Consider the following 72,089-nt stretch of genomic DNA (forward strand, 5'->3'; position numbering starts at 1 on the left):
ATGGTACCTACCTTAAGGCCACGGCCGCTTCCTTCCCTCTTCCTTGCCTATCCCTTCCAATCTTCCCATCCCTCCACAAGGCCCCTGTTCAGCATAGCAGGTGAGGCCGCCTGGGCGAGGTACTGGTCATACTCCCCCGACCAAGAGTCTGAAGCTCCAGGACACTGCCCTTGAGGCGGTAGAGGTGGGATCCCTCGCTAAGTCCGAGGGAAACACCGAACCTGGAGGGTAAACAGATGATGATGATGATGATGATGATGATGATGTGTGCGCCATTACCGAAGTAAATATATAAATGCTATAACGCACGTCACTATTATACAGGGTGTATCCGTGATGTTACAAACTTTCAAGGATAATGGAAGACGGCAAATGGACCAATTTCAGATAAAGAACCGTAGTCCGGAAACGTTAAGAGTCAAAAGTTATTAATAATCAAAGTTGTTTAACGTCCGTCTGTTCTTAACAGACGCCGGAGTGTCAGAATATCGTCCTGCAGTAGTTCTTTAACGTGGGGTTGTCACCTTTAAACACCCTTAAAAGCCACCGTCGTCAGTCGGGTTCGAACCCGTTAACTTGAGATTATTAGAACAACGCCGTATCCACTACACCACTGCGGCTGCCAGTCAAAAGTTAAAGCAAAAATTGGTCCGATACCTCCGACTGTACTGTACGGTACATGTGCTAAGAGTACTATAGCGGAGACAATCCCGACGAGCAGAAGCGTCAGTACTGCGCTTTGGTCAGTAATACTATTGTTCAACGCTAGTTTCTGGGAATGTGGGGCATTGCGGGTCGGATCCACTGATTGTTTTAACTTCATATCCATCCATTCATACTTCGTATTCACGTTTTCGAATTCTGGTCAGTGGAGGATTATGGCTTTTTAAATATTCATAACATTTCGTACCATTAGGGGCCGATGACCTAGATGTTATGCCCCTTTAAACAACAAGCATCATCATCAATTCTCGCTGCCTGCGACGCTGTTCAAACGACATCGGAGATATTCGAACGGGTACGACATAACTTTGTGTAACGATGCCATGCCCGCATTAACGCAGGGGGACGCTATTTCGAACCTTTGTTGTAAATGGAGCATCTTGTGAAACTTGTGCAGGTAAACTACTTAAGTGAGTAGAATTTTGCTTAACTTTGACTCTGTCGTTTCCGGAATATGGTTCCTTATCTATAACTGATCCATTTGCCGTTCTCAGTCATGCCTCAAAGCTTGTTACAACATCACGGATATACCCTGTACATCCCCCCCTCCCCCCATGGCGCTACAGCCCTTGAAGGGTCTTGGCCTACCAAGCGACCGCTGCTCAGCCCGAAAGCCTGCAGATTACGAGGTGTCGTGTGGTCAGCACGACGAATCCTCTCGGCCGTTATTCTTGGCTCTCTAGACCGGGGCCGCTATCTCACCGTCAGATAGCTCCTCATTTCTAAGCACGTAGGCTGAGTGGACCTCGAACCAGCCCTCAGGCCCCGGTAAAAATCCCTGACCTGGCCGGGAATCGAACCCGGGGCCTCCGGGTAAGAGGCAGGCACGCTACCCCTACACCACGGGACCGGCACCCTGTACATCGCATGTTGTAAAATTGAAACGCGGAGCGAATAGGCTATTGGGCCTGGACTTTGACAGAGGACAAAAGTAACTTCTGTAAGACATTGCTATTTATTATGGACGAATGTAGGCGTTTGAGAGGGCCTGGATTAGTGTGATAATAATAATATAATAATAATAATAATAATAACAATAATAATAATAAATTTATTCAATTAGTTTTTAAGTCCATGTTACATCAAATGATTCTACGCATTTGTATACACACTTGTTGCACACCATTTACGGTACCAATAATAATAATAATAATATTTTCGCACGTAACTTTGATTTTTTGGACCTAAAATTGTCGGAATTTTTGTCACGCAGTAGTTATCAAACGTGCCAGGTGACAAGGACATGAGTTGTGGAAACAAACGCCACCGACCTCAGCCGTGTTCGAACGCACTATCTTGAGAGCTACAGGACAGCCAACGACTGATTGTGCCCCTGAGATCAGCATTCTAAGATATGAACAGCAATATTGCTACAAACGAGTCTGTCAATGCTTCCCCTTACCTGTACCTGAATCAATGCCTTAGCCTTATTTGTCATTCCTCACTTAGTGGACTCGTTTTATTCATTCACTTGTACGACAATAGTTTTCTGAGTGCTAGAGTCTTTAAGTGCCCTTCTCTAATTATGTTTAGTAAGATTAGAAGTTAAGAGCAAATATTGTAATTGGGCTAACGCTTGTATATTTTCACACAATAAATACATCTTTATCCCCTACGTGAGCAATACTCTTTCAACGAATCCGAGGACAATTCCAATATGGATTAGATAGAAGTGGTCAGGTTAGATATGCGAGTTCTTGGAATCATTACATCGCACTTTCTTTCCATTTTCAGAAGATCAAGTTAAACGAAGTAATTTCCAGTGTCTCTAAGATTACCATCAGTGGTTTAGGAACCAATGAATATTCACATTTCACGATCGCATTGCACTCGAAACAAACTTTCAACGTGTTAGGTCGTGTTCAATACATATAGTGCATACTGAAGAGATGTAAAGTACAAATGGTGAACAGGACACCCGTGCGATCCGAACTCACAGCCTTCCGATTTCGCGCCAGATCCTCTATCAAACTGATCTATGATGGCCTAGATCATATTTGTTCTATTGGAAAGGACCTCAGCTGCAGATCTTGCAGGACAGATCATCCGCATAAAGTGAAAGGTAGATTGCGGAAATCAGGAAATCAGGCCGAGGGCTGGTTGGATCCTCGATAGCTCCACCATGAGCTGTCATAGAGGGTCTAGGCATCACTAAAGAGGCATACTAGGAAAATGAGAAATGAGGTAATTTCCCTTTGCTTTCCTCACCGAGCCAGAAGTTATTACATATCACTCTGCAAAGCCCACTGAAATGCATGCACCAACCGACTCTATGAGCAACATTTTCACACCATTCATACCAGAGACTGGCTGCATATTACAGTAACTACGGTAAATATTCGTTTCTAAACAGGGGAATTGATGATTGGAATGCTTTACCTGTAGCTGTCTTGGATCCTTTTTCCATGAATGTAAGATGATTCAAGAATAGACTGCAGAATTCTGTAAATTGTCTCTAAATTTCTATGTGATAGTGTCATATTTTAATGCAACGCTCAACCCACTCTAAATTACAGTATTAAAGCATCTGAATTATTTAAGGTATCTGTGAATTTGTATATGAACATGCTGTAGTTACAATGTTAAGAGAATAGTTAGAAATTGGACCGCTCAATCTACTTCAGGTCATAGTGTGAAATTTTTGAAATACTTAAGCTACGTGTGAATTTGTATATGCCTGTGTTTTAATGGTAAGCTAGTACAGTATGTAGTCAGCTCAAGCTATATTATTGTAAGCCGCAATGTTAAGCCTGGAAATACTTCAGTTAGTATATGTTTATGCTGGATTTAGAATGTTAAACTGCAGTAGTAGTATTCCTTTTAATATTTTGTTTCCATGGAATTGCTTGTTGTACTCGTTGTTGTTGTTGTTGTTGTTGTTGTTGTTGTTGCGTAATTATGTTTTAACTTTACTATCGCAATCACACTTCTGTAAGTGATCTTTGTCACAGGATATTTCCCAATTTTGAAGTATGTGGTGATATGATAATAATAATAATAATAATAATAATAATAATAATAATAATAATAATAATAATGCAATCACGCTTGAGTGCGTGCAAGTCACCCCTTGTGGGCCAGTTCAATGAATCGGATGGTTGTGATTTAAGGTGCTCAAATTCCCCAGCCTCTTGTCGGTAGATTAACCGGTACATACAGGAACTCCTTCAGGACAAGATTCCGGCACCTCGGCGTCTCCGAAAACCGTAAAAATTATTAGAGAGACGTAAAACCAATGAAATTATTCATTATTATTGACGTGCCGAGCAGCGGTCGTTTTGTAGACCAAGGCACTTCGGACTGTTGCGTGTTTAGTTTGGTTTGTAATAATAATTTAAACAAAATTATTCTCTCACCCATGATAGTAATTAAAAGGGGAAAAACACCATACTATACAACTATGTTGTTGCTGGTGGTCGTGGTGGTACGACTCTATGGCAAACCTGAAGAGACAGATCTTGACACAGACAGAAATGACCGAACATAAATAGAGTCGGGCGGATCATACTACTTCGCAGGAACATTCTGTGGTTTTCCTATACAACCAGCCGTGAGACTACTTCATTAAATTAATAGTTTAAATTTTATCCTACGGTTTTCAAACTCTTTCGTACGCAGTTCTGATAGAAACCTTACAGAAATAATAATAATAATAATAATAATAATAATAATAATAATAATACAAATACAAAAAGCCGGTGATAATTTTTTAGTTTGTCCCTGAAGAAAAACCCAACCACTATAACCCCTAAAACACATGTTTATTAAGAAAACTAGAATTGACATTGTGTGTTATTCAGTAAGTATCAGAATCATTCGTTATAATTTCGACATATTGCATGCACACGTGATGGTTTCATTCGTGTCGGTTCGAACTATTATAGCATCACTTATGTATGCTACTCAGGTAACTGCTGTGATTCCCTCTACCAGATTGCTTGATCTCGGGACATTTACGTGACTCTCTTCATTATTGTCTCTTAGAACATCAATTGCAGCCAGACACAGTATGCAGTGCAGCCTTTCATACAAGCGAATGCCATTACAACGGCTCATACATTCATCTTCTCTTCAATAATGTTACTCATATTTATTATTACAGCCAACGGCCTTATATAAGAGAAATAAAGACAAAATTAAAATAACAATCAAATGGAAAGCACGGAATATCTATAAGGTAAGTGAATCACTCACTACATGATTGATAAATTCCTCTTTGTATGCGTGATATTTGTCAAATAGTTCACACATTCACAAATACTTTCTTGATTATGTCCATTCAACAGAAATCGTAACCGACGGAGAATAGAACTCCAACCAAATGAGTTTCTTCTTCATCTCGCAGTACTGCTTCGCTTTATAAATTAGATGGTAACATCATCATGGATCTCAAATCTTCTGCAAAGATTTTCTTGTAAACTCACAGCCAGCCTCAAAAGTGTACAGTATATTTGGAGATGAAAAGTAGTACCTTTAAATATTTTGCCTTCAACTTTTCAATTTTTTTCATGTCTCTCAATGTGAGATGATCCCATATCAGATTTGGACCATAAGTCACAATTGGTATTATCTTGATTCTTCATTAATATAATCTCTTTTTTACCACCCTTTTTTTTCTACCCCAGTACTGTGATCCTCCTAAGTTTACTGTCCTGTTTAAGATGAAGCAGTCCGAGACATACATTCATAGTCACTTCAAGCAGCTCGTACTGTATCAGCTTGGATGGCCAGCCTGTACTAGATACCTCAACCCATGATGAACTTGAAAAGGCAATCAAGCAAATTAACACCATTTGCTCTACGGATTACGCCACGATACTTCCTAAGAATTTCGAAGGACTTTAATTGCTTTGGAATAGAAGTAAGCAAGGAGTTTGACTTCAATATAGACTTTCAGGAAACGAAATTCATGGTAATCATAACATAATCAACGATATTATCATCCTGAACAGGAACACCTTAGCAAAAGTGTCACATTTGAAATACCTAGAACATGGGCCTATCATGTGCTTAAGGAACGTCCTTCAACGTACGATTTGTCAGCCTGAACTCATATTTATTGTTAAGGAGAGGAATCTGCAGTATCTGGGCCATATATTGCGAAACGAATCCAATTACCGCATCCTGAAACTCTTCTTGCAAGGAAAGATTGACAGAAGAAGAGGATCTGGGAGGAGGACGACATCTTGGTTAGATAACACTCACATCCGAGAATTTCTTCAGTATGATCGTATATAATGACGATACCGCCATGATGATCGCAGACATCCGTAACGCAAAATAATAATAATACGAAGAAAAAGAAACAAGAATTAGAAGAATGATGGCTAACGCAAGAAAGGGATCCGGATGCAGAAATCGAAACCACAACTTGGAATGAAAGATATGAGTTGTTGTATCTAATACATCGTATCTGGAACCATGACTTTCGACTGAAAATTCGCTGGCGTCTCATGAAGGAAATGTGGATGCCGATCTACACCATTAACCAGGATGCAAAAGCTCAGACAGTTGCTTCTTATATGACAAATTTGTAACGAGATGCAAAAATAAACTTATGATAACCCCCATGATTCTCGCCAACCTTCTGTGAGATTACGGCGCTAAAATAATAATAATAATAATGATAATAATAATAATAATAATAATAATGATAATAATAATAATAATAATAATAATAATAATAATAATAATATAGCCTTTATTATATATAATAATAAATATAATACAATTAATATTATATTATTATTGGTACGGGGTTACCCGTGGATCAGCAGAGGTGAAATTATAGGTATTTTAAGGCAGAAACAGGTTCCAAGAAGGACATTCCAGGAATAATTAATGAACAAGGGGAGTGTGTATGTGAAGATCTTCAAAAGGCAGAAGTATTCAGTCAGCAGTATGTAAAGATTGTTGGTTTCAAGGATAATGTCGAGATAGAGGAGGAGACTAAGGCCAAAGAAGTAATAAAATTTACATATGATAACAATGACATTTACAATAAGATACAAAAGTTGAAAATTAGAAAAGCGGCTGGAATTGATCAGATTTCTGGGGATATACTAAAGGCAATGGGTTGGTATATAGTACCATATCTGAAGTACTTATTTGATTATTGTTTGGTCGGAGGAGCTATACCAGATGAATGGAGAGTTGCTATTGTAGCCCCTGTGTATAAAGGAAAGGGTGATAGACATAAAGCTGAAAATTACAGGTCAGTAAGTATGACATGCATTGCATGTAAGCTTTGGGAAGGCATTCTTTCTGATTATATTAGACATGTTTGTGAAATTAATAACTGGTTCGATAGAAGGCAATTCGGTTTTAGGAAAGGTTATTAGACTGAAGCTCAACTTGTAGGATTCCAGCAAGATATAGCAGATTTCTTGGATTCTGGAGGTCAAATGGACTGTATCGCGATTGACCTGTCTAAAGCATTTGATAGGGTGGATCATGGGAGACTACTGGCAAAAATGAGTGCAATTGGACTAGACAAAAGAGTGACTGAATGGGTTGCTATATTTCTAGAAAATAGATCTCAGAGAATTAGAGTAGGTGGAGCTTTATCTGACCCTGTAATAATTAAGAGGGGAATTCCTCAAGGCAGTATTATTGGACCTTTATGTTTTCTTATATATATAAATGATATATGTAAAGGAGTGGAATCGGAGGTAAGGCTTTTTGCGGATGATGTTATTCTCTATAGAGTGATAAATAAGTTACAAGATTGTGAGCAACTGCAACATGACCTCGAAAATGTTGCGAGATGGACAGCAGGCAATGGTATGTTGATAAACGGGGTTAAAAGTCAGGTTGTGAGTTTCACAAATAGGAAAAGTCCTCTCAGTTTTAATTACTGCGTTGATGGGGTGAAAGTTCCTTTTGGGGATCATTGTAAGTATCTAGGTGTTAATATAAGGAAAGTTCTTCATTGGGGTAATCACATAAATGGGATTGTAAATAAAGGGTACAGATCTCTGCACATGGTTATGAGGGTGTTTAGGGGTTGTAGTAAGGATGTAAAGGAGAGGGCATATAAGTCTCTGGTAAGACCCCAACTAGAGTATGGTTCCAGTGTATGGGACCCTCACTAGGATTACCTGATTCAAGAACTGGAAAAATTCCAAAGAAAAGCAGCTCAATTTGTTCTGGGTGATTTCCGACAAAAGAGTAGCGTTACAAAAATGTTGCAATGTTTGGGTTGGGAAGAACTGAGAGAAAGAAGACGAGCTGCTCGACTAAGTGGTATGTTCCGAGCTATCAGCGGAGAGATGGCGTGGAATGACATTAGTAGACGAATAAGTTTGAATGGCGTTTATAAAAGTAGGAATGATCACAATATGAAGATAAAGTTGGAATTCAAGAGGACAAACTGGGGCAAATATTCATTTATAGGAAGGGGAGTTAGGGACTGGAATAACTTACCAAGGGAGATGTTCAATAAATTTCCAATTTCTTTGAAATCATTTAGGAAAAGGCTAGGAAAACAACAAATAGGGAATCTGCCGCCTGGGCGACTGCCCTAAATGCAGATCAGTATTGATTGATTGATTGATTGATTGATTGATTGATTGAAAGAAGGTGCCGGGATGAATAGGTCTAACTACTCAGTCAAAGTTAATTTAAGGTTTTAACAAAGGTTATATTTTCTTAAAAACAACAAAATTTTAAAATCTTTTCACTTAGAGAAATAACAATGACATAGCAAATTAGAACCAAGATTTAGAAGGATCCAAGACTTCAGAATTTAAACTTTCTTGGGCTACAAGCCCTTGGTTTTACAATTCTGAGCCCCTAGCTGAGCTTAATAAAGATTACAATTGCACACAAAGGGCAGAAATCCCCTAATACATGGAGCACTTGCTCCCAATTTTCAGTATCAAGCCTCCCCGAGGCATTCCTACAATACTCGAAAAGAGCTGACGTGCTCTCAGTGCTCCCAGCCTACTCAAGGCAACACAATGTGAAAGTCAAATAATCGCTGGCCTTACAAGGCACTATTTACAAATAGCAATCTTATTACACAGAGGTATCTAGTACCCAACCTACGGGGCCTTAATGAAAACGAACAGGTTCAATAAACGGCCCGAGTACAACAGGAATGGAGTCTGAGATTAAGCTCCACCAAAAAAAAAAAAAAAATTAAGACCTATAGGGCACTTGGCCAACGAAACAGGGGCTAATCCCAATCTACTGAGGTAGCGCGAATGGAGATAACTTTAATACACTAGAGAAATAAATGCGGTACCTCAAACCAAGATGAAGGGGAGCTCGAGAGGGTAAATCACTCTCTATCCCCGGATTACATTTAAAGATTTATGAAATTTTGCATAAGCCGAACGGAGAATTACATTTTAAGGACGTTGGTTACATAATAGAGTTTCGAACCTTTCCCTCGGGTTAAACTGCGCAGCAAGCAAAAGTGAAGATGTTAAGTGGCCATACCTTGCTGAAGAACTGCTGCTTGATGAAAGAAACACCTCCCGCCCCCTGCGTGACACACACACACTTAGATGTTGATCAAATGGCCAGGAGACGTGAAAATCCGCAGTTTATAAACCCTCGGGGAAGGTTCGAGACCTTTCATGAATAATAAAGACACACCCACAGAGTATTATTGGTTAAGATCAAAAGTTACACTCAAAATCGAAGAAGAAATGTGGTATTGGTTGAAAATTAATTACAGAAATTCTTGAATGGCTAAATTCAAAACTGGCGGGAAGAAAAGATAAATATTGCTAAACTAAAGATGAATGAACGAAATCTAGTAAAGATAAAACTTATGAATACAAATTTTCTTCAGAAAGGTTCCTTCACTTCGCACCAGGGTGCATGATCAAAGTTTGTTAGTAGTGACATCTATGAGAGAATGTTCAAACTTCTTGATGAATGTAAAACAAATACAAGTAGAAATTCACACAGTTCACAATAAGAAATTTTAGTGGTAGCATCTTCATAGAAAATTTATAAGTTAGTCCAGTTTCAAGTTTACGGTTTCTCCTGTAGAGGAGTTCTTTAAGGCGCAAGATTTAAATGTGGCGGCGTAGAGGTGTACCTCCCGGTACAATTATTATTATTATTATTATTATTATTATTATTATTATTATTATTATTATTTTCGAATCTCACCATCGGCAATCCTCAAGATGGTGTTTCGTGGTTTACCATTTTTATGCCAGGCTGCGACTGTACTTGTATCTTAAAGCCACGGTCGCTTTTTCCCACTCCTAGTCCTTTCCTATCCCATCGTCACCATAAAACCTACCTACTGTATGTCCATGCGACGTAAACCAAATTGTAAAGAAAAAATAAACTATGGCAAGAACTTGCTACAAGTGTTGTAGAGATGAGCCCTTGTTTCTCATTTAAAATCTAATGCATAACAATTGTTAACTGTGGGAGAAATGCACGGCCAACCCGACTACTTTACATTTCAATGATGTTTGAAATCAAATCCGATCCTGGCGACCGTTGGTGTGTTAAACTGCACATAAATTCTGCTCAGTTCTTGATCGTTGATAGGTTTCCTTTCAGTAGCGTTCACCACACAAGGGATAGTTCTTTAAAAATTAAATTGGCAACTTGTTAATTAATTGAAAAAGTTTAGAAAAGTTATGAAGTTTCGCTGAATATTTCATTATCATAAATTGAAAAGAGAGTTTAAAACCTAATTACAGGGGAAGGAAAGTAAATCAAGTTTGATTTTGTTCCATAAGTTCTATTAGTAACCAAGATATTAATCATATATACGTCTTCTAGCCAACTTGGATATTAAGACGAATTTCGAACAGCTTACATACTACTCGTAAAATGAATTCATTAATTAATTATTATTATACATTATTTTATATCTGGCAAGAGAATACTTAATATCCAAGTTATCTGAGTTGTATGAAGACTGTTTTTCTCCAATTTTGATGAACTTACGTTTAAAGTACGAAAAGAACTCGATGGAATTTGCAACATTTATTATCCTATATTCTTTCTTTCTTTTTCTTTCTCCGTTAGGGTCTTCTAGGATCCGCGTGAAAATTTCAATACTTCCTCTACTGTTCCTTCCTCTTCCTCCAATAATCCTTCATCTGCTCACTATGTCAACTTTTCCTCGCCTTGATCCAATTTGAGCCTGTTTGATTTCCCTCCAGATCTTGTAATCTTCCATTTTAAACACTTTCTTCCAAAAATCTCTCTCTCTCTCTCTCCCTCTCTCTTTGTTGCTACTTCTTCTCTAACACGGTTTCTTTCCAAATTTTTCTTTACTTCATGAATCCAAGTTGACTTCACATTTCAAAGAAATGTGAAGATCAGTTTGTTTAACATGTTGCCATTCATTCCGTATAAATGTCCAAAAAATGTCAATTGCCTCTTCCACATTGTTTCTGTTATGTATTATTATTATTACTATAATTATTGTAGTTTTCTGGGCGTAAAGGTGCCGGTATCAATCATATACTGTGGGTGCCTATTAGGGCAACTTCAACACTTCTAATATTCACTTTGATACACCCTCGCAAAAGCATTCTTTTTTATCTTTTTTTTTTTTTTCGAAAGTGTCCAACGGCCTGGCCAGTCTTAATCAGAGTTTATTTCCTCTGGACCCCGTGAATCTTCGGCCTCTGTTTTATGTTCCTTTTCACCACGTGTATTTTGGGTACCAGTTTTATGTTTTACAGGATCACAAGTAGATTTGACAATTTCTACTTCTTCAGCCTTGCTTTTTTTTTATCATTCACTAAAAGTAACTGTTCATTTAACCCATTTTGAACAATATTTGTACGTCTGTAACGTCTTAGTTTTTGAGATGTAAGTATCCTCATAAAGATAATTCAACTATTTCTTCACTTATTTTCGATCTTCAGCTTAAGTTGATTTTCCGAAAACAAAAAGTAAGTGTTTTCATTTTTAAAGGAGATTACAAATACCAACTTTTTACGCCTGTAACATTTTAAGTTTGAGATATACTGTATATATACTCATTTTAAAAAATTCCCCACTCCTTGGCTGAGTGTTCAGTGTTGAGGCCTTCGGTTCACAGGGTTCCGGTTCCGGTTTCGACTCGGGGCTGGGTCGGGGATTTTAATCGCGTGAGATTAATTTTTCTGGTTCGAGGACAGGATGTTTGCGTTTGTCCCAACACTCTCCTCTTCATATTCACTCAACAGACCATATTACCAACCACAACAGGAATACGCAATAGTAATTGCATTCTTACACATAGGGTTGGCGTCAGGAAGGGCATCCAGGCGTAAATCAGGGTCAAATCCACATGTGCGGCACAGTTCGCACCTGCAACCCCACAGGTGTGGTAAAAGCGGCAGAAGAAGCAGATACTCATTTTTAAAATTCACCCGCTTTTTTATTTTTTCACCCCCTTAAGTGGCTTTTCCAAACAAAAAAGTGTGTTAATTTATTTTTAAAGAAGAATCCGAGTACCAATTTTAACGTCTGTAACATCTTAAACTTCTGAGATATATGTATCCTCATATAAAGAATTCAACTCCTTCCTCACTTCTTTTCACCCATCCCCTTCCCCCTTAAGTGGATTTTCTGAAAACAAACATTTGTCCTTTTATTTTTTAAGGAGATTCCAAATACCAATATTCATATCTGTAACATGTTAGGTTTTAGTGATATGTTGTAGATAATTTCGCTGCTGTAGAATCCTGGAGTTGACGTTGCCATGGTTACGGCAGTTAATTTCTTTATCTGATGCCTAGAGCAGGGTTAGTGTGGTGCGCATATCTCCGTAACGGTTGGTTTTAGGGCCTTAAAACATGGTTTCCGGATCCGTAGGGGTTACGAGTTATGTTCTTTGCGGCATGGGACATAAATTAAGCTTTGTCTCGTCCTAGTACAACAAATTCGATATTTTGCCTATGTTAGCCTATTATTTTTATATCTCCCCCTGTGCCCGCCCCTCGAATTGTTTTGAAAATAAGATACACCCCATGTCCCTCAGGGATAACGAATATTTACATTAGTGAAATATTTTTTGGAATCGGTCCAGTAGTTCCTGAGATTAGCCATTACATACATACATACATACATACATACATACAAACAAACTTTTTATCTTTTTATATATTAGTACAGATAATATTGAACCCTTTAGGTCCATATTGAGGGATACCTACCTTTCTTACCTATCAGCAAAGTTCATGAGATCTGTCTCTTGGGTCGTATCGGGTTCTTCGTCACTTGCTGAGGTAAAGGTAGGGTTCAGTAATTCTAATCTATCTACTGGAATGAAAGGTCTGTTTAAAAGATTCCTATTTATTCAGGAAAATTCTGAAGCAATCTGATATGTCAACGGTATCATAGAAGTCAACTGTGTCCACTGGACACCACAATCATTTTTACATAAACGTCAGAACACTGGTGTGAGACTTTAACGTAACTGCCTGACGGGCATTCATACTAGAAACCATTGTCTTAATTATTAATCATTTAAGAAAGGAAAGTCTGGAAATACTTAAATTCGGCTTCCATGTGAGACCACATGTACCATCATAGTGATTCGTTATGGTCCAGCCCTCGTAACATGAACTCTGGACTCTGGGTATAATTAAGGCCGTCCAATCGGTGTGTGCCACACAGTGGTTCTACGGCATGGACCCTTAATTGAATCGATGTGACCTGCGTCTATGTCATGGACCGACATCTAATCTTCTAAGTTACTTTAAAGTCATTGTGGATGATGACCGCAAGGAAATGATGCTACAATGGCATATGGCCCTAATCCGAGTCACTGAGGTTGATGACCCCCTGACCATCCAAGTTTCTAGGCTGAAGGCTAAACACAATTAAGTTACATCGGTTGATGACCAAAGTTCCACTTTACAATTCCCAGCACATTCACTGCTCAATCAATCAAAGTTCAATAATTACAACAATAGCAATGCTCACAAACTTTGTGGCAGTAAAATCCATTTCCTTCGGATATGTCCCTTTAATCGTTACTTTATATTTAAAATATTCCCCAGAAAACAAACTAAAATTTCCAGAATGCATCTCCAAGTTATTCGCTTGATTAAAGTTATTTCAAAATGCGGTTTCACTGAATTTAATAATTAAATAAATTTAAATGATTTAGCGAAATGTTAAAGAACAGTAAATTTTATCTCCGCGGACTCTGGTTTCTTCACAAATTTCTACGCAGCTGTGATGTGAATTCAATCTTGTGATGTTTGTCTGGCTGGAAAAGAATTGTTACATAATTCATGTCCAGTTATATATCTTGTCTCATGATTTCACGCTTTAAAATCTAATCTAGTCCCAACCGTTATTAACACTTGGATATCCTAAGAATCTACGTACAAACCAAACAACTCCCCATATAATTACGATGTCATATCTCGTCATACCATTATGAATTTTGCACACTCCTCACAGACAAACCAATCATCACGACCATCGCTCTATATTTTGGACAACCCTGAATTTGGTTACTCTGTTCCTTATACTCAAAGTTCGTGATTTCAAATGTTCATTACGTCCCCAATTAAACAAATTTTACAGTATTTCACAATACTCAGATTATTACCGGCTATGAATTTCAACTAAATCCAGCATTTTAACGTTCTCCCTGGCCGAGAAATACAATCTCAATTCCACGCGTGTCCCGTTATATCCCCGCTGTTTTCCCCCTATCAGCTGAGGCCTCTCACCCCCAAGTTCGCTTGTCAGTGATGTGAAACACCCGGTTCGTTCTACCTGACTGACTTCTCAAAATGCCCCCTTTAAAACTCCGCCGACATAATTAAACAAATACGATATTCTAACCAACAAAATGCACAGATTATGCTTCAAGATGCCCACACTAATTATACGCGTCGCCAATTAATACCGCTATGGATTTCTATGAATTTCTTTCCATTCCCAACATTATAAAATATACCTCGGGCTATCATGTCCCGGCTTCAATGACAGGACTCTAACCTGATTCGCACATCTCATCTCAACTCATATAAAACATTCCTCGGGCTTCCCTGTCCCGGCTTCAATGACAGGTCCAACCTGCTTCACAAATCTCGTATCAACAAAACTAACCTCTGTTTCCCAGCTCCACAATTATCATCGACAAAGAACTGGAATAAAATCCTTACTAGAAATCTCGACGTCTAATATCGCACAATGCATTAATCATGAATAACTTCGCATAAATGATATCGTATTTAATAACTTGATTTTTACGAGAAATGATTGAAACATTCTACTAGATCTTTTTATTGTCAGTCAGACACAGTTTAAAATGGGCCTAGAAAAACGTTTCTCTCCGTGACCAAATTCATCACCCTAGGTTCTCACCAGACAGCGCGCTTCCACTCGATTGAAAATGAGTGACCATGGATTCCTACCTTATTAACGTCAAATTGCAGACAGAAAAATTTTACGTCGACTGAACATCTTAATTTGGCATCACAAAATATGGGCAGTACACTCACACGGATGACGATCTACATTGGACGTGATATCACTTCGAAACCCTATTCAATAACTTTTTACAACATTATACGGCACTCGCAAGACTTCAAAAATTTATCCAAGTGGAAAATAAAACAAATGACTCTTTTAGTCGTATTCTCACATTTACAAAACTTAGTAGGGGTGACCACTGCGTCGTATATCCCCATTCAAATACACTTTTAGAGATCATGAGACAAGATATAAGAGGTAGTAAGATGGAAAGTCACCTACCTCATGTAGTCACACCATTGTTCGTCATAGGGCTCACCTGCGACCCTGGCATCTTATTTAGCCATTTTTACATTCATGGATTCACAGTTCATTATTAATTTTCTTCAGGTTTCCTGGAATAAAGCATAAAAAAATACCCTTCACTTGTTTGCTGAGCGCACACGATGGACTATAATTATTTCCGCACACGAATTACTTAATCACATTAGAATTTATTCAGTACTTTGACCGTCCTATCTGGTACAATTATTTCACTCAAGAAAACTATCTCCTCATGGAGACAAGACCTAGCCACAATGGCTAAAATCTGCAGTTGAACTCCGTCTACTTTCGTTGGTTTGATTTCGCAGAGCAGCTCAACAAAATTTCGTCCGCTTTGTATCACAAATGCCGGAGAAGGAGACTTCGTCATGGCGTCCCTTCATATTTATAGCAGTTACCCCCTCTCTTCGGATATCTCCCTTTGCCGCCAAGAAAATTTCTATAAATTTTCTGACTTACCTAAACTGTAATTTCAAGAGTTTTGAAAGTGACTACATGCTTGCTACATTTCTGGCGGTAGTGTTCATGGACATTTAAAATGTATACGGGTTCGATTTGTGAGATGACTGACCTCCTTTGATAGGCACTATATTTTTTCGACTTGGCTTGGTTCACGCCATGTACACGCGCTTCGAAATAGTTCACAAAAATGACTTGAGATTCTTCCGCCGTTGACACGTGTGGCTGACGTCACGTACCCCAGAGTGTGGGACCGAAGGTAATCACCCCCTCGTCACGTGTCAAATCCATGCTATCAAGAATCCAACTTTTAAATGATTGTCGATTTATGCATAATGTTCTTAGGGCACAAAGTTCATGGGTTCAATATATATATATATATATATATATGTTTATTATCGTACTGTCCTTTTACGCGAGGAATCTTCTAACATTACCACCGCCAATATTTCTTAACCCTTTAATGCGCATTTTATTATTTCTTTTAAGTATGATGATTTTTCATTCCGAAAATAATAGAATGTTACCAGAAAAATATTTCAAATATTCTCAAAATTAATATATTTTTATTTGTCCGGATCAGTCAAAATGTAAAGAGTTTTACGCCACAGCAAAGTGTTTACCAGTGGATTGAACAGTTCAAAAGGTGTCGCACGAGCGTGAAGGATGAGGAAAGATCCGAGCGTCCATCTGCAGCCGTAACTGATGCCAATATTGCATATGAAATCATCCATAACAGGCTTAACTTTCACAAATTCTGTTCGAGATGGGTGCCAAAACAACTCAATGAAGAGCAGAAGCGCAATTGTTTGACAATCTGTCAGCACCTACTCGACCGTCATGCTACCGAAGGCGAAAAGTTTCTGAAACGGATCATCACTGGAGATTAAACATGGGTTCACCACTTCGAACCAGAAAGCAAATGTCAGAACATGGAATAGAAACATCCGCTATGGCAAAACATTGTCCCCGTATTGTGCTGAAAGTCTTATATGAATTTCTGCTCCTGGTACACCCTCAGACCAAAAGAAAAAGAAAACGGATTACGAAATGCTGTTCTTCCTGGGTGCAAACAGAGAGTGACGCGGCCATCTTTACGTCGCAACAGCGTAAGCTGTACCGATCTGATAACGCTGAAACCTTCCACAGACGTAGACAACGGTGCTATCTAGCGGCTGGCGAGCACACAAGTCATAGAGCCAACCTAAAGACAATTACAGCAAAATTGCAGGTACTTACTGACTTGCTCTCGTATATTATGTTTTTGACACAAATAAATAAATAAACTACTTAGCTTGACCAGAAATAAGCATTTCTAGTGTGGATAGTCTGTCCGTTCCCTTATCTTTTCAGCACTCCCTAGTTGGTATAATTTACGATCTTCTTCAATGTGCGTCGTGCATCTTTAAATTATACATTTAATTTAAAATGCTCCTCCAGTAAATTTAGAGCACGTAATTACATTAACTGTAGTAGCGGATGTGCCTCGCCATTAAAAGACTGAAAACTCTATTTCTCTGTCTCCTGATATTTTAACCACGACTCCCCGTTAGAGGACGGATGACTCGAAATCAACATAAACAAAATAGGGCTCACAGCTGTGTCGGTTTACATGATTACACAATAATTTAAAGATAGTTTCATCTCTCTAAACTGTGTGAGTGAATGAAATGCTTACACTTGCGTTCATATGCCGAGGCCCAATTTTGCCCCCCTCGGGGAGTTCTTGAAATTTTCCATCTCTCTAGGGATCCTGAGGGCACCAACTTCTCTGGTATCAAGTTTTAACTTTGTAGGATGCCTGTTAGTGCCTCATTAATTAATGTCTATTTAGACTTTTATAGTTTTGTACAGGTAGTGTTACATCAAGTTTCATTTATTTATGTCCTTAAACTGTGACTTGCTGCAGGAAAGAGGACCTGCCATTATAATGTAAAATCCCCAAATCGACTGTCTCTAGCATTATAATGAAAACTCCCAGAGTCGATTGTGACTGGAATTAGGCAAGGGGGCCTATCATGACAGTGAAATCACTCTAACTCGATTGAGACTGGCAGTAGACAAGGGGTCTGCCATTATAATGAAAACGTCCCGACTACACTGTGCCTGGTAGTAGCAAAGTGGGGCCTGCAATTATATCGAAAACTTGCCAAGTAGATTGTAATTGGCAGTAGAAAAGGGAGTCTGTCATGGCAATGAAAAATACCCAACTCATCAGCGAATACGAGCCATGGAGCGACAGATGCTAAGGATCAGCCTTAGGGATAAGAGGACATCAGGAGAAGAACTAATTTAACAGACATCCTAGAGAGAGTAGCAAGACTAAACTGGCAATGGGTAGGACACGTAACTCGACAAGACTAGAACAGCTGGACCTCTAGGATTGTTCACTAGAGACCATGGGAACACAAGAGGGCATTGGAAGACCCCATAAGAGATGGCTCGATGACATAAAGGTGTTGGCTGGAATACGCTGGTTCCAAGTGGCTCAAGACCGAAGACGGTGGAAGCATATGGAAGAGGCCTATATCCAACAGTGTTGAAATAGGCTAGAAAATGCTAAAGAAGAACGCTGAACATTGATACCATGCCATTACAGCCCTGAATTGCCTTGGACTGCATTAATTTTGGAATATCGTGAAACAAGTACTTAATACGTATTTAATTAAAACTTTGTGGATAAATGTCTTCGCAGTCACTATTAAAAGAATGGTGTGAAATTTCCGTTTGAGAGAATCAAATGATCATAAATACGTCTTTCAATAATGAAACTCTAATTGATAACGATGTATTTATTTGCATCTAACGACAAGTTTTCGAGAGTTAGGAGTTGACAAGTGTACGATTCAGTACATTGAAAGGGGGGAAACAAACTCATGACCTATGAAACTACCACGAATGAAATAATCGGTACTCAAGGGCATGATGAGATGAGCCCTGTTTGATAAGTCTTCTATAAGTCTGTCATGGTCATCCATCAAAACTTGAACCCGCTATCTTGGGATTCGGAGGCCAACACTCTACCACTGATCCACAGAGGCACCTGCTGAATGTATAAAAAGTAAAGAGTAGATTGTTAATTATTTTAACGGAGATACTGCTTTAGAAACTTGTAATGTTAATTTCTTCTAGGTTTAGTTTACATTAGGGAGCTTGGAAATTGCAATTAATGGTGATGAACGTCGAGAAACTTAGTCTATGTTTGAGTTTACCCACGATTGGTCAACATGTCGTGGTCTTCATTATACCCCCGACAAAGTTAAACAATCTCTCAAAGTTCGTTTGAAGTAATAACCAGGGCTAGGATTTTTATAGTTAAAAATGGCTAAAGATGTACATACATATGGACTAAAATTTCTCTAAATATGAGATGAAAGTTCTAAAAAGCATATGGACAGAATGTTCCCAAAATATGGGCTGGAAATTCTCAAATATGGAGTAAAACATGGACTACATACTGTACATGCCAAAAACAATTTGCATGAAAGTCGTGAAACAAATGTTTATTTCTTACGTATATAATAAAATTCAGATTTTATTCTGAGATCTTGCTACAAAAAAAAAAAAAGTTTCAAATTTTCAAACGTGAAACTGCGACTATTGTCTCTTAGGATTGCTCTGTACTCACCAAAACTCCACTCAACATCACAAGAAATTATAGCAACCATTCTAAACCTTGTAACGTCTTCAGAAGATAAATCCGGATCTAGTTTCACAATTGATTTACAACTTAAAATTACACTGATTTTTCACATATCACTATATTCTGGATTCTTGGCTAGTACTATGTTTAACTTTGAAACTTCACCAATTTTTCCACTGCAGCAGTTGAAACGTTCAATCACTTCCATGACAATGGCAGTGCTTTTAAGCAGACTAGTTTCTTGCTTTTGGAGAGCGTCTAATGATGTGATACATGATAAGTTTGTTTGGATGTAAGCTGTCACTTTTCACTGTTTTGTCACCAACAAGTGATTTTACGGATTCAGTTGAAGTAGCGACGCCAGAGCCTAAAATAATTAACACATTCTCAAAGGTTTCAATGTCTTGGAGATTTTTTCATATAACATATTAGTCGACAATCATAAGAATCCATTTGTACCTATCACTTTTCTGAATATTTAAAATATTTTAATAACTCCTTGTACTTTTACAGGGGATCACTACTGCGTATTTCTGTGATAGCTTGCAGTGTGCTATGTTGAAAGTAAATGCGCAGTATGCTACTGCCTCTGCCCTCGTTCCCATCGAGTTATAATCAGAGTACATGAGTATCAGGATCTGAATCCTACTAGGGACCCTTTAAGAAACTTTCTTTATTGAAGTTATTAAGAGGTCCACCTTAGGATAGCTAGCTTGAATAAGTTATGCACACTGAAGGACATGGGATGCGCAAGTGTATCATCTTGGGACATTTTCCTTTCAATGCTTCACCAACTTTGACCATACACGAAGCTGCATCACTAGGAAACAATAACACATTTTCATATCTAATACCACTCGGCCATAGAATTGCCATGGCATCACTGGACAATGTGATTTTGCTCTTGTTAGGTGTATGCAAGATTTCGTATGTTTATAAAACAGGTTTACAAGGATTCACTGTTCATTAAACCGATGACAACGTTCCCAGTTCTCCCTGCGCTGTCTGTCGTCTCATCAAGTGATAACCATATTCCAGAGTCTTGGATACATTTCCTTGTTTCTCCCAGCGTTTGCCGGGCTGAGGGCTAAGACGGTTGAGGCGCTGGCCTTCTGACCCCAACTTAACAGGTTCGAACCTGGCTCAGTCCGGTGGTATTTGAAGGTGCCCAAATACGTCAACCTGATGACGGTAGATTTACTGAAAAGAATTCCTGCGGGACTAAATTACATCACCTCGGCATCTCCGAAAACCCTTAAAGTAGTGAGTGGGACGTAAAATTATTATTATTATTATTATTATTATTATTATTATTATTATTATTATTAATATTATTATTATTATTATTATTATCCCAGCGTTTATCCATAGATCAATGGTGCGTAGTTCTTACTCGATGTTGACTGGTATGGTATTCTCCGAACTGTTTATTTTTCTAGGAACTCCTTGAATCACGGGTTCTTTAACTTGTAGAGTGGTATATGTGCCCCGATAATTATTCCACAAAGGTCCTAACTAAATTCATTCTTCACATTTGGTTGCATTTCCGACAGAAATATCTGTTTTTCTTTGCTTTTCAACTTATAGTTTCCCTAAGTGTTTTTTCTGTCGAAATGTGTTGTTGTACTAGAAATCGCTGAGAACTAGACACTGTTTTCTGGCAGGCATTACCAAAATTACTTTACCGGCTGTTGATAGTCCTTCGTTCGTAAGAACACACATGCAATCTTAATGTTACAGATCAGGACTTAACGATTTGTTGTCATTTTAACTATTCAATGCACCGATTGAACAAATGCATAAACCACACTGAAGATACTCTCAAAGCTCATACACGACCGACCGACAAAGTCAAAGCCAAGCAGTAAACAAAAGACTGCGAATATTCCATAGAAATTCAAGAATCCATCTTTGAAATGTAGATGCTAATAAAGTAAATTTCTGACAGGAATAACTCTGAAACCATAAAATGTGGAACATATTTAAAATAAAACGTTCAGTTATGTAAAGATCCACGAGTTTTTCTGAAATGTGTAAAAATGTTTACCATACCCCGAAATATGGACTAATATTGAAAATAAAATGTGTCTTAAATCACTTTAAATATCCTAATTCATAAATATAAATTGAAATAACTTGAACTAATATAAAAACAATCCGGTATTTACAATTTGCTTTACGTCGCACCGGCACAGATAGTTCTTATGGCGACGATGGGTTAGGAAACTCCTAGGAGTGAGAAGAAAAGCGACCGTGGTCTTAATTAAGCTTCAGTCCCATCATTTGCCTGGTTTGAAAATGGAAATCCATAGAAAACAATTTTCAGGGCTGCCGACATTGGGTTCGGAACCCACTATTTCCAGAATGCAAGCTAACAGCTGCGCGTCCCTAACCGCGTAGCCAACTCACTCGGTCATTTTGAGACATGTGTATGAAATTTATGAAAATGGGGCCCTTATCAATTATGAATTATAATTCTGAAGACGGCACACACTCCCAGCCACGAAGTAATCGGAACAAAGCCGACCAAGAATCGAACCCAGGACCTCTTGGACTAAAGGCAAGCACACTAACCATTTAGCCATGGAGCTGGACTAAGGAAATGCATGTCTTCATCCCGAGGTAGAGCAGCTCTGTTCTGGTACACTCTGGAGACGAGTTGCTTGCACCATTTTAATCGTTTACCAGCCCTTCCGCCGTTCATAAATATCAGGCAGTATCGTGAATCGAACCCGGACGGCAGCTGATAGTACTAACAGTTACGCTGTCGAGACGGACAATATTGAGATATAGAACCTTTGATCTCGTGATTTTATTATATGAAAATCCTCAGCCTGTTTCCAATCATTCCACCGGGTTGGGAATGGACTGAATGGAGTCCCCATCTAGCGGCGAGGATAGGAACTGGGCCGGCTGCGGAAGCCTGTCGCACTCCTCCGGGGCAATGATTAATGACTGACAGATGAAATGAAATGATAGTGGATAGTGTTGCTAGAATGAAATATGATAGGGAAAACCAGGGTACCCGGAGAGAAACCTGACCCACCCCCGCTTTGTCCACCGCAAATCTCACATTGATTGCCCGGGTTTTGAACCACGGAATCTAGCGGTGAGAGGCCGGCGCGCTGCCGCCTGTGCCACGGAGGCTCACTGGAGTTTATAGGGATCTACCATAAATATTGATAATAGACACTTAAGCCTTTCGGCGTTCAGTCTGCAAGCTTCTGTAAATTAAACGTGGCGTTACGTGAGGAAACCCCGTTTGAGCGTTAACCACATTTTGAATGAGCTTTCCGAAAGCGGAATTTTGTAATCTTGTGGTTTTAAATTATTAGCAGACACCGATCCACTAACTTGATTATGGCCACTAACTTTATTATGCTTTAAGGATAATTTAGTAATATTTTGGAAATACGTCGTGACTGCCACTGCTCCAGTCACAGTGACAGTCATTTCGTTGCAGGAGATTGGACCGACTGTCAATCACAAACAAATAATGCAATTTCAAGAGTACATGGTAAGCAGAATAGTTACATAACTGAATCAGTACAAGAGAAGATTTTAGGCTTCAACCTGTATCAGGTATCAAATATTTAGATCTATCTTTTAACCAAACATGAACACGTTATTGAACCGCATGTTTAACGAACTTTAAAGATAACGTCAAAACGCTTATAACGACCCATTTACTTCATCCACTCCAAAAATGAACAGTAATCAATCAGCGTTTGATATATTTGCTTGAAGTAGCCAGAACTGAAGATCTTCTCGGAATAAAGATATAACCAACAAATCACTCATTTTTCAGGAGAGACGAAAATCATTTTTGGATACTACCTGAACCTTCCGGCTCGATGGCTACCTGGTTAGCGTGCTGGCCTTTGGTCCAGAGGGTCCCCGGCTCGATTGCCGGCCAGGTCGGGGATTTTTAACCTTAATTGGTTAATTCCAATGGCTTGGGGTTTGGGTGTGTGCGCAGTCTTCAGCATTAGAATTCATATTAGGTAGGACTCCATTCTCACAGACGCGCAGGTTGCCCATATGGCGTCAACTCGAAAGACCTGCACCAGATCTCTTTAGCGGCCACACGCCATTGTTATAATAATAATAATAATAATAATAATAATAATAATAATAATAATAATATTTTATTATTGAGAGCCTCTGTGGCTCAGACGGCAGCGCGTCGGCCTCTCACCGCTGAATACCGTGGTTCAAATCCCGGTGACTCCATGTGAGATTTGTGCTGGACAAAGCGGAGGCGGGACAGGTTTTTCTCCAGGTACTCCGGTTTTCCCTGTCATCTTTCATTCCAGCAACACTCTCCACTATCATTTCATAGCATTTATCACTCATTAATAAATCACCTTGGGAGTGGCGACCCCATTGTAATAACAGCCTATATAAGTATCATTCATTACATGCCTGACCCGGTCAATGTCTGGAAAACAGGTTGTAGGATTTAATTTCATTCAATATTATTATTATTATTATTATTATTATTATTATTATTATTATTATTATTATTATTATTTATTACTCCTTGAACCAATTGCATATGAAAATTTCCAAATAAGTTCATCTATAAAAACAATTTATTGTTATTGTACCGGGCGGTACACCTCCACGCCGCTAATTCAAAAGGTGCGCCAGTTGAAACTCCTCTGCTGGAGGAAGTCTGAACTTTATTGACGGTATTAATTTTCTACTTTCTCAGAAGATGTCACTACCTGTAAATTTTGGAGTTTTAGAACTGTGTCATTTTTGATGTGTTTTTGTTTTGCTTGAAGTAAGAAGTGTGAACTTTCTCTTCTAGAGGACACTACTGAAGAACTACAATAGTGCACCCTAGTGCGAAGAAAAAGAACTGTTCTTTGGAGAAAATTTTATTTCAAAAGTTTGTTCTTTGTTAAATTTCTTTCAGTCATTGGTTAAGTTGGCAATATTACCCCTTTCTTTCCCCTTGTTTTAAATCTAGCCAATCCCGAATTTCTGAAATTAATTTTCCACCAATAATGTGTTTCTTCTTCATCTTGTGTAGGGGTTTCTCTTTATTCTCCAATAAAGTGATTGTGGGCGGGTGTTCTCATTCCCCTAACGCCTAGAACCTTCCGCGAGAGTATATAAACTGCTGATTTTAGGGTCTCTGTGCCACTTCTGTTCCATCTTTCAGTGTGTAAAGTACATAGCAGGGGGCGGGAAGCGCCTCTTTCTTCGGCAGCGGTCAACAACAAGGTAATGGCCAATTAATAACTTCTTTCTTTGCTAGCTCAGCAGTTTAACTCTCGGGGCGGGTCCGAAGCTTTTTCCATTATGTAACCTTCCTTAAAATGTAAAAGAAACTTGTATCTATTTCATCTTTTAAACTGCATATCGGGATAGAGAGTGCTTAACCCTCTCGAGCTCCCAATCATATTGTTTTGAGGTGAACTTATTTTTCTCAACCTATTCTTCGTTAATATAATGTAAATTGTTCTTTTCTGAAGTCACCTCTGTAGTATGGGATTAGCCCTTGCATTAACGGCCTAGTGCCAAGTAGGTTTTAAATAAAGTGTATTAGGAGTGCGGAGAGCCTCCTTTCAAGTTGGTATTTTAGAGGCCATATAATTAACCTTTTCTCACTTAATAGGCCTCAGTAGATTGGGTATTTTACCCCTGTGTTTATGTCCGTTGAGGACAGCTTGAAGGCGGAGTTTGGTGTGGCCTGGGAGAGGCTTAAATTTGAGAGCGAGTGGCTCTTTTCCGGAAACTGAGTCTTGTATGCCTCGAGGAGGCTTTACGGTGTAATTTGGAGCAAGTGCTCCAGGGTTTGATTGGGGTCTTCTGCCCCGTTGTTGAAATTTATATATCGTAAAGTTGGGCTAGTTGCTCAAGAATTGTGTTTTCAGGGCTCGAAGCCCAAATCCTGTAAATACTGTAATTGTACTTTGTTGTCTTGCTACTCCGTACCTGCCATTCTTGTTATTTCTGAATTTTGGAAAGAAAATATAACCTTGTTAAATTTTACATTTAACTTTAATTCCGTAGTTGGAGACCTATTCACACCCGCACCTTCTTTCACCTCTACCTACCACGGAAACCTCCGTAACAGTTATAATTTAAGGTTTAAAAAATTATGTATGAATTAAAAGCGTACAATAGTAAATGATCTGTAAGTATGCCTTATGTTTGTGTATAGACTTAGCAGAATAGAAATCGTGTTCATGCACTTGGAACACAAATGATAGCAAATAATGTTAGGGTATTTTTATTATTAGAAACTTTCCCAGTGCGGAGGCTGCCACAAGGACAAAGTATGTCGGTATTTTGTTTTCTAACAACAATCAATATTTCTAGAAAATATTTAAAAACATATAGGTGATTTCGTGTATGGCGTTTATTTAAATGATTTAGTACAGTTGTTGATGATGAACCAACACAAGCATAGTCCACCTTCTTGACTGATGTTCCATCCTCACAGTACGGAGGACAAAGTTCTGCTGGCTGTAAATCAGCTTGCAGTTCAAATGTAAGACATAACATGACAGCACAGAGTAGAAGTGTGATGATACACCTCAATGCAACTGGCATATCACTATTAAAAATATTGTTGGTTAGTTCCTATCCCCGCCGCTAGATGGGAGCTTCATTGAATCCGTTCCTAACTCGGTCAAATGGCTGGAAACAGGCTGTTGATTCAAATTTTTACATCCTTATGTCGGGGAGGTCTTCAAATAAGAAAATATCGAAAAAAATTCCTGTTCGAAACGATTAATGTGACTAAAAGAACAGGTGAATTAATCATTTTCCAGGCTGTCAACACATAAGTTAAATATAAATATTACTCTATAATATAACTGTAAAAAGGAAGTTTTTCAAAAAAGGAATATAAATGCCAGATAAATACACACTTAACAAACTGAAAGAACAATTTAGGACATCCTACAACAATACTAGAGATGAGCACTGTCGACTGAATACCACTCAATCAATCAATCACTACTGATCTGCATTTAGGGCAGTCGCCCAGGTGGAAGATTCACTATCTGAACATTGAACATTTCCGTTGGTAAGTTATTTCAGTCCCTAACTCCCCTTCCTATAAACGAATATTTGCCCCAATTTGTCCTCTTGAATGCCAACCTTATCTTCATATTGTGATCTTTCCTACTTTTAAAGACACCACTCAAACTTTTTCGTCTACTGATGTCCTCCCACGCAATCTCTCCTCTGACAGCTCGGAACATACCATTTAATCGAGCAGCTCGTCTCCTTTCTCCCAAATCTTCCCAGCCCAAACTTTGCAACATTTTTGTAACGCTACTCTTTTGTCGGAAATCACCCAGAAAAAATCGAGCTGCTTTTCTTTGGATTTTTTCCAGTTCTTGAATCAGGTAATTCTGGTGAGTGTCCCATACACTGGAACCATACTCTAGTTGGGGTCTTACCAGAGACTTGTATGCCCTCTCCTTTACATCCTTACTATAACCCCTAAATACCATCATAACCATGTGCAGAGATCTGTACCCTTTATTAACAGTGATATTTATGTGATTACCCCAATGAAGGTCTTTTCTTATATTAACACCTAGGTTCTTACAATGATCCCCAATAGGAACTTTCACCCCATCAACGCAGTAATTAAAACTGAGAGGACTTTTCCTATTTGTGAAACTCACAACTTGACTTTTAACCCCGTTTATCATCATACCATTGTCCACTGTCCATCTCACAACACTATCGAGGTCACCCTGCAGCCGCTCACAATCTTGTAACTTATTTATTACTCTGTGCAGAATAAAATCATCTGCAAACAGCCTTATCTGTGATTCCACTTCTTTACACATATCATTGATATATATAAGAAAACATAAAGGTCCAATAATACTGCCTTGAGGAATTCCCCTCTTAATTATTACAGGGTCAGATAAAGCTTCGCCTACTCTAATTCTCTGAGTTCTACAGGGTGTTTCAAAAAGGACTTTACAACTTTGACAGCTCATAGTTATTTATTCATTTCAGTTACAGGCATGGTTTTGACCGACATCTTGACTGACAACAGATAAAGCACACAATCGCGCCACTGCAAGCGCTAGCGGCAGTTGCAGCAAAGATGGCTGCCTTCACCGGTCCCGCTCGCTGTGTGTTTTGGTTTGAAGTGTCGAAGTCGGCGAGTGTCGAAGTCGGCGACAGCTGTGCAACGTAATTTTCGTACAAAGTGTGGTAAAGATCCTCCCAGTAGGCCTACTATTTATGAGTGGCATAAGTGCTTTATGGAAACTGGATGTTCGGTAAGCCATAAGAAATCCTCAGGTCGTCCACGTACGTCTGACGATGTCGTAGAGCAAGTGAGACAACGCTTTGACCACAGTCCTCGAAAATCGACATGGCGTGCATCTCGAGAGCTGGGCGTCGCACTACGACTATTTGGCGTGTGTTGAGAAAACGGTTACATCTCAAACCATACAAGTTCACAATGGCACAGCAACAAAAAGACACTTATATGATTGCTCGTAAGGACTTTTGTGTGGGCGTGTTACGTCGGTTGGAAGATGATGAACATATTGGAAAGATTATCTTTAGCGATGAGGCAACTTTTCACTTAAGTGGTAAAGTTAATAGACACAACTGTAGGATCTGGGGCAGTGAAAATCCAGTGATAGTGCTAGAACATGAACCTGATAGCCCAAAATTGAACGTGTTTTGTACATTGAGCAAGAGCAAAGTTTACGGGCCTTTCTACTTCAGTGAGAAAACTATCAACGGAATAGTGTACTTAGATATGCTGGAAAACTTTTTAATCCCGCAGATTGACGCTGATGACCAAGAACTCAGCATACACTTCATGCAAGATGGCGCACCGCCACACTACCTCTCAGACGTCCGGGATATCCTGAATGCACGCTTTCCGGGTAAGTGGATTGGACGAGGTGCACCAATTGCATGGCCCCCACGCTCACCACACCTGACACCTCTTGACTTTTTCTTGTGGGGATTCGTCAAGGATACAGAGTTTGTTCCATCCTTACCGGCTTCTCTACCAGAACTCAGACGTAGAATCTGCATCGCAATTGAACGAGTCACGCCTGACATGCTGCAGCACGTTTGGCAAGAAATCGACTTCAGATGGAGTGTGTGCCCCATGACCGATGAAGGTCACATTCAACCTGTTTAGGTAAAACTTTCAGTCAAGATGGCACCAAAACCATTTCTGTAAGTAAAATGAATAATAACTATGAGCTGGCAAAGTTGTAAAGTCCTTTTTGAAACACCCTGTATTTTCTAGAAATATAGCCACCCATTCAGTCACTCTTTTTTCTAGTCCAATTGCACTCATTTTTGCCAGTAGTCTTCCATGATCTACCCTATCAAATGCCTTAGATAGGTCAATCGCAATACAGTCCATTTGGCCTCCTGAATCCAGGATATCTGCTATATCTTGCAGAAATCTTACAAGCTGAGCTTCAGTGGAATAACCTTTCCTAAACCCAAACTGCCTTCTGTCAAACCAGTTATTAATTTCGCAAACATGACTAATATAATCAGAAAGAATGCTTTCCCAAAGCTTACATACAATGCATGTCAAACTGACTGGGCTGTAATTTTCAGCTTTATGTCTATCACCCTTTCCTTTATACACAGAGGCTACTATAGCTACTCTCTATTCATTTGGTATAGCTCCTTCAACCAAACAATAATCAAATAAGTATTTCAGATATGGTACTATATCCCAACCCATTGCCATTAGTATATCCCCAGAAATCTTATCAATTCCAGCTGCTTTTCTAGTTTTCAACTTTTGTAACTTACTGTAAATGTCATTGTTTACATATGTAATTTTTAATGCTTCCTTAGCATTAATTTCCTCCTCTATCTGGACAATATCCTTGTAACCATCAATCTTTGCATACTGCTGACTGAATACTTCTGCCTTTTGAAGATCCTCGCATACACACTCCCCTTGTTCATTAATGATTCCTGGAATGTCCTTCTTTGAACCTGTTTCTGCCTTAAAGTACCTATACATACTCTTCCATTTTTCACTAAAATTTGTATGACCACCAATTATGCTTGCCATCATGTTATCCTTAGCTGACTTCTTTGCTAGATTCAATTTCCTAGCAAGTTCCTTCAATTTCTCCTTACTTCGATAACCATTTCTAACTCTATTTCTTTCCAGTCTGCACCTCCTTATTAATCTCTTTACTTCTCTGTTATAATATAGTGGATCCTTACCATTCCTTACCACCTTTAAAGGAACAAACCTATTTTCACATTCCTCAACAATTGCTTTAAACCCATCCCAGACTCTGTTTACATTTTTATTTACCATTTTCCAGCGATCATAGTTACTTTTTTTAAATTCCCTCATGCCTGTTTTATCAGCCATACGGTACTTCCTAATAGTCCTAATTTAATACCTTCCTTTCGTTGACCTTTATTTTTAACTACGACAAAAACAGCTTCGTGATCGCTATCGACTAGTTGGGTGATAATCCCTTCGAACTATCGACTGAATAGTCTGTTTTCAGTTGAAAGTGTTACGAGTCTTTCATAAAGAATGAACCGATTTCGAAGGCTTATTGCGCCGTACTCAAGCCACGCAGCGGAACGAGTCGCATAACGTTACAAAGAGCGTGGCCTCACATTTCTATTGGTAGTCAGTAGAGTGCTTCGCGCCTCCCTCCCCTCCCCGCCCCGCCCCGCCCCACTCCATGACTCCATTCAACCTGGACAGCAGTTAGCTCACTCAACTGCCGCGTGAGTCTAACAATGGCAACACCTCAGCACAAAGCGTTCCGTGTTGTTGCGCTCGTACGGACCGGGTCTGTGGTCACGGTGTAACGCGATTTCCGCAGGAGATTTAACAACGATGTGTACAGACCCTCTCCCAAGAACATTCGACAGTGGTTCCAACAGTTCCAACAAACAGGATGTTTGTGTACAGGAAAAAGCCCTGGTCGACCACAAACTGCACGGTCAGAAAAAAATGTGAGGAGAATTCAATAGGCGCTTACTCGGAGCCCCGGAAATCCATATCCCAAGGTCGCCGTCAGCTTCAGGTGAGCAGTACCAGTATCTGGCGTGTCCTGAAAAGAAGCCTTTACATGAAACCGTACAGACTTCAGCTGGTTCAGGCACTGAGACATGTTGACAAGGTACAACGGATGGTATTCCGTGCTGCGATGCTGAACATGGAAAATGATGATGAAGAGACCTTTTCGCACCTTGTTTTTAGTGACGAAGCAACCTCCCATATCAATGGCTACGTCAGTAGTCACATTGTTCGGATTTGGGGAACCGAACACCCACATGCTACAATCGAGCACGAATGGAATTCTCCCAAGGTAAATGTTTTCTGTGCGGTCATTAATGTCAGGGTTTATGGCCCTTTCTTCTGCAACACCAACACTGTCACAGGGCAAAGCTATCTCGCAATGTTACGGACCTGGCTCTTCCTTTTGCTGCAAACACACTCATGCGACTTCATTTTCTAATAAGATGGAGCCCTGCCCCATTGGAGCTTACCAGTGCGAGCATTTCTGAATGTAACAGTGCGTCAACGGTGGATTGGTCGACACACTGCTACGGATCGTGCTCTACTCGCATGGCCTCCCAGATCCCTAGACCTCACTCCTTGCGACTTCTTCCTGTGGGGATACGTCAAGGACAAAGTTTATGTTCCGCCGCTACCCACTACAATGTATGACCTTCAAGAGCGGATAACACGTGTGATCAACTGAGTAGATCGTGATATGCTGCAACGCATTTGGGAGGAATTGCTCTATCGCCTTGATGTGGTCCGTGCTGCTGGTGGTGGTCATATTGAACACTTCTAGGACTAAACTTCAACATTAGTCAAACACATGTGTCTTACGTTTAATCTTGTACTACAGACTGTTGGGAAAATATAGCTTGGTGAAATCGGTTCATTCTTTATGAAAGACCCTGTATTTGCATATCACAATTAGTGGTCAGGCGTTCCAGGACAACTTCCTTTCTCGTCCACCCGCCCAGTTGACAGGTCATTTCTAAATTTACAAATATTTTTGTACAAGCTATTTCTGAAAGTTTGAAGCAAAGCGTTTCACCGATTGAAAATAATATTGTTCTTAGCATCTAGTCAATATCTTGAACATCCGATATATGCTCGTGAAATTTTCCTATTCATCTGTTATCTGTACCAGGAGGCCATGCACGCACTCGTGCACGACCGTGATCTAGTCAGGTTTCAGCTGATTTAAAGCAAAAGAGAGCGAAACCTCTGAAAATTGGACTTACCTATTGCAATAAACGTATTAAAGAAGCGTATGTAAACGTATCCCGACCGTATAACTGATGCTACTGCACAATTAGCATCAGAGTTCACCGGTATGTCTGTTTCAAGCATTTAAGTGTGCGAAAATTATTCACCACCGGTCACGTTACCACACCGTGTAAAACGGGACCGCGTGTGATTAGTGTTTTGGACGTGGAGTGTGACGAATTTCTGACTTATTTAGGAGAGGATACTAGTAATGCAACAACAGCGAACCTTCCTGTCTACAGGGAATCGAGCTTCTTGCATTCGGATTAATGGAATACGCGTCACGTAAGCAGACCTACTTGTTAATTTTCGTGGCAAATATATTTTGCTATCTGAAGTATGTTCAGGCAAAGCGGCTATATCCTTGAAATTTCATTTATGTTCGTATTTTCGTAATGAGTATGAAAACCTTGTGGACTGATATGAAATGTCGGTTTATGCCTGCTTTACTCTTTTTTAAAGTTGAAACTCTTCGTAGTCGAGAATAATGAATCGTCAAAATGTTTTCAGTCGTACGAAAGTAGTCATTACCTCCAGTCGAGAAGAGTGAATAGTCTAATAGTTTTAGACTAAAAAGTAGCCAGTCGTTCCATGGAAAACATTCGAATGTTTACAGTCGAAACTCTCCGTATGAAAAGTGGACAAAATAAATGTTATATTGAGTGGCTTACAAATTTATTCAGAAAATCCACATTCGCAGCCGAGAGTCCACTACACTCCACATTAGGAATAAGAAGCTGCTCCGCCCGGAGACCCCAGGTTCGTATTCCATTCACTGTCAACGGATACCGTATCCTTAATGTAGTTTTGCATGGTTTTTCTACATTCATTTCTGGCAAATGCTACAATAGTACTGTGCTTTGGGCATATACCCCAATCCCGAATGACACTATCAAGGAACCCCCAGTTACACAGGTTAAAAGGACGGTTTACGCACTCATCCGTACATGGGGCTAATAAACAGAGAGATACCCTTAATATGATCCAAAATCATACGAATGGCCTTTCTTGGTGCAAAGTGGACAATGAAACTTAGGAAGACGACAGTGAGGATCTATCCCCAAACAATGCTAACAATAAGTAAAATTGTTGCTGTAGTACTCAATCTGTCTTATTAGGATATATGAGAATAGCCAAACACACACCACTATTCTGCAGGTTATTATTGTAGTTATACCTTATTTATGAATAACGCAATTAATATTTTTTTAAATGGCGTATGGCTTTTAGTGCCGCGTGTGTCCGAGGACAAGTTCGGATCGCCCGATGCAGGTCTTTTGATCTGACTCCCGTAGGCGACCTGCGCGTCGTGATGAGGATGAAATGATGATGAAGACGACACATACACCCAGCCCCCATGCCAGCGAAATTAACCAATTATGGTTAAAATTCCCAACCCTGCCGGGAATCGAACCCGCGACCCCTGTGACCAAAGGCCAGCACGCTGACCATTTAGCCATGGAGCCGGGCGCAATTAATATAAACAAATATACAACGAAAACAGAGCACGTAAACAACAAGAGAAAAATTGCCATATCCAGTAGGTGCCTATAAAGTTAACATACAATAGTTTAAATGAATTAAAACAAAGTATAGATAGCATACACAGCCTTCTTTGGTTCACAGAAGCAAATATAGGTACCTTGAAAATCACTTTAAGTTGGCATTAAGGAAAATAAGTTTTATCAAGGTTCTTTCCTTTTAGGCGGTTTCTTTTCTCTGACAGAATTATTCCAAACTTTTAGAAGATTCTCTCAGATGGAAATGGCGTTGCGGGTACACATAAATACTTTAGAGCAGGTTTTAAAAGTTGTAGCATTGACTCATCATTTTTTCTCGAAAACAGTGCAGGGCAGTTCCTCCTACAGTCTCTTCATAGGGTTTCTCGATGTACTGGCGGAGTAGGATAGTGGCAGTATGTATAAGATTTGATTGCTGTTTCAGGCTACCAATCCCATTGTAAAAGCAACCTCTTGAGATTGCGGACCAGTATTTCTTTCCGCTACGCAGTTTTCACTTCATTCTTCATCCTCTTTGCAAAGCACGAACAGTTCTCTCATTATGGACTGATGGGCCACCTCAAAATTTGTAACTAATCTAAATGCCGCCTTCTTGAATCTAGGATCTAGTAAAGTAGCACTGGCACTGATTACATTCTTTTCAACAGTTCGAAATCTGTTTTGAGTACCTCTGTTAATGAACTTCCAACAGTCGCGTTAGTCCTCTCATCCTGAAGGCTAATTTGAGTACCTCTAACCAATGGAATGACTTTTGACACCGTTGTGTACTTCTCTCCAGAAAGTTCTGTGTCATTACTTCCATTAGTTTTAACAAAGGAATTCCGTCTTCAACAACTTGCCATTGGTCGGCAGTTATGGGCTCTGGGCTTTTAGGTAGAGACACAAGAGTACTGAAGGGGCTACTTGTTTTTCTTCAATCGTTCAAGCATTAAGTGTGGAATTCCACCTGGTACATATATCTTCCTTCACTTACAGTTGTTTAAAACCCATCTGACTTTGCATTGACCTGAGTTTATCTCTAGCAACAACACTTGACTTAAAATTTGGGACCAATGCACGGCTAACTCTAAGAATGTTTACTAATTATACACACTTAGCAATACCATCATTTACAAAATTAATAAATTCAACATATGTGCAGCGCATGGCATATGTGATATGCCAAGTTCATTTACAGTAGCTTTTATGTTCGCTCCACTATCAGTCTCAATAGCTAATATTCTACCTGTAATGACCCAATTGTCGAAAACTTGTTTCAGAACATCTGATAAGTATTGTGCTGTGTGAATGTGGGAGAGTTCTTTCGTGGTAAGCCCACACGACCGTAAACTATCTCTTACACTATCGAAATAGTGACCAGTCACAGTGGGACACGATGAGGTATTCAAGGAATACCATATGTCTGTAGCCAGTGATACGTAAAGAGCTGCGCGTGTAAGTCATTCTGTAACTCAGTATCGGTCAAGTCGTATAAGCTTGGCAGATTTTTTTATTTTTTTTTGCTAGGGTCTTTACGTCGCGCCGACACAGATAGGACTTATGGCGACGATGGGATAGGAAAGGCCTAGGAGTTGGAAGGAAGCGGCCGTGGCCTTAATTAAGGTACAGCCCCAGCATTTGCCTGGTATGAAAATGGGAAACCACGGAAAACCATTTTCAGGACTGCCGATAGTGGGATTCGAACCTACTATCTCCCGGATGCAAGCTCACAGCCGCGCGCCTCTACGCGCACGGCTAACTCGCCCGGTGAAGGTAGAATTGTAGAGGTAAGTAGTTTCTGATTTGGAAGAATGTATCTTGGTTCAAGTCCATGAATTAATTATTTGAAACCACGATCTTCCACAACTGACAAGGACTGCATATCTCTGGCAACCATTTTAATCACTAATAAGTCTATGTTTTATCATTCGTTTTGTAACTACAATAGAGACGCAACTGGCGAGTAGGCTTTGATCTAGGGTTGTGATGTAGCTGTGGAACGTTTCCTTCGGCAGTGTTGGTGGACGAACATGTTAGGTGGTGGGCGTGGATTCTGTCTCATTTCCAGATAAATATATTATTTTGTTAGGAATAGTAAATGGATCAGATTCCAGCCGAACTGAATTGTTTGGCTCCAGAATGGTTACATGTTGATGCTTTAAATGGTCCCTCAGGACTGATGTGTTACTGGAACGTCTGAATTTTTTTTATACAAGAGATACAAAGAAGAAGTTGAACTTATTTTCAAAAAATAATCCCATACGTCAGACCTATTTTTTCTAGTACACAATAACAAACCACACAATAACATGGATTAACCTATTGAAGTGACCATAAACCGATAGTTCCATTCGCTTCCGCGGCGCTGTGACGGGGAATGCGACTGAATTCAGTCGACTTGTTTTTTAAAGTGGTAGACTGTTACGATAGTTTACACTAAACATTGATGTTATTCGTAAATTTAATCACATCAAAGATCACTCCTTTACAGAGCTTCAAATTCACCTCTCAGAAGCAAATAAACCTGTTTGAAAATTGCGAATTCATGAACCTCTTTGGCTCAGGAGGCAGCGCGTGGGCTCTCACCGCTGGGTTCCGTGGTTCAAATCCTTGTTACTCCATGTAAGACTTGTAATGGACAAAACGGAGGCGGGACAGGTTTTCCTTCGGGTACTGCGCTTTCCCCTTTAATCTTTCATTTCAGCAACACTCATGAAAATCATTTCATTTCAACTCTCAGTTCATTAAATCACTGCCCCAGAGGAGTGCGACAGGCTTCGGCAGCCGGCACAAATTCCTATCCACGCCGCTAGATGGGGCTTCATTCATTCCAATCCTGACCCGGTCGAATGACTTGGAAACATGGTGAGGATTTTCGATTACGAATTCATCTTAAGAGCAACAATACAGTTCATGGAGTGCTTACCCTCACAAAAGAAGAGAAATGGGACTATTTTCGCAAGTTCCTTCTGCTAACACATGATTTGTGTAGAGGGAACGTCTTTTCTAGCTCTGAATGGAGAGACATTTTAAAAATGAATGCGGTGATCTCGCCCGTATGCCCTCGTTCTGGACGTTTCTCCGTATCAGACTACTGCACATTTCAATCAGTATGAAACTTCTCTCAGGTGTTGGGGAAATGTTCCAAGGGGGAGCAAAACAAATTAGACGGCACAACGTCCTACGTCATCTGATGGCCAATGATATTCGTAATAATGTATTAGCAGTCTACGAGGAAGTTCATTGTTTGGCAGAGAACGGAAGCTTCAAACGAATCTACATTATTGCCATCAATCGACGAAAAATTATGGAAAACATAATCGATTCTACTATTCGTTTCGAGACTTAAGGTGCAAGTTGACAAAGAGAAGGAATACTCAGAGCCAACTGCCCGACTCCAGGAAATGTAGGTTTAGCGCCATTAGCTGCCGTTCTCGGTGGTCGGGGTTCAATTCTCGGTACTGCTAGATATTTTAAGATCTTCAGGATGGCTAAAATCGTTAAAATGGCACTGCCACATCCATTATACCTTACTCTTTAGATAAATATGTCGGCCCCGCAGTGTAGGGGTAGCGTGCCTGCCGCTTACCCGGAGGCCCCGGGTTCGATTCCAGGCCAGGTCCAGGTGTTTACCTGGATCTGAGGGCTGGTTCGAGGTCTGCTCAGCCTAGGTGATTACAATTAAGGAGCTATCTGACGGTGAGATATCGGCTCCAGTCTAGAGAGCCAAGAATAACGGCCGTAAGGATTCGTCGTGCTGACCGCATGACACCTCGTAATCTGCAGGCCTTCGGCCTAAGCAGAGGTCGCTTGGTAATCTAAGGCCCTTCGGGGCTGTTGCGCTACGGTGTTTGGACTGTTTTTTAGATAAACAAAAATTAATAAAACTTTTGCTCCAGGGAAACGATTTCTAAAATTTTCGTTAATTGGAGTTTGTTTTACAAATTGGAAAATGGGGTTCACTAAAATAATGTAACTAATATAATTAAATATTCAGTCGGTATTATTCGAAACAATTTTATGCATTCCGTCATGCCATATCGACTGGAATAACTGCAGTATGTTAAAAACAAAAATATATCGTCATTCTCTGTACTTAGGCAAAACTAACTTTAGGTGAGACTGAACAGATAAAATGAAATTATATTGGAGACTGTTGCTGGATTTAAATTTGACGGGGAAAACAGGAGTACCTGGAAGAAAACCTGTCCCGCCCCTGCTTTGTCCAACGCAAATCTCACATGGAGTGACCTGGATTTGAACCATGGAACCCGGTAGTGAGAGACAGACACGCTGCTGCCTGAGCCACAGAGGATCTGTGAGATTGAATAAATAAAATAATAAATTGTTGTTTCTACTCCCCTCCAGTTAATCGTCGGTTCTGTATCCTGCAGTAATTTTAACAACCTGGAACCGGTAAGCACTGGCTAAATGATGCCACTTGATACAGATGAGAAAATAATAGCTTTATATATGTGTTCTTACAGGCAAACCTCTGAGGACTTATTAAATCGATGTGGTTATAAAACAATAATATGGTAATATTTGGCTAGAAGATGATATAGATTTACATGTTTATATCAACACTTCCTCAATTAATTCACGTTGTTTTGAAAGGCTGTGTGGTCGTGATGGTGATTAATGTCTTAAGAAGTTATTGATCAAGATAATTACCCTCTCTTTGCTGAACAGTAGGAGAAAAATAAGAGATCTGATTCTTTAAAGAATGAAGATATTGGCGAAGAAAAAGAACAGGGGGAAGGGCCATACAAGATGTGACGATCACGGCTTCTTTAGACCTCACAAAATTAATACCACTGGCGTCATAAGAGAACAAATGCTTATAACGGAGGGTAAATTAGGAATAGTGAATGAAGTGAACCTGGGACAAGTAAATGGAAGCAAAGCCAGACTCGGCTCCATGGCTAAAATCCGCCCCTCAAAATTCTCGTTACCTCTGGTTGTTCTTGACCCAGTGATCTTGGGATCCAGAGTCCAACACACTCCCACTGATCTATAAAGGATGCTAACATAATAACCTATTTCGTGAAACAAAGATTTTATGGCTATACACGGTGAAGCAAATGACGAGTGTCCGTTCAAAATACACTATTTCCCCCTAAGAGAGTTGTGAAGAAGTGCAAGGAAAAGTCTGATAAAAGGCACATGGAAAGTACCCATGATCGGATGTGGTACTACTTTTAAGGAATTACATCTTTCTGAACTGGATTGCTCATGGCATTGGGTAGTATACATTCAATGCACTGCAATGCATGTGGACGAAAAAAAAAGTTGAAGTGTGAATAGCACCTTTTAAACAACGATGTGTATGGTACGGATGAGTAGTTCATCTCATTTCCAAGACGTAAATTTACATAATGCATGTGGAGTAGAAGTAAATTCCGTTTACAAACACTGCACAAACTAACCATCATTCATTGTCGACGTGCCCTACCCTTAATCCATATTCATGACGAGTTTGACTGATAATGTATCAGTTACGTGAGATACTATGGCGTACTTGTTGTTCGACGTTCATTCAGATAAGATATCGTGACATAATCAGGTTGTGCAATCGGGAAAACATCACCCTTTTTCTGATAATTCGGCGATGGGGTAGAAACATCCTGTGTGATCATTATAGCCATAGGGTATGTGAATTCTGTGAGCATGATATGAAAATCAATATATTTGTTCTCTAAAATGACTATTTCACGAATTAAAGGTGTAAGATACCCTGAAAATATATTTAAATCAGGATCCTAGCTCCAATGAACTACTGTTAGGCCTACATACAACACAGGCCTAAAACTGCCACTATTTACAGAATTCACACAAAGAAAGTAAATGGGGTCATTGACATGAATGGTGTTAATGGCCTGTTCCCCTTTATGAATAATCAATCGATCAATCAATCAATCACCACTTAACTGCATTTAGGGCAGTCACCCAGGTGTCAGATTCTCTATCTGTTGTTTACATAGTTCTTTCTTAAATAATTGCAAAGAATATGCATATTTATTGAACATCTTTCTTGATAAATTATTCAACTCCCAAACTCCTCTTGCTATAAACGTTTATTTACCTCAATTTGTGTCCGGCTCCATGGCTAAGTGGTTAGTGTGCTGGCCTTTGGTCACAGAGGTCCCTAGCTCGATTCCCGGCAGGGTCGGTAATTGTAACCATATTTGGTTAATTCCCCTGGTACGGGGACTGGTTATATATGTCGTCTTCATCATCATTTCATCCTCATCACGGCGCGCAGGTCGCCTACGGGAGTTAAATCAAAAGACCTGCACCTGGCGAGCCGAAGTTCTCGGACACATCCCAGCACTAAAAGCCACACGCCATTTCACTTCTTACCCCAATTTGTCTTCTTGAATTTCAAATTTATCTTGATATTATGATCTCTCCTACTTTTAAAGACGCCACTCAAACTTATTCGTCTACTAATGTCATTCCACACCATCTCTCCTCTCGTAACATACCACTTATTCGAGCAGCTCGTCTGCTTTCTCTCAACCCTTCCCAACCCAAACACTGGAACATTTTCGTAAGGCTATATTCTTTTGTCAGAAATCACCCAGAACAAATCGAGCTGCTTTCCTTTCGATTTTTCCAGTTCTCGAATAAAGTAATCCTGTGAGGGTCCCATACTCTGGAACCATACTCTAGTTAGTGTCTAGTTGGAGACTTGTATTACCTCTCCTTTACATCGCAATGATGACGATGATGATGATGATGATAATAATAATAATAATCCCAGTTTCTTACGCTATGTTTACCGATTAGCGATCTCTAAGGAAAAATGTTAAAACTACCTACATTTGACGCTGCTCGTAATGCTTGTTCTGGCAAACTCAAGCAGTTCGATTATTTCAAGTTCTAAGGACGTCTGTCCTCCCAGGATGGTAGTAACAAAAAATTAAATTGGTCTGTTGCGAAGTTAGTGCCTGGAGCTCGTGGTTGCAGTCAACAGTATTCTCTAAGAAAAATGTGAACATTCAGGCGAAATTATTTTTGCATTACTCTGTTTTCAGATACATTTTTTGTACGAAATTGAAAGCTGGGATACGCAAGGTATACTTTTAATACGTTGAAACAGACATGAAATTTGTTACAACTTATGAATTTCATAGTTTGTTCCGTATTGGCATGAATAATATCAACAATTAATTTTAAAAATAAATTATGAAGGTTCCACCTATTCAATAGTTAATATCTGCTATTCAGTAATTGAATCGTCGTGTCTAAGCTAGAGCCTCCGTGGCTCAGGCGGCAGCACGTTTGCCTCTCACCCCTGGGTTCCGTGGTTCAAATCCCGGTCATCCCATGTGAGATTTGCGCTGGACAAAGCGGAGGTGGGGACAGGATTTTCTGTGGATACTCAGGTTTTTCCTGTCACCTTTCATTCCAGCAACATTCCAATAGCATTTCATCTGTCAGTAATGAATCATTTTCCCAGAGGAGTGCGACAGACCGGCAGCCAGCACAGTTCCTATACTCGCCGCTAGATGAGGGGCTTTATTCCTTTCATTCCTGATCCGACCGAATGACTCTTAAGAGGCTGTGAATTTTTCAAAATCATGCTTAAACTAAAACATGTTTCGGCCTTCTTGTGGCCATCTTCAGGTAGATTCAAATCATATTTTAATCACCGAGTAATTGGCCCCGTGTTTTGGGTCACGTAGCTATCAGCTTACATCCGAGAGATAGTGAGTTCAAACCCCACTGTCCGCAGCCCTGAAGATTATTTTCCGTGGTTTCCTCATTTGCATACCAAGCAAATGCTGGAGCTGTACCTTAAGGCCACGATCACTTCCTTCCCACTCATAGCCCTTTCCTATCCCATCGTCGGCATAAGATATATGTGTCAGTGCGATGTAAAGCAAATTGTAACAATTGTAAAATACACTTAATATCTACTATTCAGTAATTAGTCATGCCTAATGTAGTATACGATTGCGCCTTCTTGTGGCCTTCTTCAGCTTGATTCAAATATTATTTCAATGACATGCTAGTGACAGGTTAAAAACAGGATACACATATTAAAATATTTTTTGTATAAGTTAGGATTAGGGGATACATCACTTTGAAAAAACGGATAATTATTTCGAGTGTTTAAAATCTTAAATGGAAACTTCGTCAAAAATTCGTTGGTTGAAGAGGCGAACACATATGATAAATAGATTCCACTAACTTTCAATTCTCAGTTAGTCTAGAACCTGTTCGTCGTATGTGTTCAACTCTTCAAGGAATTTTTGACGAAGTTTTCATTTAAGATTTTAAACACTCGAAAAAATTCTCAGTTTTTCCAGAATGTATCGCTTTATCTTAACTTTACAAAAATATGTTTAAATGTGTATATCTTGTTTATAATAATAATAATAATAATCTCATTTTCTTTACGTCCCGCTAACTACATTTACGGTTTTCGGAGACGCCGACGTGCCGAAATGTATTCCTGCAGGAGTTCTTATACGTGCCAGTAAATCTACCGACACGAGGCTGACTTGTTTGAGCACCTTGAAATACCACTGGAACCTGCCAAATTGGGGTCAGAAGGCCAGCGCCTCAACAGCCGGAGCCACTCAGCCCGGCTATCCTGTTTTTAACGTGTCACTACCATGTCATTCGGATATGATGCAGGCCCCATGAAGCTGTAGACCTGTGTTGTCAACAAGGCACCATACAGGCTGGTGGTAGCTCCACAATGGTGTGGAGTGTTTTCACAAGCATGGGTTGGATCCGCTGATCCAACTAAACAGGTGGTTGACCAGTGACTGCTACGTTGAACTGTTTGGTGGCCACTTGCAACCGTTCATAGACTTCACGTACCCTTACAACGATGAGATATTCGAGCAGGATAATACACCGTGTCATCGGGTCCAAGTTGTCCAGGCCTTGTGGAGAGTTTCAACGACTTCTATAGCCACCTCGTTCGCCTGATATGAATCCCGTCGAGCATTTATAGGACGTGGTGTTGAGGCCATTCCCAGTCAATCTTGTATACCTACAAATAACAGGAAAATGTGGGTAACAATCCAAAGCCAGTGATTAGAATGGCTCCACAGGTGTTTCGTCCACTTGCAGAATCGATGCCACGGCGAATTGCTGCACTTGGTCGAGCTGGAGGAGGGACTACAGGATACCAGAACCAATTATAACAACTGAGTAAGGTACACTCGAGTGACCATTTTTCCGTAAGTTATTCCTTGCTTTATTCATCACAACTGTTTCCGCACAGGATAGAAGCACGTTATTTGTCGGGTTTGTAGTATCTTGTTTTTACACATATTTTATGATGAAAATGCGTATGGACAGTCGGGTAGTCACGTGTCTTTGTTCTTGGCACTCGCTGGTCCATGTCTTCTCTAGCATAGCAGACGTATATTAGAATTCCAGCTCTATCTCTTCCCTTCTTCCATTTCTGATATTATTATTATTATTATTATTATTATTATTATTATTATTATTATTAACAAATACATCGCAATTGGGAAATATCCCGGTGTCAATAATTACCCCTACTTACGGTACTGTGATAGTAAAGTTAAAACGTAATTACCTAACAAGAACGATAACAACGACATCAAGAGTACAACAATCAACTCCATGGAAAGAAAATATTACAAGAAATACTACTACTTTAACATTCTGAATCCAGCATCATCATATACAAATTCACACACAACTTAGGTATTTCGAGTACTTAAAACTACGGCTTAAAATACTATAGATTGAGCTTACTACTTGGCTTAACATTGCAACACCGTCATATACAAATTCACACCTACCTTAAGTACGGTATTTCAAACTTTTACACCATGGCTTGCAGTAAATTGAGTTGTTTGATACTATTCTCTCATCATTATAATTACAGCACATTCATATACAAATTCACAAATATATTCAATAATTCATATGCCTTAATACTACAATACTATAATCTTTACAAACTCTTGGTATGGCCACAGTCTAATATATACAGTCGCGAAGCTCTGATGATACTTTTCATTCGATGCGACTACAGCGCTCCAAGCGGCGAGGTAGAGGCAACTTGCTAGCAGACAACAGGGAACGAATTACCACTACAGTCTAAAATGGTCATTCATAACTTCTGAACCATTCATGTAAATAATGTCCTGATAAGGTTATTGTAATCCTTATGAACTAGTGGAGGAGGTCAAACAACTTATTTCGATGAGGATTTCGAGGATAATATCGAAACATTTATTTAATCTTAAGGAGTTATTTTTCTTTACCGCGGACTATAACATAAAATCGCTTCTAGAGGGCAACCGGTTCGAAAAAGGTATATACCATCGCGGACTTTTTTGTAGAGGTTTGTATGCTCTACGCTTACACTTGGGGTCTGTCATTGACGGTTCAGGCAGCGTAAGCCAAGAAAGCAAGCGACCGACCATGGTAGAGCGCTGGCCTTCTTAGCCCAACTGGCAGGTTCGATGTCGGTCGGTCGGTCGGTCGGTCGGTCGGTCGCTTGCTTTCTTGGCTTACGCTGCGTGAACCGTCAACGATAGACCCCAAGTGTAAGCGTAAGAATTGTAGAGCATAGGAACCTCAAAAAAAAAAAAAAGTCCGCGATGGTATATATCTATTTCGAACCGGCTGCCCTCTAGAAGCGATTTTATGTTCTAGTCCGCGGTAAAAGAACATAACTCCTTAAGATTAAATAAATATTTCGATATTATCCTCTAACTCCTCATCGAAATAAATTGTTTGACCTCCTCCACTATTTCATAAGGATTGCTATAACCTTGTCAGGACATTATTTGCATGAATGGTTCAGAAGTTATGACCATTTTAGACTGTAGTGGTAATTCGGTCCCTGTTGTCTGCTAGCAAGTTGCCCCTAGAGGTGCTAGTGTTGCTCCAGCTATCAAGTGGATGAACCTTCCTCTTATTAGCGCTTCGCGACTGTATATATTAGACTGTGGTATGGCCTTGTTGATGGTAGATGGTGTGGTGTTCTGATATCCTGAACGAAGTAGGTTTCTCTCATAACCTCGTATGCTAGTTGCAAGGGCGCTGTTTTCCTTGCCCATCACTCTTTTGATGAACATTCCTTTCACTGCTTTAAGTAAGGGAGATTGGTTATGCTTGTTATGTTCTACATGGCTCTGATAGCTGCTGCTAACCTCTATTGTATATGAATACTGAAAAATATTGCAGTTGCCTGCAGTGTGATTACTTGTTAATTATCTAAATTGCTCTACATTTTCTAGTGGGTTGCCTAGTAGTGATATATTATCTTCAGCTACAGTTTTTCCTTCCTTCCTGAAAGTCATATCTACAGTCTCCTCCTGGTTAACCGTGAGGTGTCATTTTCTCTAGCCCATTTCTCTAGTTCATCAATTGTTACTTCTACTTCCTTCTTGCTTTTACAGCCGAGCAGCATGTCGTTATAGTTACAGTTGTCGGACCAGAACTTTTGGCATGTCAATGTATCAGAATAAGACACAACACACGTTTGAGAACTGCCTCTCTAGTGCGACGGGAATCTTTTGGGGAGGGGGCTGGAGGTGGGGGGGGGGAGGGAAAGGGTAGCGACTTATAGCTTGCAATCACATCGAAGATATTTCTACCAGGGCTGGGAGAGGGGGGGGGGCAGGGAATGGTCAAAATAATCAGAACCTGCTGATCATAGAAATACTTAACATGAAAGTTATCATGATGTGCAAAACGCTGTAGACAATCTAGACAGTTTGGCAAAAGAAAACAAGATGAAAATTAACACAGAGAAAACAGTGAAAATGACTTTTCGGAAAGGTGGCCGAGAGGCCGCAAGTGACAGGATATACCTAGGATCTACAGTCCTCAAGACTGTCAATACATTAAGTACCAAGGGCTGACCATGCAAAAAACAGCAACAACCTATAGAATTCACATAAAGTCTAAAGCAACGGCGGCCACCAAAGCAATATATGACATTAAATCAGTTACCAAGCTTTCACTAGAAACTGCTATGAAACTATTCGATGCGAAAATTGCGCCAATTGCCACATATGGACTTGATATTATTTGGGATAAACTGGGTCTGGCTGAGCTGAAGACAACTGAAGCAGTCAAGTCGCGCTTCCTGAAAGCTACACTGGGAATATCAAAATACACAAAATCAAGGCTTGCATATGAGCTTGCAAAGGAAGCCTTCTTCATCGAGGACCTCCGAATGAAGCAAGGGCTTCCATCCACAGATGCTTGGGAAAAATTAATGCAGACAGAGTGAAGAAGAGGGAAGAAATCTGGCTCGATTTCTACTCAACGAAGGCGATGATGAATAGAACATGGACAAAGAATAATCAAGACATACGACATTTCGTCAACTCGATGGCGGTCCATGGCTATCACCATAAACTGTGCAGTGAGCTTGCAGTCGATATCACGTAATCGCATGCAAAAACCGGGGATTATCAATTGTGAACTTCTGTAATAGTGAGAGGTGACAGTACATATGACAAACTTTGTTTATACAATGCACAATTTGTGTGCTGTATCTTTATTAATTATGATGATTAATAAAGGGTTTATTATTAAAGTCATCACCTACCTATTTCAAATCTGTTATGCTTTATTCGTTGACTGGTAAATGCAAACTCTTGTTCTCATCCCGAGGTGGTGCAGCTCATTTTAGGCACACCCCCAATGGAAATCAGCCGCATGTGTCATTTCAACCACATACCAGCCCTCCTGCCATTCTTCAATTTCTGGCAGTATCGGGAATCGAACCCGGGCACCCGAGGGCGTTACGATATGGAGACGGGCTCTAGACTGGTGAAACGTAGCTGTTGTTCTAACGTTCTCCGTTCTTTCTACCATTTAGTTCAAACATAGAATTTAGAAAGGATACATGGCATGTCTAATTTAACGTGGAGTGGAGAAAGAAATGTAACGTTTTAGGTTCCCTTTAACTTCATTCAAAGAGCTCCGTACTTGTTGTTTGTAAGCAGAGTCTGTTCGTATTCGAGATAAAGCCTTGAACTGCAGCACGTTAGGTTCTCGACTGCCTCTGCGGAATTGAAAACTGCACTATCTCTAAGTTTATTACTGGACACTCTTTGAGAACAGAACATTGTTCTCGTCATAACGGGGATGGAAAAGCTTTGTAATACAACTGAACGAACATCAGTATATCTCCAAAGTGGATATTTCTTTATCATATCCTCTAGAATGGTAAGAGACTGTGCGATATAAAATGGAGTGTATTTTAAACTATACTTGGGGAAAGAGGGGTTACTAACAAAGTTAGTGCTCCTCATTGATTTGGTAATTGCGTGGCCATACTAGGCGGTTAAATGCTGTGAGTGGAAATTTGGAAAACAAAAAAATTAGCGAATATTGAAAATGTACGAGGGTTGTAAGTAAAGTAGTGGCAATATTGATAGAACGCAATGAACGCAATATTTTATGAACTAACAAGTACAATTTCATCATATTCCTTCAATGTAGTCACCCATGAAGTCTGTTAGTTTTTGCCAAATGTCGGGACGCCGTTAGGGACCGTTGGTAAGGCGTTGTATGTTGATGACAGCGACGGAGCTCCTTGCTGCGCGGAGTACAGGTGACATGTCAGGAAATCGGCGGCGTCGGAGGGGTTCCTTCAACTTCGAAAACAGGTCAAAGTAACAAGAACTCATGTCTGGGGAGTACAGAGGGTGTTCCAAGACCTACCATTGCTACCGTTGCAACAAGAGCTTAATGTTGTTTGCGACATGAAAACGTGCGTTGTCATGAAACGCGATAGAGGGATCGTATCTGAATAAGCGTGGACATTTGCGCCTCATAGTAGCTGGACGCAGATGTCTCTCTAAAAATCCGCAATAGCAGTCACTGTTAAGGTTTTTCCCTCAGGCGCAGCATGCGTAAGAACACCTTCGTAATCGTATGGCACAATCAGCATAAGCTTCACCCGACTGGGTTCCTGTCGAAATTTCTGTGGACGTGGTGAACCTCGGTGATACCATTCATTCGATTGACGCTTAAATTGAGGCTCGTAGGTTCATGCCCACGTCTCATGAATGGTGACAATAATCTGCAGAAATGCGTCTCCTTCGTTGCAATATCTGTCCTAGTGGATGCCAGCCAGTGCATACCGGTGCCATTTCCGTACGTCGGTGAGTTGATATGGAACCTAACGGAACGCAGTTAAAAACATATTAAGACCTTCCATCAGTACGTGCCACACCATTTGATGACTCAGACCTTACTACGGTTAATTCCCGATAGTTCATCGATGGTCTACGGAAACGAGACCACTCACGATGTCAGTCTGATCTTGACATGTGTGGTGCAAATCCGAAATCTCATTCCCAACCCACACGAAACGACTTTACCCTTCGTGCAACCATCGTGTACGATAATGCATTCTCGCCACATTCTGATGCATTTTTGCTATGAGCAACCTCTATTTTAAACCACGAACGCTGATCACCTTTTGAAGACATGCTTTATAGCGGTGGAATTGACACTCTTCACTTCAACGCCACACAGCAACAACAATCCCAACACCCATATCCTATTTGCGCATGCCCGATATCCAGCGAGTGTCTGGACTACGTTGCCGTTACTTTATTTACACCCCTCGTATATTTCTACCTCACCAAATAATTGCTAGTGGCTTTACGTCGCACCGACACAGATAGGTCTTATGCCGACGATGAGATAGGAAAGGCCTAGGACTTGGAATGAAGCGGCCGTGGCCTTACTTAAGGTACAGCCCCAGAATTTGCCTGATGTGAAAATGGGAAACCACGGAAAAACATCTTCAGGGCTGTCAGGGCTGCCGAAAGTGGGATTCGAACCAACTATCTCCCCGCATGGCCAACTCGGCCGGTCCCATCCTGATTAAAATGCTGTATTTCTCGTATAGAACCTCCATCTTTTATCATTAATAACGTTTCCCGATTCATCGTCACAAGTCGCTGGACTCATTGCTGGGATTCGTAAACTAAGCGTCGCCATCCCGAACGGTTACCAGCTTGTCTTAAAGCCTGCTGAAGAGGTTGTAACTACTTTTAATGAATACTTATAAATAAAATTATTAATAAAAATATATAAATAAAATTACTCAAAAACTTAATAAAATTAATAAGCATAATTAACCGAAATGTCCATAGTATGGGCGCCAGAGTTCACCAGAATGGATCCCTCGAATTTAGATAAGAGCATGATAAACTTTATATCCCAGGGCGTGTACATAATGCTGCGTACTGGTACATCTGCTGCAGGCCTTACCTAACCTCCTGAAAACGACTAATTAGGTAGGAACTGCACCTAGGTTCATCAATAACACTGATTCTAAAATAGCTAACTATATTCTGAACAAATTCCGTGCATGAGCACCTCATCAACATACAACATTATACATATAATACACACATAAAATATTGCTGGAAGACTCCGTATTTACAACAACAACAATAATGAAAATCGTGGGAAAACGAAAGCGAGAACTAAGCTACCATTTGTAGATAGTCCGATGAACAATGTACATGTATGAAGATAAATACCCTTCACTGTCTCTATATCAATTCGACTTACCGATTCTCATAATCGGCAGTTATCACATCACACAGATACTGTACCTTGTACTACTGTGTTCACATATTTTAACACTTGTTGTAAAGATATATATACACGTCTGTCGATCCTCAACATAAATTATGGAAAGTCTGAGATAGCTTTCACCAACATATAATGCTAGGCCGCCACAAGTGCTACACTACTTAATGCGCAAGCACTCTCCACAATCAGCCACTTTCCACGAACATAACAAGACTACGCTCCACGAACGTTTGAAGTCCAGTCCATTGAAGCCGTGTCACTCCATTACCGTGTATCAGCACCACTTCCTTCCCGTACAGTGCGTCAGTTGTAGTTCTCTCATACAGTGTTACTGCTTGTAGTTATCTTCCTTCTCGTTCCTTTACAATCACCTTTACAATCACCTTTACAATCACCCTTACAATGTCCTTGGTTGCCGCCGTATGATCAACCTTTATAGACATAAACATCCCCCTCCTCTCAGATGATACGTCTGGATTGGTGCTTGCCAGCCAATCATGAGTGATCTCAAGTCAAGACCAAGCCCTGAACTACTTCTTCCTCCCAAGACAATAACAAACTCTGGGGTATATTCCATGAGTCACCAAATTTTCCTAATACAACAACAAGCTCATCTCATCAGGCTGGGATATATACATGACTCATGAATTTCCCGACACAAGTACATCACAACAAACACTGGGGTAGCCATATGACTCATTCAAATTACCAAAGTTATTAAAGCAATGTTTTCCCACTCGTGCAAAACAAATTACTCATACCTACATATGTGGATATCTTCCAGCTTACCAATATAAATGGCAAAATATACAAATGAAATACTGATAATAATAATAATAATAATAATAATAATAATAATAATAATAATAATAATAATAATAATAAGTCGAATACTGACAATAATATCTCTAACTTCTACATATAATTCTGGGGTGTGATATATGTACTATCACAAGGTAAACCGGTTATATTCTCGACACTTGGTCTATCCTCCTCCACACTGTTCTCTCCCTCAGTGTCGTGCCCTCAACGTTCCCTTCCATGATTAATTTATCTGTATTTTCTCTATCTCTTTTCAAAATATGTCCAAAGAACTGGAGGAATTTTTGTTCACACGGGAAGAAAGGCGCTTGGAGGTATTAAGTTCTTCGATAATGGGCGCATTATTTGTTTTTCCGATCCATTTTATGGGTAGCATCTGGTGCCAGACTCAAAGCTTCAATGCATAAATACGCAGCTTGTCTCTGACCTTAATGCCATGTTTTGCAACGGTATAAGAAAACGTGGATATTTGTACTGTTTATGATTGCCCCGTTCTGCGAGATCTTTGTGAGCTGCTTTATCGAACCGAACTGTTTTGTGAAACTCATTATCATTTGCATTCGCATATCTTCCATCCATCCGCTATAAAAGCTATCGTATAGGTATTCCTATGTCCTATACCACTTACACTGTTTGAGGAGCTCTTGTCCTAATCCGGATTAGACTAGTCCTGGTAATTTTTAATTACACCATCACATTCATTACCATTGTCCTCAATTTTTGATAAGTGCTTTAAAATTGCAGTGAAAGGTCTCATGAATTCGGTGCCAAGTACCATAAGCATGCGTGAGTACACACCTGGTATTACCATCGCATTTGTATTTTAACAAATGAATTCGCCCCAAGCCGTCGAAGTGGAAACATATGGAGAAGTTTAAAAGCTACGCGTCTAACAAATTCACATCTTATATTGCGTCATTTATATTCAATAATTCTATATAAAACGAATGTCTCCTTTTCGCAGGGTTTCTTGCTTTTCGTCTTACTCAGGGACCTCAGAAGAATGTATGTATCGTACTGGATACCTTATAAAGCTTCAGTTAGTTGAAATATGTGCAGGTGGGAAGAACAGCTTAGACTGAAAGGACTCGCAGTTATTTGTAGTCTGGACGGAGTTTTCTGTATAATTGGCCCACATTTCAAGAGGAAAAATGTAGTGTTCATCTACAGTATGTAATAGTGTAGTACGTAGTCGCAAAACGCTTCAGTGCGTCTGTCATTCGTCACGAATGTGAAAATCCACAGCCATTCCCAGTTTCAACCGGGTCAGGAGTGGAAGGAATGAATGAAGTCCTCTCTAGCGGCGAGGACAGGAATTGTGCCAACTGCCGAACACTGTCGCACTCCTCCGGGGCAACGATTAATGAATGACGGATGAAAGGAAATGATAATGGAGAGTGTTGCTGGATTGAGAGATGACAGGGAAACCGGAGTGCCCGGAGGAAAACATGTCCCACCTCCGCTTTGTCCAGTACAAATCTCGCATAGAGGGATTTGAACCACGGAACCCAGTTGTGAGAGGCCGGCGCGCTGCCGCCTGAGCCACGGAGGCTCTGTCATTCGTCATATGGTACTGATGTTTTCAGTAAAATTGTCCTCTATTTCTTTTGCTTTCAAAAGATTTTAACCAAGAAAGCTCTTAAAAAATATATCTTTGTAAGACTTCCTGAAATGCTGCTCCTGAACATTTCTCCACCAGCTTTGAGCTACATGGAAATGGCATCCCTTGGCTTGGAACCGAACATTGGGTACACCTCATGAAATGATTGTTCAAAATCATTAAATACTAAGTTTAATAATAATAATAATAATAATAATAATAATAATAATAATAATAATAATAATAATAATAATAATAATAATAATAATAATGCTATTTGCTTTACGTCCCACTAACTACTGTTACGGTCTTCGGAGACGCCGAGGTGCCGGAATTTAGTCCCGCAGGAGTTCTTTTACGTGCCAGTAAATCTACCGACACGAGGCTGTCGTATTTGAGCACCTTCACATACCACCGGACTGAGCCAGGATCGAACCTGCCAAGTTGGGGTTAGAAGGCCAGCGCCTTAACCGTCTGAGCCACTCAGCCCGGCAAATACTAAGTTGAAATCCATATTTAGAGCACTATACGCCATATGTTTGAATGACTATTTATTGGGAAGAAGGAAACAATCCTGCGGTGTATAAGAATTCTCATCCGTTTGTACATGTAATGTGAAAATCTGGTGACATTGTTTTGGACTAGATTTAAAAGTACCACCCACGAATATCGCATCACGTGGAAACCACATTCACTGAGAATAATACTGTACTGTGGCGTGACTCACAGGTCAACAACTTCCAGATGAGAGTGAGTTCAAATATGATCCAGCAGATAAACAAAATTCTCACGTGGGCGAGTTCAAACAAATATTCTCCCCTACTACCTCTCGGTGGGACCTAATTCGTTAGAAGCCCGTCTACGTCTAGCAGCCCTTATCCCACTTGTAAATAAACAGTCATGGAAATAAAGAAACCAGGAAGTATTTTGCATCGAAGACGGTGAAAAGTAGTTCTATAATTTATTACTCCTAGTCAGTGGTTTAGTTGGACCGGAACGGGCCGGAACGCCGTTCAGGAAAATATTTTCCCGCTTTACAATGTCGTAAGATTTTTACATTCAGTAAGAAAATCTTATAATCTATACATAGCACTGAAACGTCATGAGTGTACTTTAGCGGACTAATCTCGAAACTTACGGTTTTATGTTCATAAGATAGGTCGATTTTACACTCCTGGGTGGTTTTCTAGTTCTCTAATGTTGGCTACACTGCTATTGGATTCGGAGAGCGGGAAGTGAGCACTACAACCTTCTTCCACTTGTTATGTTTGTGTGAATCCAAGTGAATCCAGAATATTTACAATAAGATGGGTAGCATCGAGCCAAAGAACTGTAAAAGCTGTCTGGGAAAACTATAGTGCATGAGTAAAACATTTTAGTGAGCCCAAAAGTGACCACCAGAAAGACTCCAAAGAAAGGGAAAAATTCCAAGGCCTAGAAAATATGTTAACACGTGTAGAATTCCTAGAAAATATGGCAATTATGTATGATGCTCTTGTTGAGTTAGCTGATTTGTCATTAGAGTTGCAGAAAAGAGAGACAAGTCCGACAGAGGCTCAAAATGCAATCAAGCACGCTATAAAAGTGTTTGAATATATGTGTAACTCAGCATCTGGAGAATACTACAGAACAGTTCTTAAAGCAGCAGAAAACAAAATGTTTAGAAACATAGGATTACATGATTCTAAAAAAAAGTTGTAAAAATTGACAGAAAGCAGTTTTTCAGAAGTCTTGTGAACAATTTAAACAACAGGCTTATGGGAAATGTGTCCACATCATCTCATCTTGGTTCCAGCTCTAGTCAGCAGAGACATGCGAGAATGACAAAACGTATCAGTGATTCAAAGATACTATACAAAAATAACTGGCCCTCCACTTCTACTTTGGATATATACTATGGTGATGAGAGTGTTGGCAACCTTTGTGACTTTTTCCACGTGTCAGAAAATACGAGGTACATTAATGCTTTTAGAAAGTATGTCGAGACCAAGGAAATTCCAGTGGAGCTGATGCCTTTAATCAGGACTGTACAGACCATTCCCATCTCTTCAACAGAAGCTGAAGGAGCTTTCAGTACCATGAATGAGATCCTCACCGAAAAGAGAAATAGGCTGCTGGATGCAAGATCAAGCGGACTTATTTTCCTAAGCAGCGTTGGACCTCCTGTGCATATATTTAACCCACATCCATATGTCAAGTCATGGCTACGAAAGGGGAGATGTTCAGCTGATGAAACAACTTGTCGGAAACATGAGGCCGCTGATTTTGACACCCAGTACGAGTCCATTTGTAAATTGCTAAGTGCCGGGGCTGTATATGAATTAAGGCTACCGACACTACCAACCCAATCCTATCACTTCGCGACATTTGCGTCGCCGAAAACCTTCTATATATTTAATCCACTTACACTCCAGGGTTGTTTTTTTTCCATGGGACTCAGCGAGGGATCCCACCTCTACCGCCTCAAGGGCAGTGCCCGGGAGCGTGAGACATTTGGTTGGGTATAAAAGTGGGGAGGAGGACCAGTACCTCGTCCAGGCGACCTGACCTAAGCTGAGCAGGGACCATGTGGGGAGGGATGGGAGGATTGGAAGGGATAGACAAGGATACGGACGTGGCTTTGTGTTAGTACCATCGCGGCATTTACCTGGAGAAGTGGGAAACCACGGAAAACCACTTCAAGGTTGGCTGAGATTGAAATCAAATCTCCTCTACCCAGTTGACTTCTCCAGTTAGAATAGACGCCGTGTCAGTCCTCGTACCACTTTTCATGTTTCGTGGCAGCACCGGGAATCGAACTCGGGCCTCCTTGGGTGGCAGCTAAACACACTAACCACTACACCACAGAGGTGGACCGATGTATTAGTGTGACGTTAAGAAACTCTCGATGAACTCCTACGATAATTCTACGCATTGACTGACTGACCGTGTCCAAAAGAAATTCTCTTCTCCGACAGGAAATATGTGCTGCCAGGCTATTTCCAACTCTTGAGTAGAAAATTAAAATGATGAAATGTACCCAAGGTAACAGTATGACAAACACGTAAAGACGGAGATGCATTAAATGCCATTAGAATATTTTCATGAAATGTTCGTAGGATGAAACTAATTTTGTGACACTTCGAAAGGTCAAATTTTCTTTACATTATTCTTCCTATCATTTGAAAAATCTAAATATCTGAATGAATTGAATAAAATATCGTGAATCCTAGTGTAACCATGAAGTTTCGTGAAATTACAATACTCCCTCTGTGGTGTAGTGGTTAGTGTGATTAGTTGCCACCCCAGGTGACCCGAGTTCGATTCCTGGCTCTTCCACGAAATTTGAAAAGTGTTAGAGAACTGGAACGTGTTCCACTCAGTCTCTGGAGGTCAAGTGAGTATACGGGGTTCGATTCCAACCTCAGCCATCCTCGAAGTGGTGTTCCGTGGTTCCCCACTTCCCCTCCAGGCGAATACCGGGATGGTACCTAACTTAAGGCCACGGCCGCTTCTTTTCCTCTATCTTGTCTATTCCTTCCAATTTTCCCACCCATCCACAAGACTCCTATTCAGTATAGCAGGTGAGGCCGCTTGGGCGAGTTACTGGCCTTCCTTCTCACGTGCATCCTCGACCAAATATCTCACGTTCCAGAACACTGCACTTTAGGCGGTAGAGGTGGGATCCCTCGCGAGCCAACTCTGGTCGGTAAACAGATTAAGAAAAATCCAGAAATTACAACATTTAAAAAATCGAAATATCTTGAAAGTTCTATCTGTAAGCGTATAAAAGGTATAGGCACATGAATATATAAATTTTTAGTTGCGAAGTGTAAAAGAGTACAAATAATTTTTATATAGATATTATTCATCTAGATATGACTGAAAGCAATGAATTAATTAATCATTATCTAATTAATTAATCATCTCTGATCTGTATTTAGGGCAGTCGCCCAGGTGGCAGATTCCCTATCTGTTGTTTACCTAGTATTTTCTTAAGTAATTACAAATAATTTGGAAATTCATTGAATATCTCCCTGGGTAATTCATTCCAATCCCGAACTCCACTTACTATAAACGAACATTTGTCCCAATCTATCCTCTCCAGTTCCAATTTCATATTGTGATCTTTCCTACTTTTAAAACCACCACTCAAACTTATTCGGCTATTAATGCCAGCCCACGCCATCTCTTCACTGACAGCCCGGAACATACAACTTAGTCGAGAAGCTCGCCTTCTTTCTTCCAAGTCTTCTCAGCCCAAGTTTTGCAACATTTTCGTAACGCTACTCTTTTGTCGGAAATCACCCAGAACAAATCGAGCTGTTTTCTTTGGATTTCTTTCAGTTCTTGAATCAAGTAACCCTGGCGAGGGGTCCCATACTCTGGAACCATACTCTAGTTGCTGTATTACCAGACTTATATGCCCTCTCCTTTACATCCTTACTACAACCCCTAAATACCTCCATAACCACGTGCAGATACCTGTGCCATTTATTTACAATACATCTACACGTCATATCTGTTCTAGATCTATGGCCAACTGCTAATCATGCTGGCCTTTCGTCCAAGGGGGCTGTGGATTCGATTCCCGACAAGGTCTAGGTTTTTAATCCTCACTGATTTTTCTTTTGGCTCTGAGACTCGGTATTCGTGCGGTTTTCAACATTGTATTTCATCCCAGGAAGAATTCTATCCTCGCAGACGTAAAGGTCATCCACCGCTCCCAAGTCGAAAGACCCGCACCAGGCCTCTCTCGATGCAACACTCTATTACGTCCTATCCCAGAAAATAAAACTCATGAAATATTCCGTCTATCTTTGACCTCTTTCAAACCCTGTTTGACGAGACCAAGTATTTAAGTGGCTTTCATATCACGTGGATATTACTGTGTAATCGTTTCGCTGAGGCGTGCTTTATTGATAATAAAGCGGATAGTTGAGGCTGTCATTCAGACTAAATGAAATTTTGGCGTGTAAATAAGCTGAGCTTTACAATTAATCTTCGCTTATAGCAGAAATGTTATTGTAATTTTAATCACACAACATTCGGATTAATAATCGTTTAAGTCAAATAAGCATGGAGCTGATTGTGGAAGTTATTACAGTACAAGTGGAATCTGCTTAGAATTCCCATAAATACTTTATTGGAACTCGTATCCTACATGGAAACATTGCTCTGTCAGAGATTATGGGTCAAAATCATATCACCAGACCGTAATTTAGTAATCGTTCATCCATAAATTCGCAATTAATTAAGTGTCTTGTAATTAAATACTTGCTTGCTACGTTTGGTGGCTGTCGCCTTCCAAAGCTAGTGATGCATGCTCAAATGTGTGAAATTCTTCCGTAAATAATGTTCCCACCCTTTGGTAAGTCAAAATATTGACACACTGTTCATGAAAGTCTTCCCCTTCCCTAAAGGCATGAAATGAAAATGAAGTTCAGTACTGAATTTTACCCTCTTAAAAAAATATTGAGTATGTTTGTTCAATATTATTAATTATTTCACATATTTTTTAACCTTTCATTGATATGATCTAAGTTTAAAAATAACGTGAAACCCTTATCGTAGAGAGAAAATTTTGTGAGGACCAACTGTGTATTTGTTTAGAACATTCAAGATATGAAGTTGTACATATTATTTGATTTGCATGCTTCTAAAAGCTGTTTTTTTTTACTCCACTTCCTATCCATAAAGCTTTGACAATGTATAACATCACTGCTGCCTTCGTAGCTTACAATAATTTACTGGTGATAAATCCTAATCAAAATGCAGTTATCAGGTTTGGCAATGAACCAACAGCCCCTGTACAGATACTGAAAGGAGTGAGACAAGACTGTCTGCTCTCATCATTCCTGTCTAATGCCTTCGCTGAGAAAATCATCAATGAACCAATTAGGAAAAACAAGTTTGGGGTGAAAATAGGAGGGAGACTAATGCAGACCATCAAATTTGCCGATGATGAAGCTATAGTTGTGGGTAGTCCAACAATGTTTTCCAAAATTTTGCTAAAACTGAATGAAAAAGCTAAGGAATTTGCAATGAAAATAAATATTAATAAAACAAAAGTCATGATGTTTTATAGGAACCCACGTCCATTACGCCTGATGATCAGTGGTCAGCCTGTACAACAGGTAGCACAGTTCAAATACCTTGGCCAGATGATAACAGAAAACTTCAGTGTCGCAGTGAAATAAAAACACGAATAGCAATAACAAAGCACGTCTTAAGAGATAAACAGTCCCTTTATGTCTTAAAACAATGTCCCTTATCTTACGTAAAAGGATAACGAAACCTTACGTTTGATCGGTGGCGCTGTATTTTGCTGAGACCTGGACGTTAACCAAGAGAGATATCAAGAGGTTAGAAGCCTTAGAGATGCGATACTGGCGTCGGCTGCAGTGGATAAGTTGGGTGGAGAAGACCAATACTGAGGTATTGATCATTGTCCAAGAAAAGTGGCTGCTGTTGAGTTCAGATTAGGAAGAGACAACTTTCTTGGATGGGACATAAGCTTCGACATAGGAATGTGCTGATGGAAATTTTCGGAGTTAAAATATCAGTTAAACGCCCTCGTGGAAGACCAAGAAAGACATTCTTGATGGCATTTCTTGTGAACTCAATATGTAGGAGCTATACACGCGCAAAACGTATTGCAGAGGATTGACTGAGTTGGAGAAAACTCATCGCAGGGGCAAAACAGTCATTAGACTGAATTATTCAAAGAATAAGAAGAAATCCTAACATTATGGTAAATAATAATAATAGTATGACCTCAGCTACATCGTGCAAGCATTTAATTTGACGCCATCTGTCTGCTTGCTCGTCAATTTAGACTTTCCGTTTTACTTCAGGCCTACTAGATGGCAGAGTAAATCGAATTTCTCTTGGGTGTCTGTGGCTGATGTTTTATGAATTTTGTCGGATGAACGCCAAATGTGTCGCCAGAAATCTTATGTTTGGTCTGTTGCGCTGTATTGTGCTGAGACCTGGATGCTAACCAAAGTGATATTTAAGATGATAGAAGCATTTGAAATGTGGTGTTGGCGTCGGCTGCAACGGATAATTTGGGTGGAGGAAAAGACGAACATTGAGGTATTGAACATTGTCCAAGAAAAGTGTCGAAAGGACATTTTTTCGCCTTTCAAAAATCAGACTACTATTGCTGCGTTTCAACCCACTATCTTGTAATCCGGAAGCCGCCACTCTACTGCTGGACCACAGAGTAAAACACATAACGCAGACCATTCCATACTACAGGAGAGTAAATATTATATGAAAATTGAATTACAATGAGATATGGCATGTGGGCGTAATTTAAGTCAGGCGTCGTCAATCGAGAGCGAAATGCCTTCGGAGCCAGTTTGCTCCCCGCTCTCGAGGAACGAAAGCAGCTTAGCGAGCAAGTAGGGAAAGAAGTAGAGGAAGTGCATAACGCAGTACTTACTGCAGGCCAGTGGCGCAAAGGTATAGCACATCTTTCTGGACAGGTAACATTTCCGAGCGGCAACTACACTAAGGTCGCGGTATGCAACCCGCCTGTCCGCTGCTCTCTTGTCACGTGACCAACACCCGTCCCGAGCGGAGCAAGTAACACCGGCTCCCTAGAGCAACTACGTGATGACGTCTGATTTAAGCAATAACACCTTTAAATCACAGATATTATTTTTCACGACACACGTTATGGATCCATAATAAAAAAACATCGCTGACGCTCGCTATGAATCAATTTCGTGCATTTTGTAAGAGATTGGCATAATTCGATATTCCACCATATAATATGTTGCGCTTGGTTTTAACTCGGAACGCCAAATTTCCTCTCAAAACTGCGGATGTCCTAACGTGCATTAGGACCGGTAAGTCTAGTGTTGAAACTTCGCGGTGAAAAAAAATTAAAACTGAATAATTAATAGTGTATATGTTTATAGCATTAATTGTTTGTGAATATGCAAGTCACGGAAGTATACCTCTAGTATAGAATATTACGATTTTGTTAGACTAAATGTTCGTGACTTCCGAAACTTCTAAAACCAATGAAGAGTGTTTGATTCCTTTATTTAAACAATAAGTTCAGGTTTCAATTTTAGTTGGTAACGGGTTAAAAAAAATGAATTATATTGTTTTTACTCACAATACGAAGACGCTTCAACGAAACTTAACAAAAGCTCGCACGTAAAAGCTTTTTATTTTATAGTCAGATATAAGGATATACATTCAACATAGTCACCATTGTTCTCCAAGCACTTGTTCTTACGGAATACCAAGGATAGCACAGGAGCACTCCCAGGCAGAACTCAATTTCACACTGAAATGACTGAACTCCACACACCACCACTACACACCGAGCTCGATAGCTGCAGTCGCTGAAGTGCGGCCAGTATCCAGTATTCGAGAGATAGTGGGTTCGAGCCCCACTGTCGGCAGCCGTGATGATAGTTTTCCGTGGTTTCCCATTTTCACACCAGGCAAATGCTGGGGATGTACCTTAAATATGGCCACGGCCAATTCCTTCCCACTTCTAGCTCTTTCCTGCCCCATTGTCACCATGAGACCTATCTGCGTCGGTGCGACGTAAAGCAACTTGCAAAAAAAAATAACCACTACTCTCCATACTCGTCCGACCCGCCTTAAATAGGGAGGTCAGTGGTTGCAGAATAGTCCGGAAGTTGGATACGCCCAGAGAACCCTCTGTCCCAAATCGTATCGAGATTTCTGGAGACGCCAGAGAGAGACCGGCACATCCCAATAGACCAGCTGTGACGTTGCTCGCTTAATGGGTGGCTAGACCAGCTCGTTCCTCTCGGCTCACAGTCAGCATGGTGAATACCGTCACTATGTTAAAACGGAAATGAAAACAATGTGGATATCGATGTTTTAAAAATAAAAGATGAAATGTCTGATGGAATACGTGGTTACTAAGGACGCAAAAAACTGTACAAGTGCTCTCTAAACTCTGAAGTGTCAAATTGTTACCACTAACTGGAAGAATGTAGCGTTAGATCGGCCCGTTCGCTAGCGTATTATCTATGACTGATCGCAATATTTTGAACAACAGTAATTCCTTTAAAAATAATCGTGGAAGAGACAGGGAAAGTCATAGAGGAAATGATCATCTGACTGTACTACAACAGTAAGTTTGGTAGATTTGACTTGTCATCTGTGTTAGCATTGATGTAGGCATCAACTCGCCGTTGCGTTGAATCCTGGTACGAGATGTAGAGAGTTTTCTTTCCCGTATCAATGCTAACGGAGAGCATTTAGAATATTCCATCTAAGGAAAAGGTCCATATGATATGCTGGTACGTCCTCTTCTTGAGTGTTTCTCATGATTAGTGTACTATGTATTGCAGAAAAATGAGTTCTAACATTAAAATAGTGTTTCCAGACCAATGTCTTCTTGTGCATGTGAGGAATGTTACCTGAAAGTTTGGTCTACGTTACTGTTACATCCTGTATACATCCAGTGTATACCTCCCTCTAATCAGCCACGGACAGTTAATAGTGGAAAATATACGGAGTGTATCGTCAGGCCTAGCGTTCTCCAAAACTAGAGTGCTCTCTGCTCAAAGCTACGATAATTAAGGCTTAAAAAATTTAATAATATTAATTTTTATACAATGAAACTTTTACAACGTAAATATCAATTTTTCCAAGTCAAGATACATCTTCAGATAATACCTTAACACTTTCACTGTCCCCTTATTTGTGGCATGATATTTCTAGACATTTCCTCCCTTCGAAATTTTAGATAAGGAAGATAGAAAGAATTTATCTTCGGAGAACTAAACGTTTCTACACGCAATTTTAAAATTGTAAGTACAACTTAAAATCATCAGAAACTGTGCTTTTGAAGAGAAGATAGGAGGTGGACTGCCGCATTGGGTTTTGACGTGAGTAGGTCTTATGGCTGAGATTCATCTGAAAATTTTCGTCAAGAATTTAGCGATACAAAATGTATGACATGCATATTACCTAGCAACCGTGCAGACTGTGATGTGAAATATTGATGGATGGCCAGGACTGAGACACATAGTGAAGGGTCTGTATCCATCTTTGTGAAATGATGCAAATATATTAACCTTTATTTCGAGTTTCAATTATTGAAAGACAAGTTTATGATCATTTGATTTTCCCAAAGGGAAGTTTGGCACGAATTATTGTAACAAAAATTGCACGACGCAAGTCGTTGAGTGAAAAGAATTACTTGATACAGGCCAGTTAAATACAATTTTATTTACAAATGAGCGATGATAGGTACATTAAGAGATGAATGATATCGTTATGTTACTGGTGATAAATCTTTATTTGTTGCGAACTAAGTTGTATGGCTGACTGCATAGCTACGTAGCCCGAGCATGCACGAATTGCACTGCTCCGTAGCATTTCGTACCAGTCGACGCATTCGCTTCAGAATGAACCTCGGTGTCGGCACATATCCTACTCCTTTCGAATAGTGCCAGAGGGTGTACTCAATGCTTCACGTCTCCATCCGACCGACAAATCCCTTTCAACAGTGTCATATGCTCTCATTCTATATGAGCACTGCGGAGAGATTTGGAATAGAATACAGTCTTTTGGCACGCAATCGAGTGACGAGAAATTGTATACCCTCTCTTTTTCTGCCACCCAACATTCTGACGGTGAAAATGTTTTCAACCATCGGGACTGAAACCGGGTAGCCGTAGTGTCAGACCTTATAGAGTTGACGCCTTAACCATCATAGCCACCAGGTATGAAAGAATAACTACCACCATCACCATACTCTCCATCTCCATATGGCAGAATACCCTAATAATCTACAGTACTATAAGCTTCAGTCTGCTTCTGTGGTGTAGTGGTTAGTGAGATTAGGTGCCACCCTCGGAGATCCGAGTTCGATTCCCGGTTCTGCCACGAAATTTGAAAAGTGCTACAAGGGCTCGAACACAGTCTACTCAACTTCTGATGGTCAACTGAGTATATGGTGGTTCGATTCCCACCTCAGCCATCTTCGAAGTGGTTTTCCGTGGTTTTCCTCTTCACCTCCAGGAAACTTTCGGGATGGTACCTAACATAAGGCAAAGGCCGCTTTTTTTTCCTCTTCCCAATCTATCCCTTCCGGTCTTCCGATTTCTCCAAAAGGCCCGTTTTCAGCATAGCAGGTGGGTGAGGGATTGCTTCTCCTCCTCAGTTTCATACCCCAACCCAGAGCCTCACGCTCTAGGACACTGCCTTTGACGCGGCAGACGTGGGATCCCTCGCCGAGTCCGAGGAAGAAACCCACCCTGGAGGATTAAGAAACGCTATAGGCTTTAATGGCCATAGGAATAATGTGGGAGGAATATTTTCATCCTTAGATGTACGTTTCAATAAATCTCTGCGTTTTAGAGATAAATCTAGAAACCAAACCAAACCAAACCCCATGGCACTACAGCCCTTGAAGGGCCTTGGCCTACCAAGCCATCGCTGCTCAGCCCGAAGGCCTGCAGATTACGAGGTGTCGTGTGGTCAGCACGACGAATCCTCTCAGCCGTTATTCTTGGCTTTCTAGACCGGGGCTGCTATCTCACCGTCAGATAGCTCCTCAATTCAAATCACGTAGGCTGAGTGGACCTCGAACCAGCCCTCAGGTTCAGGTAAAAATACCTGTCCTGGCCGGGAATCGAACACGGAGCCTCCGGGTAAGAGGCAGGAACGCTACCCCTACACCACGGGGCCGGCAAATCTAAAAACAATGTGTTTTAATTAAAACGTTTTACTCGTACAGCGCACTTGGTCTTATACCGGACTCTACTTAGTCTTTCGTGATGAGCGCAAGTAATTTTCAAGATTGTAAAAGTATGAACTAATTAGTGAACTTGTACTCGATCAAAGAAGAGGAGAACAAGACCAAGTACGTTCTATTAATTGTGAGTAATACAAGCACGTGATGATTACATCTTAATAACGTTCACAGGGAAGCAGCGATAAGCGTATCCGCAGCAATCTGTAGAGTTAACGAAGTACTTATTACTTCATTGTGTTGTTCATGAAGGCGTTAATAAAACAGGCAATGTAGAAAGAATCCCTTGGATGTACCTAATTCTATTTGAATATCGATCCATGTATTGTGGTTTTCACGCAAGTTTAATATGAAAGTAATTGGAAACATTTATGACAGTTTTACTGCCGTGAATAGCGGTAAATTCGGAAACTGTTGTAGTTTGATAGACGTAATCAAGTCCTAGGTTGAACTTGTATCGTTAAATATTTATTAGTTATTCATACGGACTTCCAAAACAAATATATTCCTTGAAAAAGCTATCTGTCAAAAAAAAATTAACAACAGCTGTTTACGCACTTCTGATGAGCCAGTGGGGGTTCTCACAAGACCAGTAGTGCATATTCCGTAGATTTATATGTCCACGGTTGCTGAAGGTCGCTTCATCATTGAAGAGTGAAGAGAAGTCTCTGCAGGAAGTTCCTGACGTCCCGTACTTGCACGGCAGAAATCCAGACGTTGTCCATAATCTCGCTCATCAAGTTGTTGATGGAAAGTACGTGATAGGGATGAAAGTTGTGTCGCTGTAAAATGCGAATGACACTTGAAACACTAACTCTACTCCAGAACAGTAATGCTTATACGGTCGCACTTCCAGTAATACATCTTATTGTTCGGGTTCCTCTCCAGACGTACGTGATTAAGACATTCGAAGGGGGTACAGAGAATAGTTATTGTCATTTCATTTCCGGGGCTTGGACATCGTGGTCGTGTAGCCCCGTGTGTGTGTGTGTGTATTATATGTCTGTTAGAATGTCTCTGATAATCTGTGTTATTGTGGTGGCTGTAGTAGTGTACTGTATTTGTAATTCAGTTGAGGAATTGGGATGGAGGCGGCCGTTGTCGTTAGTAAGGAACCATCCCGGCATTTGCCTGGAGTAGCGGCGATAAACAGCGGAAACACTTCCAGGATAGCTGAGATGGGTACCGAACCCACCTCTTCTCCGTTTTGCCTCACGAGGCTGAGTGTACTCTGTTCCAGCCCTCCAACCAGAATTAAAGAATTAAATTGCTTATCAGAGCCGGGAATTGAACCCCCACTACCGCGGCGACAGCTACGAATGCTAGCCGCTACGCGTGGTTAAAAAACTCGACAGGCTGCGGAGAAGAGTGGCTGTTTGTTGTTATTTAATTTTCGGGGCTTTGACAGCGTGGTCATGTAGCCCCGTTTGCTTGGGGGTGCGTGTGTGTGTGTAGTACAAAGCACACATTCTTTGTGCTGGTTTATTTCAGGTGAAGAATCAGTGTTACCAATGCTGGATTATTTGTGTTGGGATAGGTTAGACATTAGGAGACAAACAGCTCGACTTATTATGTGGGATGTTTCGAGCTGATCGTGGTGAGATAGCAGCAACACTATCATTTATTTATTTTACACGCATTACTCTCCGCAGAGCTCAATCGCGACTGTAGTAGCGTGCATTCCGGAGAGCGCAGTTTCGAGTCCTGCCTCGCCCAACCTGAAAGTGGTTTTCGTGGTGTCCCATGTTCAACACCAGGCAAATGCCGGGTACGTACCTTTGGGATAGGCCACGGCCGACTTCCTTTCGAAATCCTTCCCATTCCCATCCGTGGGAAAAGACGCTAAGCTGAGAGCAACATATTACACATGAATGTCAAAACAAAACAAAATAACTCTAATCTCCCTTCCCCGTTGTGTGTTTGCCAGTCATACAATAACGTTGCACACCCAGGGTATGTTACGGCACATCACATTATGTTTACAATACATGTCTGGTATTCGTTCTTTGGCTGAACTCACTCACAGGAAACTGCTTGCACGTCAATATGTTCTTGTCCGACTTCACGCCGTCTGATGCGGCATGCAAAACCACGCATGCTGTTCTTATATCTCAAAAGGTAATTATCGTCGCCATAAGACCTATCTGTGTCGGTGCGACGTAAAGCCCCTAGCAAAAAAAAAGGTAATTATCCAATTTTGAAAATACTTACATATTTGAACTTGTACGCAGCTGAACTTTTAGGCCAGCTGTATGAACTTGCGCCATTCCATTTAAAAATATGGAGTTAGTATCAATATCTCGGTTATTAATCACCCCATGAGACTAAGTAGCACGTTATTTTACAAGACCCTGGGTACCATTTACGAATATGAAAACAGAATGCCGATATCTTTAATGGTTTAAAAGTTATTTCCGTGTAACATGTTAGGTGAATAACCCTGTAGAGTTTTCACGAGCACATGATGATATATTTTGCAAGTCCGCATCCATTCTATTAGTTGGTATACGAATATCTCCCACTTTTGTGTGATAATATATTTGGAGGTCATCAGCATAAATATGATAATTGCAATATTTCAATCGAGATGCTATGTCGTTTATGTACAAAGTAAAAAAACAATGGTCCAAGTACAGAACCTTGGGTTACTCCTGTGTGTTTCATTGACCATTGAGAAGTATTATTCCTTATAACGACTCGCTGTCTGGGGACTGTGCGGTAAGAGCTAAAGAGATGTAAATCAGTCTAGTTTAGATGAAGGGATTTTAATTTGGCCACCAATATGTCTATGTTTACTGTGTCAAATGCACTATTAAAATCAAGAAGAGTAAGTAATGTTACCTTCTATTGACTCATTGCGTCTCTAATGTCATCTGTGATCTTCAAAAAAAGCAGTGGCAATGCTGTGTCCCTTTTTAAATCCTGACCGTAAAGGGTAAAACAAGGAGTAAAGATACTCGGTAAGTTGCCGATTTGTTATCCCTTAGAAGGGTTTGGAGAGAGATGAAAATATACACACCCGTCCAAATCGCTTGTTTCCTTACCCATTTTCTTTTTCATTCCAGTCCTAGCCAAATTAACTTATTTACTATATTATTTCTGTAATGTATTCACTGGTTCAATGCCCTCAGGCATTTCCTGAATTTTGAAAAATGTTCATACCGAATGTAGTTATACGGGTTTAAGTGAAACTCTGCATTGACTCAAATTAGCGCTGATAGTGGTGGTTAAGTGAAACAATGGATTGATTCCTATTAGCGCTCGTAATGGTAGAAAAAGGCAAACTGCTCATCTAATCGACCGGATAAATATGATGAAATAAAGGATTTCATTTTTAGGAATAAATAAAGAATATATTCGCCCAACACTTGATTATATTTTATTTACTTAAAATTCATAGCTCATATCCATAGAATGTTTTCAACATTGAGTTGCTTGTCTGAAGGGCTAGAACTGTGGATGTTTTTACTTATCTTTTAATTCCCTGGGATGAGGGGAAATATGAAGAGGATTTAGGTAGTGAGGACGTTCTAACTGTTAGGAGATAATTTAACTGCTATCGATACATACGACTGGTCACTGCCCTGGCACGGTTTATGGAGCGATGTTGGTCGAACAACGTAAACAATTCATATTGTCCAGCGGCGTTGGTGTTAACGTATTAATGCTGTCATGTTCTCGCAAGCTGTCTGTGGTAAACGAGAGCGCAATTATTTATGCATATTTATGATGGATATTGCTCAGTGTAGGAAATAGCCCTGGTACAGTACAGATACTGTAGTCACCACATATGTCGGGGATTTTACACGTTTTACAAGATGCGCAACCAAATGGAAGAAAACATGCACTCGTAACACGACAATATCAGCGGGATAATCTGCAAGTCATGCACATTATTTAACGTAATTTAACATAAAATATCTGCAGATTCTACCAGATAAGAGTGTGGGCGAAATAAAAATGGCCTGAAAAATACTTATAAGGCTGAAGCGGAATTGGCCCTCGTTAATGAACAAGAGAACTGCCCATCACAGGAAATGCTGGAAACCGTGATTTCGATGCATTAATCGTTTGCTGTCACGTGTCTGCGCGTGCGCATCTCCCGAGTACGTCACTGTCATTATGTGTGAGTGAGAGGATGAGGCGTGTTTAGTGACCACTGGAATGCAACTTATAAAAGAAATGTCTCTTGGAAGTCCACCTTTTCAATACTTTTTATTTATTTATTAGAAATCAAAAACATAATTACATGTTAAAATTGAGACGGCTTTCGCCTATAATGTAGGCATCATCAGTCTTGCTATCCTTAACATTAAGGTTAAAATCGAGGAAGTAGGAATGATTTAAGGCTAAGCTTAAAGATATTACATAAAAAGGCTTATAACATATAAAAAATCGCAGAATCACACACATTATGGTAAAATGAACACTTGAATGAGTCATAAAGTATCATAGTGAATAACAAAGATCATTATATGGTAGTTAATATTTGTGAGCGTTCAGGTTCGCTTGTATTTATGTTCTTTAAACTTCATTCTTCTTAGAATGAAAGTGTTATCACTTGAGGCCGTAGTTGTGGCTGTTTAAAATCGAAATAATTGGGATACACATGGTATGCTTCTTGTGGACAAAGTGGAAGAGGGGACTTCCAGGGAAGGTTGTTATATTCAGCACTAGAAATTCCAGTTGTGGTAGGGAGTTGTCCGCTTGTCGTCCACACTTTGCTGCTGATAGCATAGGTGCCGGGGTATGTTGATGCGGCCGAGACCAAAGCCTCACGTAAATTCTGAATCTCATACAGTAATCAACTCAAACTGTATAAGGTTATGTGTAATAGAGGGCCAACAGCCCTAACTTAACCATTTTTGAAGATTAAATAAATAAATAAATAAATAAATAAATAAATAAATAAAATAATTCGCGAATGGCGCAAGGAGATGTCCAAAGAAGAGGTACGGATAGGACTTAAATAGGGTACAAGAGAACTAGCCTGACGATAGATTGCCTAGCTTTTGCAGATGCGGCTGTTAGTAAGTTCACAGACGCTTGCAGACTGAACTCTGAAAGGCATGAAACTCTATAACGAATATGTGTATTATTATTATTATTATTATTATTATTATTATTATATTATATTATTATTATTATTATTATTATTATTATTATTATTGTTCTTGTTACGGAGTATTGTGGATGTGCAGAGGTGAAAGAAGGTGCCGGGGTGAACAGGTCTCAAAATACGAAATTAAAGTTAATTTGACAAGGTTATATTTTCTTTGCAAAATCAAGAAATAACAAGAGTGGCAGGTACAGAGTAGCAAAGCAACCAATCGAGGATGTACAATTACAGTGTTACAGGATATGGGCTCCGAGAGCCAGACACATAATTCTTGAGCAATGAGCCCAACTTTACTATGTACAAGATTCAACAAAGGGGCAGAAGACCCCAATCATGCCCAGGAGCTCTTGCTCCCCATTACACAGTAAAGCCTCCTTGAGGCACGCAGAAACAAATTTTAAGAAAGAGCGACCCGCTCTTAAGTTCAAGCCTATCAAAGGCCACACCAAACTCCAAGGACATATACACAGGGGTAAAAATACCCAACCTACTGAGGCCTATTCAGTGAAGAAACAGGTCAATTACATGGCCTCTAAAATACCAACTTGAGAGGAGGCGAAACTGCACTCCTAATATACTTTACTAAAACCTACTTGGCACTCAGCCGCTAATGCAAGGGCTAATCCCATACTAAAGAGGTGACTTATATAAGAAAACGATTTACATTACATTAGAAGGGAAGAAACAGTTGAGAAAATAAGTTCAACTTTAATAAGATAAGCTGAGATACGAGGTCCTGACAAAGTTCAGAAAGGAGAGAAATACTGGCCTGCAGCACACGTATAACTAAGAACGCAAATTCGTTGATATAGTTCATGCAATACTGAACCTTAAATGACATAAATTTTCTTGTCAGAGTTCTAAGCTGAAATATTATCACATAGCGGTTTTCCTAGGCACAACGACGATATATTGGATCGAGAAATGAATTGACTACGATTATGTTACAATCTATAGTCATAGGAACTAATACATATTCTTCAATGAGATTATTAACACGTGGATAGGATAACATTTATTAACATATTGTATTTTATTCACACATCATTTACTCACTCATTCAGGTCAACTGTATGTACTCTGGAAAAAAATACGACAGGCTATTTTAAAACTGCTAGGTGATGAAGAAGATTTAATATCTATTAGGAGCATGTTCTATAGCTTCGAACCAGTGACCAGGAACAAATGTCTACCGCTACTTGTTTGATGGTGTAATATTGCTATCGGTAATCCCGTACAAGTATTAATATTGGGAAATTGAAGAAAGAAGACTAAAATTAGACGATAGGTATTTGGCGCAGTTTTGCAGGAAGTAGGTGGTAGACGAGGGTCATTGGGTGGGTTTTCTTCCGATCGTTTAAATGTAACCAGCCACTCTCTTGTAGTAGGAGTCATCATAACGAAACAGGAAGGCATATCGAATGCGAGGGTTCTGTAGCTAAGAGAAATGGAATGGCGTATGGCTTTTAGTGCCGGGAGTATCCGAAGACATGTTCGGCTCGCCAGGTGCAGGTCTTTTGATTTGACACCCGTAGGTGACCTGCGCGTCGTGATGAGGATGAAATGGTGATGAAGACGACATATGCACCCAGCCCCAGTGCCAGAAAAATTAACCAATGGTGGTTAAAATTCCCGACAATGCCGGAATCGAATCCGGGACCCCTGTGATCAAAGGCCAACACGCTAACCATTTAGCCATGGAGCCGGGCTGTACCTAATAGATTTTGTGCCGAAGGGATCTTTTATCATGGAGTTTGCAAGACCATGTGATGATATTCGTATATCGTCGCGGTTCGGGCAAAAGGTCATATCTCACAATGTTCTTCCCATCCATTACTTTCTTTAAGACTGGTCACGCCTCTCAGCTACATAATAATATTTAGTCCATCAAGACAATATTCGTTGTGTTCATTTTCCTATGCTTACGTGTAAAGGAAAATGAACCTTACCGTAGGAATGTATGTTTGTATGACTTATTTACGCACCCCTACAGTATACTGTACTTAAGGTTCATTTTCCTTTACACGTTAGCATACGAGAATGATCACAATGCAAATTGTTCTGATGGACGGCATATCCATATAGGGCTGGCAGGCGTGACAAGTCTTAAGGAAAATAATGGATAGGAAGAGCGTTCTGATATATAACCTTTCGCCCGAACAGCGACGATATTTTGTAGGTTTACATTCAAACGATCAGTTTTGTGCCCATACTCGAATGAGTACAGCTTGGGAATATTTCTCCAGTTTTTCTTAGTGGTGACTGATGTGCGAGGGAATGTCTGGCTAAATGTGCCATGCCTGGAGAGATCTCCTTTAACATCGATCTCTGGCTTTCTCCAGTATTGTATCGGCCTCCTCTGTCTCTCAACGTCTGATCTACGCTCTATAATTTCATAATCACCCACTGCTCAGTCCCAAGGCGAAGTCACTTCCAATACAATCTTTTCAGACTTTATGGTTATCGACTGGCCTGGTCTCTCTATGATTTCCACTCCATTGTTTTTCAATATCTACACTGCCGGAGAAGAAAACTGCAACATCCTAACATACTCTGACAGGTCAGCCTTGGTAACCGACTAAAACAAATCAAAATCTCGTTTCCACACAGTGCATGGAGACCCTTGGAGGAAACGCTTCAACCGTCCATAACTTAGAAACTAAGAACTATAATTTCAACTCTTGTGAGTGGGGGACACAGATGAAGAATACACCTACGGTATCCCCTGCATGTTGTAAGAGGCGACTAAAAGGGGTGACCAAGAGATGATGACATTATAACCATGAAACTACTTGTTATTAGTACCATTACGTGGGGAAATCCATGGGTCGCCTTTACTTGCGAATTGTACCACTATGTTAGGTACACAATAGGTTTGTGATTAGTAGCAATAGTGAGTGGGTCACTATGGGCTTACAGTACCCGTGATTAGTACACTATATGCGGGACACCACGAGCTTACGTTGCCTGTGATTAGTAGAATTATATGCGCGACGCTGTGGGTCTGCGTTGCCTGTGATTAGTACCCACTATGTGAGGAAGGCCATGCGGTTGCGTTGCCTACGAGTGGCACCGTTATGTGTCAAACACCATACGTCTACGTTACCTGTGCGATGTACAATACTTGTGAGTAGTATCATAACGTTTAGAACACCATGAGTCTACGCTACTTTTGATTAGTACCCCAACTTGAGAAAAACCATGGTTCTACTTTAATAGCGATAAGTACCATCATGAGGGGCTGTTGACCTGAACTTTGGACCTCTTTCGACAACAAGAATCATCAATTTAGAATATTGTACTTTGTAAGCAGTCCCTTGGTCAGTAATACTAATTTTTCAATATAGTTTCTGGGGAGGTGAGGTATTACAGGTCGGATTCACTGATTGTTTTAAGTTAATAATCATTATTCATCGTCATATTATAGAATTCTAGCCAGTGAATCGATTTTGGAATGATTTTTAACTTTCAGTTTGAGAGTTGGCTACGCTGATTATTTTAAATTCATATTTTTCTTCATTATCACGTTTTAAATTTTAGTTAGTGGATGACCTGGCGATCTGGCCGTGCGGCTAGGTGCGCACAGCTGTGAGCTCGCATCCGGGAGATAGTGGGTTCGAACCTCACTATCGGCAGACCTGAAGATGGTTTTCCGTGGTTTCCCATTTTCATACCAGGCAAATGCTGGGGCTGTACCTTAATTAAGGCCACGGTTGCTTCCTTCCCATTCCTAGGCCTTTCCTGTCACATCGTCGCCATAAGACCTATCCTTGTCGGTGCGACGTAAAGCAACTAGCAAGAAAAAAGTCAATGGATGAATTTTGGACTTTTAAATTGTCATTTCATTTTGCCTCATTTCGTACCTTTAGGTGCG

The 72,089-nt window shown here is 40.2% G+C and overlaps 1 pseudogene; it reads left to right on the forward strand.

Moving 5' to 3' along the window:
• Positions 1–27,816: 27,816 nt before the first annotated feature.
• On the forward strand, positions 27,817–28,689 carry LOC136880905 (uncharacterized; annotated as a pseudogene).
• Positions 28,690–72,089: the final 43,400 nt, after the last annotated feature.

Source organism: Anabrus simplex, chromosome 9 (assembly GCF_040414725.1).
Source record: "Anabrus simplex isolate iqAnaSimp1 chromosome 9, ASM4041472v1, whole genome shotgun sequence".
In the NCBI taxonomy this organism is placed as follows: Eukaryota; Metazoa; Arthropoda; class Insecta; order Orthoptera; family Tettigoniidae; genus Anabrus; species Anabrus simplex.